Below are 72,089 nucleotides of genomic sequence, written 5' to 3'. Positions count from 1 at the left end.
AGGAGGTGGTGTTGGAGGAGAACTGGTACTTCCTCTTCACCGTGACGGGGATGTTACAACTCTCCAGGTACCTGCGGCACATAAAAAATGGATTTTAAATCAAGAGAACGCACATGTCACCACGTCACACGCGTGATGTTTAAACCCCCCGTCTTCCAAGAAACACAAACAGGTCTTACCTGATGACGCTGTCGAGGCAGCTGATCTGCTGGTAGGAGCACGAGGCCTGGTCCTTGCAGGTGATGTCATCCGCGACGGCTGCGGTACCGTCTCTGACTTGCAGAGGCGGCGCAGAGTCCTTCAGACGCACCGTTGGACTCCTCTGAGCTGCTGCAGAGAGAGAGATGAGAAAATGTCAGACACACAGAGCTGGACACATTTATCAAAGGGGTTTATGATCTGAACCGTGATTCAGGTTAGTTTGCAGTGTGAAAGCAATTTTTTATAAGATACAGGTACTTGAGACGGCATTAAACGATATAAGAAGAAAAAAGAGGCGGACAAGAAGCAAAAATGAGCCATGGTGCCACACGGAGGAACGAAATATTAAATTGTAGCTTTCAAGATTTAGCTTTTCGTCTTTGCCTCCCCATTATAATGTTTGAACGACGTGGAAGTGAACTAGAAGTGATTATTATTTGACAGGTGTGTGGCTACAGAGTGTGGTGATGTTAAAATTGAACTCACCGTCAGTGGACTTCTTCAGCTCCGGTCTGGGGGGCAGCAGCGAGGGCAACTGCAGGGAGACCTGGGAGTCCTGGCTCTTCTGCATGTGGACGCCCTTGCAAATCTCCTGGAATGTCCTGAGCGGCTTGGCCTTGTCTGGCTCCTCCGCGGCGGTGACCATCATGTTCCCGTTGCTCTCGCTGGATGAGCCGACGCTTACGGGTTGCTCATGGGAGCCGTTGCTGCCGTGGCTACCGTAACCGCTGGAGCCCATGTTGTGGATCGGCTGCAGAGAGAAAAGATCGTTACAGAAAAATGACGGACGCTTTAATCAAAATGCCTGTTCGTGTGTTTACGAGCAGGTATACGTACTTGGAGCAGCAGCCTGTGGATCTGTTCACTGATTTCCTGGATGTCTGAGTCCATGATCTTCCCTCCGTGGAAAGCCGGTACTGCAAAAACGTCTTCGTTCACAGGACCCCTAAAAGAAAAAAACACCACTGTCATCCAGCATGTTCAAACTGAAATATATTCCAACGCTGACATAAATAACCTGCAACTGCAACATCATGTCGGTCATACTCACATGCGGACTTTGTGCCTGCCAATGACGAAGGAGACCTTGCGGCTCCAGGGGTTGACGAAGCTGGACCAGCTGGTGTCTATGGTGACGTACTCGCCGTTCCGTGCACAGAAGCGGATCGAGGAGTGGTCGAACGGCTGACCGGCGTACTGCAGAACTGTTCGAGAAAAACGTGTGAGAGTCAGAGCAACGTATAATCTACATGGCTGAAAAAAACAACCTCTCAGCACCGACTCCATTGAGCGAATGAAAGTGGTTCTTACTCTTGCGATGCAAGGCCAGCATTAAAGGTCGGTCACTTGGGTGCAGCTTGAGGAGCAGAGGGGTCCCTATCAGGTCCTGAGGGAGGTAACCCAACAGAGGAACAGCCCTGATGGAGAAATGGCAACAATTACTTTTTATTTTTAAAAACCAGACACGAAACAAGAGAAAAGGCACGGTTGTCCAAGAGAGCTCGTGTGAAAAAAGCAGCAGGACAATCTCCTGCTGCGTTCTTCACACGTGGACAGTTACATGTTCATGACTGAAAAACAGATTATGAGCGAAGGCGAGCTCTGCCAACTCACCTCTCGTCCACATCCTGGAACACACAGTTTGGTGTGTGCGTGGTGGTGAAGATGCGCTTGTCAGGGGGGATTCTGGGAGCTGTGAAGAGAGAACAAATACAAATTATTACTCATGTGAGAACATTTTTATTTGTCATGGACAAAAACTAGAAATGTGTGAGGGTTTAAGTGTGTGTGTTTGTTTGGCCACGGGACTCACCTTCGTATCCGGAGTGAACCCGTTCAGCCAGCAGGAGGCAGCAGAACTGTTCCTCAGCCAGCTCAGCGTCCTGGACTTTCATGAGGTAAGGAGTCATACGGAAAGGATAGTACTGGAGGTCCCCTTCACGCTCCTTCCCACCACTAAAACACACACACATAAATCCCAGTGTTATAATACTTCTGTTTTTAATGGTACTTTAAGAATAAGTAATAATCAAAATTTGGCCAAAGCTGTACCAGTTCGCATAAATCACTTTGTTTAGATGAATATATCACATGAGGAACACCACTGTCTTTATCCAAATCATCTATCAAAACTTCCTTTTCTCAAAAAGCTTATACTTAATTGTTTATAACTATTACTCATATTTTCTTTTACCACTACTTTTATCCGTCAACAGTTTAAATGATGTTGCTTCTATATTATTTACTGTTTTTAGACTTTAAATTATATTTTTACACACATCGACTTATTTCTCTTTTTAAAAAAAACAACTGAAGTAATCGTTTCATTAAGGCAAATTAATTCCAGGTTTCATCTTATTTCATTTTCCATTCGTTCCTTCATGAAAATAGTAAATGATGAGGATGGATCTTTAGCTGTCAATAATTGATTTTGATGCCAAAATTAACAAGGCGAATTTCTTCTTCAAGCAACCCCATACACATTCAATCTGTGTCCAGGTAATAAGATTATTTAACAATAAATAGAATTACATTTTAAACGACCAACAAGTCTTTCATTTTAATTTGTAGTTGTAATACCCCGTTTGACCACTAGATGATCAGACAAGGTTCAAAAGCTTAAAGCTGCTGACTTCCTTCCTGCTCCTTCTCTCTCCTGCTCACCGACCCTGCGCTGACTCAGTGCTCGTTTGAACAGGAAACAATGGATCAGAGAAGCTGCTGTCACTGACCTGATGCGGCAGAAGAAGGACTTCTCCTGCATGCACTCCGTGGGAGACGACTCTGAGTAAGTGACAGGGGACAAAGGTGGGATGAGCACATCAGCGAATGACTGGATGACTGACTTCAAAATAACAACATCGTCCGTTAGTCATCGACACTCAACGCACTACAACAAAGTTTCGATTTGAAAAATACACCTGCTGTGTCATCACAAACAGCTGTAATTATCACTGACGTTTAAGTGAGACTGCGCTAAGTTGAAGGCCACTATGTGGGTCACTGTCAAATGTCTCTGTTTTAGCCCGTCCATACCACAATGCTCCACTGGAAGGGGCGAGCAGCTCTTCCAAACTAATCTGTTTTAGGCACTCGGAAGCTCTGGAGTATTGTGGACGGCGGGTGTAAACGTAGCAGCAGTGATGTGTTTTAAAACTAAAATGTAGTAATGTGGATGAAGCCTCAGAAGTAGGAATTATCTCAGAGCTTATGCAATGATTTTCATTTGATTTATGCAGGTGAATCAAATATCGCTTCAGCAAATATGTGGCAGATGTTTGAGTAGGCGTGCACCTAATAACGTGTGATTTGTCATGTCAATGAAATATGTGATAAGCGTGTATGTGCATGTTTTTATGCGAGGGGGAGGGGTGGGTGACAAGACGGAAATTAGCATCTGTGTATGTTTGGTAGGATCTACCGCCCACAACCATCATGTAAATTAGTCGTGAGAGCCGGTACCTGCTCCGGTGCACATGCTCCACGAGGGCAGCCGGTAGGGCGTGGTGAAGCTGTAGAACACGCTGACGTCCTTAGGAGTGAGAAACTCCACGAAATTGGCGTTGTTGAACACCTCCCGCTTGCAGTTCAAGATGGTCGCAGCCTGGTCCGAGATGTAAACGATCTTTCCCGTGATGAGCGAGACGGCTACGGCAAATATATCCTAAAAGGTACAGAGACAAGTTAAAAAATTTAAAAATCTGGTTAGTTATATACATATATAAGATTTATGCTTGACACCTCCTTCTTTCCACTGTTTTTTTGTGACGTTACTCGTCGTTGCTGCTTCGACTCAAGGGGGAGGTCACAGAGGGACTTACTGTGTTTTTCAGGGTGTACTCAGACGTGATGCGGTTGATTTCCTCGAGGGTGTAGGACGACACATCGAACCCCGGAGGCTGACTGTCATTAACCATCAGCATCTGGTAGTATTCCTCATTGGCTGCACCAAAAAGGACCAATGCGAACGTTAATTCACGCGGCTCGTGGTGAGAGGAAGAACGTGCAATTTTTAAATCAGATCATGCTACTTATTATAGCTTTTCGTGAAAAGAACATAATTCAGAGTTTATGCCCCGGATTGGTCAAAATTCAACATAATGTTTATTTATATCAAGGAAAAGATATTAATAATTTATTTGCCAAATGCAACAATCAACGACACCGTGATTATGTGATTAAATGCTTTAAAAAAAAAGAAAAGGCGCCTCTTACCTTTCACCTGTTTGACACATCGCAGCGCATACTTGAGCGTGTTGATGGTGCTGGACTTGCCCTTGCTCCTTTTCTCCGACGGCAGGTGCGTCTTCAGCTCCTTGAGGGTCTTGAACAGCTCCTTCTGAGTCTTCGCTTTGGCCGACTGCTCGCTGCTGCAGGGCGTGAATGAGACACATACACGCGTGTCAATGACATGGTCTCCTCAGCGCCGAGAGAGCATAGCAGAGCAGGAGGGGGGAAGCTACCCGAGTGTAAGGGGAGTGAAGGGGGCATGAAAGGGGAGTGATATGGCACTGGAACACAAACCTGCAGCCGCTCGTCGACGGGTTGTCCTGCTCCGAGCTCACCAGACTGAAGGCGTTGGAGCTGCTCGGGGGCGACGGGCTGTGCGAGTTTGAGCTGGAACCATTAACAACATGTTGTGTAATTAAAGGAGACGCAGAGAAAGAGAACACAGGGGTGCAGAGTCCCAAAACAACAGGTCAGACCAAAAATATGAATTGAGTCAAGGACGCATGCGCAGAAACTCATTAACAAGCCATGATCTGTGTTCTGTGTATGAATATGTTTATACAAATATGGAAAAGAAATAACATGGAGCAAACAGGTGGGTCAAATAAGTTAAATACAGTCCCCTTAAATTCACATGTTAAAGACATTACTCTCCAAGATGGTTTCTGTCATTTTAGGAAGCGTTTAGGTTTCTGATTAGTTTGGTTTTAATTAGTTATTTGATGTTAAAAAACAGGGAGAAACGTCGTTATTGACAGCTGAGACGACTGGCGTTTCATTTAAACGGGTGGAAGTGGAGACACCGGCCGTCCATCTTTATTTATCGTCTATGGAAAAATAAATAAACATATGACCCATGTTTTTCATGCCGGGTCACAGTTAGTCATCGCTATTGGCAGCGCATTCAGAACCTTGTTCTGCTGCGCCTTTTGTACAAAAATGTAACCGACAAAAGAGGCTAATGAGGAACTGTAGAAATGTAGAAACCACAACAGCCGTGATTGGTCAACTTGGGCTGCTGATGTCATGAGATTGTAGCTCGTTGTGACATCAAACAAGGTCAGAGAAGCTTTTTGTGCAGAGTTTAGGTAATCTCCTCGTTTTTCAGTCACACTTTGATCCTGTCAAACGTTGTTTGATACTCTCCATTACAAAGAGAATGATGTAGACACATATTACTAATATCTGAACTTCACTTTCTACAAGATGTGCCCTCACCTCTTGGTGCTCCCCAGAGACTCCATAAGAGCCGAATCCTTGCCGTTGCCACTCGAGCTGCCGACAGATTCGTTGCCGTGGGACTCGTTGCCGTGCGACTCATTCCCGTGGGACTCTGTCCCGCTGCCGCTTGAACCGCTGCCGCCCATCTCCATGTCTTCGTGCAAGGCCGAGCGCTGCCGCTTCCGGTCGTCGTGCGGCGAGGTCGGGCGCTCGTGACTGCTTTCGCTCCCCTCGGAGGCCAGGCCCAACTCTGGCTCCAGTTCGACCCCATCCGGCCCGCCACAACCCTCGCTGTAACCGCTGGCCATGTGGCGAAGTTGGCTAATGGCGCCGCAGGGTGAGCCCTCCCTTTCCTCCGCGTTCAAGTCGACCCTTCCCCGGTTCCGCTCAGGACCGTCCAGGGTTGAGTACAGATAGTGATTGGGATCGCTGTCCTCAGACATGAGACGAGCCAAAGGGGGGAAAAAATGAATGCCGCTTATGTTACCTTGCACAAGGCAACGCCATGAAGAGCATGGCACTGGGACGTAAATGGAGTTGATGCAGTCTGAAGGAGGAAAAATAAAACACAAACAGGGGGAAATTACTCAGACAAACCTTTTATGATACAGTTCACTTCAGTAGATTAAGAAGTTTAGAAACATGGTCCCAAAAATAGATGCAATCGAAAGGGATTAGAAGAAATCACACACACTGTTCTGATCAACACTGTGCAGCCTTGGATCTGAGCGTTTTTAAAAGTCAATCATGAAGAGAAGAGCACAGCAGCAAAGATAAAGAAACCGTGCTGTTGAACACACACACACACACACACACACACACACACACACACACACACACACACACACACACACACACACACACACACACACACACACACACACACACTCAAACACACACACACAATCAAACACACAGCTGCCATCCATCCTTCAAAAGGTCCGCACAGAGAAAAAGGCAGCCATTTGCCCTTTCTGGTTGGATTAAAGCCCCAGACCAGTGTGATCCAGTTCAAGAGCTTTTTTCCCAACTCAATTTATAAAACAGTAGGAGGAGAGAAGACCTCAGACATTTACCTTTACTTTTTACACTGGTTAACTTTTAAACATCTACCAATGCTGTAAATTCAAGTTGAATTTCACAGGTTATATCTATTCTATAAAAGGAAACCAGTAAAAAATAACAAAGCCACTTTGTAGACCCACAATACTTCAGACCCTTTTTGAGTTTCCCCAGTTTATTACAACCGGACAAACCGACGGGGAAGAAGTGATTTCCGTGTATGTAGGTGCAGCGTATTATATTACATGCAACAGTTTTATAACATTACTGTGATAAAATAAATACAATAAAAGAAGTTCTATGACACCTGTTCACTGTGTCTATCCACGATCAGGTTGCGGCTATTTATATAAGCGTTCAGCGACGTGTCTGTTCTACTCTCTTTACATAAGAGACTTTACACAATGCTTCCGAATGTTGTGCGTGTTTTAAAAGGAAACACGAAAAATGCTAGCAGACTTTCCATCCGACCACTCATCCACTGAGCCACCTGCGGTAATGACCCACTATAAAGAGTTTAAAGGGGCCAGTAGCCGAGCTCCGACAGACGACTTTCTATTGGCTGCTGCGGAGTGACCATTCAGGAGAGAGCACGGGGTGACGGCAGCTTAGAAATATGTCAGCCAACCAGGGGGACTTGTCCTTGACAGCAGGTAATAATAATGACTTCATCACTTGTTATTCAATTCAGCAAAGAGAAAACAGGTCACGCTCTGCAGGAATATTGGAAGTAAATGGCAAAGCACATGTCACACGGAAACGGTGATCGGTGTATGCAGCAGGGGGATAAAGCCTTTGACCAGCCAACAAAAAAGGTTTCAAAATATTCAAAAACAAGGTTAACACAGTGGAACTGTTGTAAGACGCAGGAATATATCAAGGTCTGCAGCACGGGGAGGTTTGTCTACGTGTTGGCATATTTTTTTGTGGAAAATATGTGCAATAAAAGAAAAAACTTTTGCAAGCAGACACAATGTCGAAGATCCATTAAATCCACGGTCAGCACCAGCTCAACCACACCTGATGCTTTCAACACATATATGAATCTTTTTTTCAACTCTTAACAGAACAAGTGATATTAAAGCACGAGTTTACCAGAGAGCCTTTCGCTCTACGAACACTACATGACAGAGCAGCAAGTCGTTTTCATGTGTTTCACAGCTTATTCAAATCCAAATTTCAGGAAACAAAAGTCTCTGGGTAATGTGCACCGCCGCTACCATGTAACTCTCGAAGCGGAGCGGAAGAGTGACATAATGTAAAAGAGCTCCTCAACACACTAGCACAGATCTCAGGCATTATACAAGTCACATGGATGTGCAGCACAAAAGCAGTGGCAGCAGCCCTGTTTCATTAAACCACATGCCTGGTGAATTCTTTACAATGAAGTGTCATGGGCACATAGGAAGGTATGGGGTTGTTGGGTTTTTGCTGCTGGGGAGAAATAATGTATTCACATCTGTCAAACACAGGGCGGCAAAACATCAGTCCAATGTCATAGGAAGATGTTATTATTATTAAGAAGGATGCAAAAAGGGGGGTAGTACAAATACTGGGTATGATTTGAATTAAATAATGTCTACACCAGTATTTTGATGACAGTGACACACAATGTGCAGTGATTTATATCGCCATAGCTGCAATGACAATGAACAACATGGTAATTGATGTGTATTTATTCAGTCATATGGAGGCCACATGAGAGTATTCGCCATAATCTGGGTGATCAACATCAGCTTAGGGTGGTCACCTTACACACCCTCTATATTCAAATCATATTGATATAATATACAATATAGATTGATGTGATTAATGTATCGACCTCAAAATCCACAGTAGCAGTGTGTTTGTCAGAAGGGAAGTTTCTTTCTTCCCTGGCTGGAAAAATATAAAATAAACCTGATTCTTTTTTTTTTTTTTTTACATTAAAACACATCAAGTCAGTGACATTTCAGAGAAATCGACTTAATATGGTTAAATGAAACGTTTTTGTTAATGGGAACAAACATCCCCCATCTCGATCTCAGTGACCTGCTATCCTAAATACACACACACACACACACACGCACACACACACACGTTGACCTGCAATCCGCCGCACGGTACACTGACACAGTTATGTAAAAGTGGCACTATCGTTGGAAACGCGCGGAAGAAAACCGCCGCTGCATTGCGGCGAAGCAGCCACGACACACGGGACAACATCTCCATTCCGCTACGAGCCGCAGAAAAAAGCGAAAAGCGACATTATTTGAGTAAAATAGTAAAAGAAAGAAAAGAAAGTAGAGCAAGCTCCTGCGCATGCGCACTTCGGGTTTAGTTATGCAACGTTGTTTCTTTTATTCACATTCGCTTATTCGTTCTTCGTTAAAACAAAATGGACACTAACCTTGGCCGACGCAGTAAAAGTCCCTCTCCGGTTGTCGGAGTTGAAGGTGAAGCGGAGCAGCGGGTGAAACGAGTTTAGGACGTCCGGTATTCCTCAACGGTAGACGGGGTGGGAGTGGGTTGACACAGTGGCCGGTGGGATCCTCCCCGGCTTCCGTTCCTCCTCCGGCTCCGCCCCCACTTGGCGAATCGGTGCGCCCGGGCACGCGACCTCATTTCAGACTCCTCCCCCGGCCCTCGCGCATTGGCGGGAACCCACGGGTTTCCATGGCGAACGTGACGGAAACGGAGCAGTTGCGAGCTCATTGGTCCAGCGGCCCGTCCGTCGCTTTATATAAACAAGGCTCCGGATGCACGTGGAACACCATGTTACGAGTCCACAACAACGTTTCCAGTGACGAAATTACATAAATGCAAAATTGTGGGGGGCAACCAGGAAACCATCAACCACCACGTAACAATTAGACACAATGTGTTACATTGCAATAATGCATGTTAAAAAAACATAAATAAATAAAAAACGCATTTATACGTAAAGTGTTTCACTCAACGCCAGTTATTATTTCATATATATCAGCCAAGTTACACTGGACAACGTTTAAAAACACGATTTGTTTTTTACGGGACCGTTGTTTTTTGTTCCAAATTTGCCAGCTTGACATCTGTAATCGAGACCCATATAATAATAATAATAATAATAATAATAATAATAATAATAATAATAATGCATTTTATTTCCAGAGCACTTTTCATTGCTAAAAGCATGAAGGAAGTAGCATGGTATAGTTGTTGCCCCCCCCCCCCCCCAAAAAAAAAAACCCCAATTGGATTTAATTATTTAGGTTTTATCACCTTTTCCCTTGTGTTCTCATATGATATGATATAATGCTGTTAAAATAAATTAAAATTAGATTTCTGTTATTCATATCATGAACAATGTGTGCAGTTATCTCTGACTCCATAGCTATTGGATCCAGATCTGACAACACTATTATATTTTTATTTTTACCACCTTTGCTGCTGTTAAGATTTATATCACCATTAAATCGACATACTTATCAACGGTGCTTAAATACAATGGTTATACAACTGGTCTTTCCTTTTTTTCTTTCCATCTCCCCCCAACCTGTAAGCAGACACTTGAGCAGTGTCAAACACACCCCCACAACCGAGGCATCAATGGGAAGCCCAGTAGTATGTCCTCCTCGACACAGGAAGGCAGAACATGAATATGTTGCATAAATGCTATTTGACTGAGAGGCCTCAGACTCGTGTCCTCGGCGGAGGACATGGAACGGACAACTGGGCCTCAGGAGGGATGCTGCCATTTGGTCTCCAGGGAGAAGAGCAAATGAATGAACATTTTATTTGGAGGACATTAAATCCTTCATGAAGGTTCACTGTAACCAATCGTGCGATCACATGCCATGGAGTGATCAGACACACGCAAGGCTTGTATTCGCTCCCCCTCTCCTGCTTGCTTCATCAGGTGTAACATGTGGGGATGATGAGGGCTGGCGCATCCTCGTCTCGTCTGCAGACCTGAAACAAAAATTTGTTCAGCAGCACATTGTGATGAATGGGACTCGTCACAGTTCATCATGGAGGGTGTTATTTTTCCCTGTTTTTCAATTTGGCTGTTGCACCTTTTCCATCGCCGGGGACAGATACGGGGAGGCGGCCATTCTCCTCTGTGTTGTGGTCACACGATGGGCGACGCAGTTCCTTTGTGCCCTAAATCGAGCCGTCATGTTTCCGCGAGAAAAACTGTGTCCCGGTGGCCAAGAGGTCAACGGGGTGGAAGCGAGGCCTGTAAGCGACCAATATAAGCGTGGATGGTGTCGTTTATCTATCACCGTTACACCGTGCATAAAGACAAGTGCAAGACAAGGGTGGGAAAAAAAAGAGCGATGGAAGTGAGTTTGACGGAGTTGCTGCCTTAGCTCTTCAGGCAGTTCCAAAGCTGAGGAGCCTGGACAACAAAGGCCTCTAATGACTAGTTGAGATTTTGGAACCACGTCGGGTTCAACTCCTGTCGGCCAAGAGGAGGATTCGGAGGCTGCAGTGAGCACAGACTCATCACAACTTCACCACCCAAGACCGGAAATTGTCTTGGAAATTGTCATCTTGTGGAAGCAAAGCGAAAAAGAACTGAGGCTGTTCTGAGGGCCAGCATTAGTATGGCGTTCCTATTAAAGTGCTCACTCCATGTGGTGATTTTCTTTGATTCCAGCTGCTTTTTTTCCTTTTGAGGGTTCATTTCCGCCGTTTACACCTTCCATCAGGGATATCTGCCACTGTGTCTGTGCTCCATATTAACAACCCTTCAACCAGGTTACTGTTATGTAACTGCAACAAACAACACACACGCGCACACCGCGGGTGAGTCATACTGAGCAATGATTGTGTCTTCAAGTAGTACAGAATCAATAAATGATGATCGCTGAAGACTTCGTTTGCCTTCCCCACAGAGAGAAGATAGAAATAAAACACTTTTCCTGAGTCACACAAACAGCAATAATAAAAAATAAATTACCTTCAGATGATTCACTCACACACACACACACACAAACTATTCACAGTGAGCGATGATTGTTTGTTTCAATAATGAGACGAGAAACACACTGTGCATAGATGAGGAGAAGTGACCTTGTCCCACATATTTTAAGGCAGTACATGTCGCAGTAGGAAAAGAAAAGGTGTAAACGATAAAATGAACAATGGCTTGAATCCATTTAGTTTTGCAGCTTCAGTCTTGAAGTTTTATAATTATGAACGCTGGCTCAGTGTCAAAATAGTTGAGTCAAAGATAATGTTGCCAGTCACATTTGCTATTGCCATGAGTGAAAATGATCCTATGCCACATAATTACATCAAATGTCAAGCAAAAGTATACATTTACTCTACTTCAGTATTTCCATTTCATGCCATTTAATATTTCTACTCCAATCCATTTTTCAAAGAGAAATATAATTTTTACTGCACAGATATCAATATTGACCAACTACAACAATTAAATGCTACTTACAGATAAATGCACAAGTAATATTGATCAAGGTTTATGATATTGAATACTAGGAGACTCATTATGGGGCCAATGCTCTGAACATTTTGTTTACAATACTTACGTACTTTTAAGTTGAGTAACATTTTCAATGCTTATTTTTGGTCAAGTTGTTTGGGGTTTTGGGAGTGAAGTTATTAAAGTTATTAAAGAGACAGGAGCTATAACCAAGCGTTTCAGACAGAGGAGCAGCAGGAATGTGAGTCTGAAGAAACTGATGTTTATTGAACATCAGAGCATGTAAACCTTCTCAAGTAATAACCCAAATTAAAATCATGAACGACGACTCACAGTGAAAAACTATATTTCATGCTCTTGCTGAAGTCTTGCACGATCAAATGAAGTGTTTGTAGAAATGTTCCCTCCAGGAACTGAGCAACCGACGCAACCTGAGACTGTGACATGAAATAACTGATTACACCGACATCAAATGTGACCTCACTGTTACCGTCCTCAAATTACACATTTATTCTCCAGTCTAAGCTTTGATATTGTTACAAGAGGAACATATGAACCGGTACAACTTACCTCCATTTGCCAATGAAACTACTTTCTTCTCTTTTTCTTAGTCATGTGCACAAAACTGGTATAAAAAAAAAAACAGGTCTGAATATATTTCTGCTCAGGAAACAATTAATATTCATCACAGCGCTTGAATCAGAGAGAGAATCTGTGGTCGTCACACAACCCACATCTCCTGTAATAAAGAGAGCACAGGTAGAACAGCAGCCAAGTGGAAAATAACTTTAATAAAACTCCTATGAAAACAAAATACAGCAAAAAAAAGAAAAGAAAAAAAAAAAGCCTATACATTTGACAATATCCAGTGTCTGAGACATTTGAAGGCGAGCGGTTCGAAACAGTCGGCTGCATCGCACGTACACCGACCGACGAAACCAGTACAGGCTTCAGCCTGTGCTCAAGGTTTAATATAATAACATATGGTTCATATACTCGGATATTGCACAAAAAAAAGAAGAAAATAAATCAAACACCGTACGAGGAAACAGGGAAGTAGCTTTGCATTGCAGTGTATTGTCCCTACTGAGAAACCCCCGCCACACACAGGCCCCAGACCCCCGCCCAAACACCTGCTCGTATAAAAACGAATACTTAAAAAAAAAAAAAAAAGAGCGGCACGTTTGCACATTCAATTCAGAAGCAGATCATTAAAAAAACCACAAGTTTAAACACATACAAACGCTAAAACATTTTGGTCCTAACGTGTTAAAAGCATCAGTTATTTCTCAGGGCGTTTACTCGTCTTGGTTTGGGGGCGGGCGCTTTAAAAGGCTGGACACGCTCTTGTGGGGGAAGTGATAACTCGCAGGTGATCACGCCGTTGTCCAATATTGCTCTGATGTGAATACATTTGAAAGAGACAAATTTCGGATTTAAGGAATCTAACGATACAATTTGAAATAAAGGTCTTTCTAAAAAAACAAAGACATTCCAGTGTTGAATGATCCACGTGAACTGAGATTCAGACAGTGGATCAAAAGGCTCAAGGCGTCTTTTCTTCTGCTTCTCTCTAATCAATCTTTTTTTTAATTTTTAATTTTATTTCCCTCACACAAGCGTTTCTTTTTTGTGGGCTTGTGAAGAAGTCTGGCACGTAGACGTCTCGGGATAAATTCTTAAATTGGCAAACAGAAACAATAAAAAAATACAATCTTCTCGCAGTCTGGAGGCACATTTCGAGGCGGCGAGACCGTTAAGATGCACTTCCTGCGGGCGTTGTGCACATCGGTTTAAGACAAGGGGTTTGTTTTTTGTCTTTTGTCTTCCGCCCCTTTCCAACACACCCATCTGTTATCTCCACTGTACTTAAAACAGTCCGGGGGCGGCAGGCGTGGTCACACCATGTCACCATGCAAGAAGAGATTCCAGAGTCCGTGTGAAAGAAAATCCCACCACTCTCCGAGATATGATTTTTTTGTCGTCGCTCCGCTCTGTAGGGGACACGTTCGTCTTTAGTGTGGGCAGAGTGGGTGCTTCAGTTCCCTTCCTTTGGCCGCGCACTCCATCGGCTGTTGTGCCTGTGCAAAATGTGCCGTCAATTTGGATTTCTTTTCTTTTCCGGAGGCACCGAACCAGAGTGATGCAAGGTGAAGGAGGGGTGCAGTAAGTAAAGGTGCAGGGTATCTGACCAGTCCCTTGAGAGTAGCGTTACTCCGTATGTACAGTGTGGTGAATCTGCTCATGTTTGGGATATTCTGCTAGATTCCCTTCTTTAAATATATGTGGCCCCTGTCTCCATGGTCACATTTCCTCTGCCTCCCTCCACACTCACACACTCTTTGTCACCGTGTCCCTTCTTGGCCCCTGAACCCCCGTCACCCTCTCAGGGGGGGTAGTACTGTGGCTGCTCTAGGACCGGTTGTCTTTGGCCACATTGTGAGCCATCCAGTTGACTTTGGTTGTCCAGCTCTCCCTCAGGGCCTCGTCGAACTTCTGGCGAAACTGCTTGAGCGCCTCTTCGTCCGTTTTACCCAGAGCCAGCGAATCCTGTGGAGGGAGGGACGGAAGAAGAGAGAGGGTGTGGGCGGTGGGGGTGTTGGTCACGAGAACAAGAGGGAGGGGAGGTAAAGAGGAAGTTGATGAAACTGGCACAGAATGTGTTAAAGAGCAGCTAACTGTCAAAAAAATAATAACTTACTCAAAAATATGGATGGATTTACTTTTGCTGTGTCCACATTCGAAAGCAAACTCAAAATGTTCTTATTTTCTCAGGCATTTGTTTAATTACAGTGTGTGTGTGTGTATGGTTTCAACAAGAATTCAGAATTTCAACCTCAGAACATGACAGAGCATCAACTTTTTTTGTCACTGCTTCGTGATGCGCAAAGCCGAAAATGGTGGAGTTACATAAATAACTTTTGATATAGTGAAAATGCACAAGGTTTGATTGGTTAGAAAAACATTGTGACATATTTATGTTGGTGAAGAATTGTCTGGAAAAAAATGGATGGTTGTGTTTGCTGGTTTTTGTTAACAGGAAGTAAACTGCTGTTATGGCCATGGAGTTAGCATCACTGTGGGCCACAACTTGAACCCTTTCTTTTGTGTTTGCTTATATTATGGAAGATAAAAAACAGGCTGAATTAGCTATCTTTTTTTTTTTTGTAGTGTACCCACGGATGTGTCTGGCCCACAATCACTGGATTACATTAAAAATTAAGAGAATGTAAAAACACGATGATGATGATGATGATGATGATGATGAAGATGAGTTAAAGGACACAACTTATTGTCTAAGCTTGTCTTTCGCAGGATGACTGAAAAAGTTTTTTTCTTCTTTTTTTATCTTTTCTTTGTGAGTTTGTGTGTGTGTGTGTGATACCTTTAGGTACTGGATGTCTTTGACCGAGGTGAGCTCAGGCAGTCCAGCAGTCAACATGAGGGCAAACAGAGTGATGAAGAGGTTCCCGTTCTTCCTCAGGATTAGATAGGCCTCCTCACAGTACTGACGGAAACTACAACACACGCACACGCACACACACACACACACACACACTATTGGTTATTTTTTACGTTTACAACAGTGTAGAACAGCAGGAGTAAAAACCTAATGAATTAGAGCTGTACATTCACATTTTCTCTCAGCATTTGATTTTGTGTCAAAGGTGATTTGTATGACGAGATGAGTTAGGTGATTAGTTTTTTTTTGGATTGAATTCTTACAATTTTGTATTAAAACATTAACTTTATCGACACACTCGATGTGTTCAAAGGCCTGGCAGGTTAAACGATCTATTCAGAGGGAATTATAACAGAGGAAAATCATTAAGAGGTTTAATCGGGATCCTTTTTCCTTCAGATCCTCTAGGATATTTGAATATATTGTTTGACATCTCCCTACGCTTTTATTTGCGTGACACTGCTGATGTTGTTTCACTTTAAATGATGAAACAACCGAAATTCCACATTTTAAATACAACGCAGCTATTTTTTTTTTCCTTCTCAGTGAAACATGGGAAGATGTTCATCAGTGCCTGAGCTTCCACTGACACATGCTGGTGTAAAATGGTACTACACCTTCAGACTACCACAAGTTGTGGTGTGTTTACACTTTTACTAGTTTGAGCTAAATTTTACCTTTTTTTTAAATGACATGAATAAAATGTGGGTTTCCAAAAATAGAACATGCACTTTTCTCTGTGTCTGAATAACAGAAAAGCATTTAAGTTTGCAAATTTTCTCTTTTCTTAACCTCATTAAAAAGCGAGAGAAACACAAAAAATAATAAAAAGGAGAAAATAAGACGCATAATGCTGCAGCAAACTCCGAGCTCCACGTGAGCTATATTTTTAGTATATCATGGGGTAAAGTGTTCTCAGCAGCGCAAATAAACTGAATCGGCCTCATTGATTTGAATGGAGTGGATAGAATATTAGGAACAGCTGTTAACATGCAAAGCAGTTCAACAGCCTCACCACATTCAACTTTTTAAAATGTTCATAAGGTTGAATCGACACATCTTTAACACACTGAACATCGAAACCTTCCTGAAGGTGGGATTCGCTGCGGAACAGACCTGCCAAACTTCTCTGTGTATCCCGTCTTGCCCTGCTGTATGACGTGGATGAAGTCGTGTGTGAGGATGAACGGCACGCGCTCCCTCTTGATGCCAAACTTGGACTTGAAGTTGCCCAGGATGTGGCCAAAGTCTATGTGGAAGAGCTGAGAGACAAGAGAGGGTTCGTCAGTGAGCAACGTGGAACTGGGGAAAAACCCATGGAGTCATCATTATCATCATCATTTACACAGTAAACCAGTCGGACCTGTCCAGTGCTGCGGACCATGATGTTGTCACTGTGGCGGTCTCCGATGCCCAGGACGTAGGTGGCTACACAGTAGCCTGCACATGACAGAGTGAACTCCTCGATGGCCCGTTCAAGAGCATCGCTGTCAATACACAACACACACACACACACACACACACACGTCAGATGTTTTTCACTGAATTACAGTTCCTGAGACGCTCTTTAGTCGCCGTCTTACCCAGTATTTCTCTCCTTCAGCCAGTTGAGCAACGCGTCCTTGTTGAAGGCCGCGGCCGCGGCCACGTTGCTGCTGGTCAGCTGGATGTTGGCGATCGTGTCCGCCGAGGAAACGACCTCGATCAGCCCGGACCGGTCGCCCGTCGCTAGGCAACCATACGGCACGATTCTGCGTGTGCGCAGGAAGAGAAGCGAAGACCTTAGAGATACCAGTTGGAACGAGAGTCCGACCGATAGGGAATTTCGGGGGCCGATACTGATACAGATATAAGGTTAAAAAAAACAACTCCTGTACCGATATGACAAAGATTAATGATTCCTATGTTGTCGTTATCAAACTCTTTTGTCAAACAAATGTAATTGAGGCTTCCTATTTCACAGTTTAATCTTTAATACCTTTGATAAACAACTATAAATAAAAATAAAGAGCAAATGCGCAATTAATAATTAATAAGAACATAACTTGTGCATTAATGTTTAAAATAAAAAAAACATAAATGCACATAATTCCTGCATTGTTTATTTAGTGAAATAAAAGTTGTCATATTGACAAAGATAAACGCAGATACCGATATCAGTTCGAACATTGCAAACAAAAACAGATTCACAAAGAAGACCTCAGCATTTCTTCAGGCTCCTTTTCACACTCAATTATTAACACAATATCTATTACCTAAATTTTTGAGAAAAAAAAGGTAAACATGCTTTTCTTTCTACTGTCAGTAACGCAAATTAAATCACAAATTTATTAGAGATACAATTTTGTTTACACTTGAAACACTACATGTTCGTAACGTGGTAAAGGTCTAATGAAGTGATGACAGATAACTGAATTTTACGAAATGAAATGATTCCCCAAAACACGGATATAAAAGCGACAATGTGATTTGTGTAATTTGACCACACAGTGTAAATGCAGCTTTGTGTGTTCATGTGTTGCTGCAGATCCTGACACAGTGTTATGTATCTATGAGATCAAGAAATTCGGCTGTGGTTTATTTGAAGAACATATGGCAACGGCGTGATGATCTGCTTTTCTCCCTTTAACCGATTTGTTTTTTCACCGTCTCCACAGATGGCAGCAGTCGCTCAGTTGGTAGGTTGCAGAATTACGTGACCTGGATAAACTTTCCTCAAAATTATTTCAAAGGCAAACTCAATTTCTAGATTTCATCCGCCGTTTGACTGAGGCTTAATGGAGACCAAATGCTTCCTTGGCTTGATGTGGTGTGATGACGGCGGCGAGTTCAAATAAAACGACTACAGACGGCCGACGAGTTCAGATACACAAGTGTAGAGTACTTCAGTGAGAAATCCTCGAACAACCACGCGTCCACCACACACCGTGGTGATTGTGTTACGTCGTCCCCACCTTTAATCTCAGTGTCCCCTCTCACTGTGTTCAAACTCTGAACCCGTGTCCCTGTAACCTGAAACACCGTCCTCCAGCTCAACTGTCAAAACAGACCCTCGACGGCTAGGCTCCAGATGTGCCGGTGTGCGACCGAGGGAGAGAGAAGTGTTCGCAACGTCCGACAGTGTGTGGGTTTGATTAGGATGTAATGAAGATATTGTGTGTGTGTGTGTGTGTAGGGTGTAAAAGGGTTGAAGGTCAAACTTGCATGGGGTGACTTAGTGTCTCCCCCTCCTCTGCGGCCGCCCACAGGAGCTTCCCCTTCCCCACAGAGAGCAGGAACAAACAGCTCGACAAGAGTCTGTGCAGTAAACACACAGATGCACAAAAAAAAGAACCCCTACCTGAGGTCCAGATTCGCCTCCTTCCACAGCAGATCCATCAACCTCAAAATCTGCAGCGTCAACATGTCTTGTCTCAGGTCTACGGAGTGAGGAGGAAAATACATACAATCAATCAATCAAACTTCATTATATTCTCTTCAAACAAATCAAATACAATTCAAAGTAGCTTACGGGAGATTGTCAAAACATAGGGAGTTAAAAATGATTGACAGATTCTGATTTAGCGACTATTTCCCCGAAACAATCAATAAGTGAAAAGACAACAGTAAAAGAAGAGCAGTTAAGATAATAAAAGATAAATGAAAATAAAAAATAAGCAATTAAAAATTAAAACTAAGAAGTACGACACAAAATTTGTTATACTAAGATATAGTTTATGTATCTTACACAAAGATGTACTATACCAACTGCTACTAATAGTTAAAGTTAATTAAATATAGTAAAATGACTAATAGAAGTAAAATATAAATAAAACAAAATTGACATTTTTGATTTACAATCATATAAATACATATAAATAATAAAACTATAAAATTACAAAATCATGACCCTGCAATACACCTTACCCTCCTCCTCCCCCACCCTCTCTTCTTGTTCATATCCTCCTGTTCCCCCCCGTCCACCCTCTGCTTCCCCCCTCTCCGTTACCCGTCTCTCCCCCCGCCCTCCATCCCCCCTCTCAGTTCCCCCATACCGTCTCCGTTCTTGAAGATGATGCCCAGGGTGTCTCCCCCCAACAACTTGTTGTTGTAAACAATCCAGAGCGGCTTCATCTTCGAGTCCATGTACCGACACCGCTCCACACTGATGGAAGAATTAGAGACCGACAGGGAATGAGAGTTATCTGACACTCAGGCCCGTTCATAGATTCTTCATCCCCTGTCACGTGAACATGAGGCGACATTCACACTGCCACGTTTTCATTTTAAAAACGGCGTTTTAAAATAAAGAAAATAATATCCGTCCGTACTGCATCATGTAACCATTCACGTACACTGGGGTCTTGTGCGTGCCGGTGTAAACAAGAGGCAGACCCTCTACTCTGCAGTTAGTGGCTTAGTTACAAAAAAAAGTATAACTAATAAACAAGGAGCAGCAATGGTGAAAGGTAAGAGCAGGTTTTTCCTCTTCCCGGACTGATGACGAGGTGGAACTGTTACAAACGGTAAGTGTTAGCAACCTTTTGTATTCACAGCTGGTCAAGTCGTGAGTTTTTGCTCAGCCATACTACAAACTTGAAAGGGGATGAGCAGCGTTTCCAAACGTCTGTTTCAGCAGCTCGAAAACAAAAAGTGTGGACATGCAGCAGTGTTGTAAAATTAAAACGTGGATGTAGCCCTGGTCACATCTTACTTGATGCCCGACAGCAGCACACTGGGGTTCAGAGGGGAGTGCAGGTCCGACAGAGTCTCAGAGTAGCCGCTCTGCCTCAGACAAGTCATCATGGCCTCCTTGGTCAACATGGCGTCCTTCGTCTTACTGCGAGCGTTTTTGGTGGGTCCCAGCTTTATTAGCTCATTGACCGACTTAAGTTTGCTCAGGGCTTCCACCTGGTGGGGTCAAAAGGATGCATCAAGTTAGTGTCTTGTCCCAGTTGGATTTCTGCAATGACCTCTACACAGATGTTACCCAGGGTTTCCCCACCGCGTCGCCTTCCCATGGTGCTAAAATGCTGCCGCTGGGGTCACGATTCTGGTCTCGCTGCATCGGCTTCCTGTTTGTTTATTCGTGACTTTTAAACCATTACACAGCCAAGCTGCTTCGCATATAAAGGATTTACTAACTCCCTATGAGCCTGGACGCAATTTTAGATCAGCTGATGGTGGTCTACTGGTCGATCCCAGAGCCCGATTGGCAACTAAAGGGCGATTGTGTTTTTTGCGGTGCGGGCCCCCAAACTCTGGAAGGTCTAAACAGCTAAGATTAGACATGATGCATCTTTTGATGCTTTTAAATCTCTTCTTAGTAAAACGAATTCTTATATAAAAAAACTTTTCATTTCTGTGTGAATATTAATTTATGTTATTTTTATTTAATTTGACTGTTGTTTTTTCCTTCTTTTTTAAGAAAAGTGTTTTACAAATTAAGCTTCTTCCTCTTGTTATTATTATCATCAATAATGTTGGAACAATATTTCACTATTTGAATGACTCATCCCCCCGTTTCTGCCAACCTAGGGGAGTTCACTCTCCCTTAAAAAATGGCAGATGTCAGCATTGCAATCCCAACCCGACGTGCTCGCTTTTCAAAACAGGAAGTGGCCAGATAAATGACTGCTCTGACAAGGAAGCAGCAGGAAGCGTCCAGAGGAGCGACTGTCAAAAGCAAAGGTTAGAGGGCAGCAGGGGGTGGAGACGCTGGTGTCCCTGCGACAGGCTAAAAATACCATAAATCCAGCCCTGCCAGGGATAACAATAGACCAGAGCTATTCTGACCGCACAATAAGAACTAAACATTTAGTGAAATTGTAGGAATTGGGGAATAGGACACAATCTCAAGAGGCAACAATGAAAAAGAAACAAACTTTGAGATCCTGTGTGATGGTGAGAAAAGTGTGAGGTGTACCTGCTTCTTTAGAACCTCAATATGAGGGATGCTGCCTCTGCAGTAGGCTTCCAGGATGAGGGCAAACTGCACTGACACTGCCGGCATGTGGATCTCCGACCTGTGGAGGGCAGCAGAGAGCAGCCGTGCTCAGAAATTAAAACCTTTCAAGACTCTCGAACCTGCTGCAGTTCATGACCTCCCGGTTGGGTCTTTTACTTTCTTTCTTCTCTAATGTGCAAACACTGCGGACACATACAGACAGTGCACATGTACACACCGCAGGTGCCAGAAGAGGAAGTGTCCTATCTTGCGGTTCCCCTGCGCACGCTCCAGCAGGAAGTGGGTGAGGGCACAGTCATAGTACGGCTCATAACGCAACACCTGCACCAACTGTAGCAGGTACTGCGACAGCTCCTCGTCACTGGAGGGGAGAGAGAGAGAGAACGGGAGAGAGGGCAGGGTCAGAGAGGGGAGCTGGGCTGCTTTCTAGTTTTAGCTCTTTTTTTCTTTTACAGATAAACAATCATTAGATTTTTAAATGATTATGTAAGTCATAGTTATCCCCTGACGTGGTCTGTGTGAGATCCTGTGCCCCTACGTTAACGTTTGAGGGTTTGGGGATTGTGCTCCATGGCAGCTTTACGTGACATTGTGGGCATACAATTTTCCAGATTTTAGCCTCTCTGTTTGCTCTCAAGCTTTAAGATATTGTTTGGTATGCAAACATATTGCTGTCATTTAATATGTGTAGGAATTTTTATCAAAATGATTGCCCAGAGGCTTTTGTTATTTGCCTTAAACGGAGATCACCTCCAAAGATATTCACGGTCTGGTCCTTTTCATCACATCACACACACAACGCAAGACGCCACCGGTTACTTACACTCCTCAACAAAGACATAACACTTTCAACTTACAGTAATTCACACATATGGTCATTTGCGATTTTATAAAACAGCAACAACAGAAATGCAGAAAGGAGCTCTGGATTTAGGTGGATGATAAAAATGCTGTTGCTTGAATATGAGAAGAAAAAAGACTATTAAATATATAATACAATAATATATGTTTACCTCATATCTCGCAGACAGCGCACAGCATATTCTCTGACATACTGGTCGGGGTAGTTGAAGTCCAGAAGCTCCAGAGCGTCTCTGGGACTCAGTTTGGGCCACATCTGAAGGAGTGCCTGCAGCTGAGAAGCACATTTGACTGTTTTAAAAACGTTTATTTTTAAGGCTGATAATGAAAAAAATTGATGGTGGTAGATTTCTGTCAATTTAAAAAATAAACGTTTAAATGCAATAAAAATGTTCAGTCCTAAAAGATGGAGGCAACATCATCATGTTAAAACAGAAGAAAATTACATCATCGTTTCATCGATATAGATTTAGCAAAAAGTGTCGCCGCAAAGATCACAAAATATTTTTTGGTTGGATCTGAAACTGGACTATAGTGGGATGACATTACATGGAACTTAATGTACAGATCATAAGGGGACATTATACATGTAAAAAAAAAAGGAGATATCTATTAGTTGGACTAATAAAATAACAAATATGAACTTTTTTGACTAGAATCGATTGGATGTAAAGCAAACACTTATCATACAATCATTTATCCATTCACAGTCATTTTTGACTTGATGGACTTCACATCTAAAGTACCAAGACGTGAAATAAATGTTATTTTTTTTAGCTTGAAACTAAATCAGATACTATAAAACTTGGTGTCACGTAAACAGGGGACTCGCCGGCTAACCTGGGCCATGTCCTCGTGTTTGCTCCACTTGACGGAGAGTAGCAGCTTGGGCAGCGACTGAGGGAAATTCACTAGGCAGTCCCAGCGTAGTGTCCAGATCAAGTCCTTCTCGTTCTCGCACAGCTGGGAGAGCGGGTCACGCTCCATGATCTCCTTCAGCTCGATGTGGAACTTCTTACCGCCGCGGCCCTGAGAGAGAGACGGGAGCGAGGAGCGGTTGGTGGGGTGGTTGGTTGGGTTGAGGAGGAGGAGGATGCGATGATGTGGAGGAGAGGCGAGGTTTAAAGGAGGGAAGAGGAAAATAAATTGGATGAGGAATCAGTAGGTGAAAAGGAAATGAGGATGATGAGGGTGAGTAGCAGCAGTGACTGAAAGAAACCACAAGATGGCAGGAGAGAATCACACTAGCCAGTGATACTACACACTCATTGACCTACAGGACTGATTCTGAGTTGACTCACATTAAAACATGTTGAAAGTCGTTTCATCAAAAGGGAACATGTTTTGTTACAAGGGAATACATTTAGTGGAGCTGGGGTTTTTTTTTACATACAGTAAAAAAAAGACTTGTAGTCAGTGTTTCACACATACACCTCATGTTAAAGGGCTGCGTTCAGACCTGCCCTCGACATAACAGGATTATGTAATGGGCTGCAACACACCCAGGAGTTTTTTTTTTAGTCGAGGGGCTGTGAGACAGGAAAACACACAAGTAATCTGATTAGAGTCTCTACTTGTGATTGGGTTTGGAATATTTTTTTAAAGGTTACACCCTGCCAAAAAATCAAAACAATGGGTTTCTCAAGAAACTAGCAGTGTGTGTCTGTATGAGAGGTTACACATTCAGTGTGTGTCTGTTCAGAGTGTGTGTGTAGAGAGGAGAAATGATGGAGTAGGCTTTTCTGTTGCGTCCGGGGACGCTCACGTAATTATCCCCGTCCGTACGTCTACTCACCGCGGGAAAACAGTCGCTCGCTCCGGCAATCTCTGCAGCTTTTTCCAATATCTGAGAAAACAAAAAGCAAAAAAACAACAACAATGAGTGAACAGACTGATATGACACTGATAGCATTACGGGAGCTGAGCATGTCCTGATCCTCTCACGGTAACAGCCACCACTTTATCATAATCACTGGGCGCCATTATGAACAGCACTAAGCCAGCGTGATGGCAAATTCAACTGCAGGTAAGTCTTTAAAAAAAAAAGAAGGAAAAAAGCCACAAAGGTTTCATCCAATCATTTAAGGTCAGAATGGTACAAACACGCAGAAGAACTTTGCTCACGCGTATTAAATAATCAAGCTTATGTGGGATGTCCAAACACGGATAAAATATAGGCCGCTTTCAGACATAAACTCAAATATCAAAAAAAATATCCAGACATTTTCCGTCAAACGCAGAAGGAGACTGTCGGAGTCAAAACAGCCTGTATAGTCACATGCTCTCACTGACATTTTCCAGTAATTTTACTCGGGGGCTGGCAGGAAACGTTCCCCCGGAAAATGTCCAGAGCAACACTTGAGAACATTTGACATTTACAGCCCTTCCGGGAAATGTTCAGGTAATGTCCGGACTTCGTTTCGAGCAGCTAATGAGCACGAGCTCGACAGAGCTCAGCGACTGACCTTGTCGAAGGGAGGGAAGATGACGGGGTGCGACGAGTACTCTGGGAAGTGGATGTACAGCGCGGTGGCGTTCTCCGTGTATGGGTTGGTCTGAATGGTTCCTATGGGGTTCAGCATCTCTTCAAGTTCATCTGGAGGAACACACACAGATACACACTTGGTTGTGTCAATCACAGGAGGAACTCATTTCAAGTTTATTATATTTGTGGAGATAAAAAGATATAAAGTGTGTGTACGTGTGTGTGTGTCTACCAGGAAAGGAAGACCAGCAGTGCAGGTTGATATCTCCGGTCTTCAGTTGGCCTTTGTAGTCAAACACCATTGTGTTGACCCAAGCTATGGGGTAGTGCTGGATCCCAGGGAGAGAGAAAAATAGTGATATTCATTATTAATCAATGATCCTGTGAAGATGTTGTATGTAAGTGTATATGAGTGTGTTTTTTAGCAGTCAGTGTGCAAGCCCGGTTCTCACCACTTTCCCCGCTTTGCGGATGGTCTGGTACTTGTTTATGTGCGTGTTTTTGGTCGACTTCTGCTTCTTGACCTTGTCCATGATGGCGTAGATGGCGAAGCAGAGGCGGGTCATGCGCGGCAGGTCAGAGACGGGGATGTCAAACTCCAGCGTGCTCTCCTTCCACGTGTGGTCCGAACGCCCGCTGCTCTCGCTGCTCACCGCCGTCTTGCACAGGACCTCTGTGCCGTGGAACAGCCCCGCTCTCACCTGGACCTGGGCGAGCAAGAGGGGTTAGTGTGTGTGTGTGTGTGTGTTTGTGTGTGTGTGGAAGGACAGCAAAGGTGTAGCATCATTTAATAAAAGAAAAAAAAAAATCTTGCATTAAATATGATATTAATTTACAAGCTGGCCTGGTTCAGCTATTTCGGACAGAACCTTCACCTTTAATACCTTCACCAGGGAGGTTCTGTTTATGTTTCTGTGTTTGAGTTTTTTGTCAGCAGGATTACGCAAAAACTCCTGAACAGATTACCACGTAACTTGGTGGCAGGATGGGACATGAGTCAAGAAAGAACCCAAGAAAATGTTGGTACAGTTCCAGACAAAGGGGCAGATCCTGGCAAGATTTAACTGTTTTTTTTCATTTTCACCAATTTTCCAGGGAAAAATCATTGGATCTTGATAAAAAAAGAAAAGAATGTAATGAGCTCTATTGAGGTCATGTTTTCGCTGCTGTCCGTTTGTTTGTTGGTTGGTTTGTTTTTGTCAGCAGGAAACCGAAACAGATTTCCACAAAACAAAGCAACAAGAAAGAATCCATAAATCTTTGGAGTGGATACGGACAAAGGGGCGGATACCAGGATTTTTTTTCCCACCCCCACTTTCTTCCACATTCACCAATTTCAGAGGGTGTAATTCATGGATCTCAATGGAAACATTCAGGCATATTAAGGGGACTGATATCTAATGAGTTTGTGCGATTTGTTGCGGCTTGATCGAATTTAAGGGGACCGTTGGGCCTTGGTGGAGGTTTGTGCTCTACTTAGTGACATTCAAGTTGATAAATATGTTTCGGTACCAGAATTAAAAAAACAAATCTTTCATAACATCTTTCCACTCCCCGACTGAGTGACAACATCGGTGTGTTACTACTCTGAGGGGTGAAACTCCGGTGGGTTTTGTGCGGTGACACATTAAGAGGAAACGATAAATGAGTCTTTCATGGACGTGGACGTGAGCGGGAGTTTACCTTGGCAGTCTCCTCTGCGTTCACCTTGCTGGCATTCACCAGGACGATCTTGAATGGGCTCGACATGTCCCACACACACGTCTGTACTTGCTGCGGAAAAGAAAGGTAGAGGAGGAGAGACTTGCAGTGAGTGAGTGAGCAGTAACAGAATAATGTAGTGTAAGAAACATGCAGTTTCTTCACACCCAACAGTTCCCTTCTCTCTCTCTCTCTCTCACACACACACACACACACACACACACACACACACACACACACACACACACACACACACACACACACACACACACACACACACACACACACACACACACACACACACACACACACACACACACACACACACACACACACACACACACACACACACACACACACACACACACACAATGTGGGAGGTCAGGAAGGTCATTCTGATGTCAAGCCAAGTGGATTCGCGAGGCTCAGCAGTCGGCAGGACAAACAGCATCACATGGCACCTACAGAATATGAACATGACTAACTAGCACACTTCCTGCAGTGTGTTAATTCTCTCTTTGTTGGTGGACGTGTGTGTGTGTGAGTGCGTGTGTGTGAAATGTTTTGCCTCATGTCCTGATACGAGACTATATTCGTGCCTCGTCTGCTACAGTAGGCAGAAAGAGGAGCTTTCAATGTGCTGCATCATCACAAAAACCTCTGTTCCCGTCTCCTTCGACCAACTATCGGCAGAGAATCCAGTAACAAGTCTCTTTCCTGGATATTTCTTCCTTACCATCACAGGCAACCGCACTCCTGCGGTAAGCTTCTTTCTGTCTGACCAGAAATCTTGTTTCTCTCTTCTTCCTCCACTGGGAAGGTTTATTTACATAACATAGTTACAAGTGCTCCACTGAAATGAGGAAACACAGCAGGTACGATAAGGATTCTTCAAAATGGCGTAATAGTAAGAAGATATCAGAGCTTCTTTACAATTTAAAAGAAGGAACCGCACGTGTCGTCCTCGCTCTCCTCGTGTTATTTATAAAAAGGAGCCGAAAACAACAGATCTTCTTTCATCTCGGCGTCCAAACACAAATCTGGGAACAAAACCAACAAGAGGATCTCGGACACAGGGCAGTAAAAATGTTCTAATCACTTCCATGATCAATAGCCGCTACAATGATGCCATAATTGGTGAAACATGATCTTGTTTCTTAATCACGGCAAACATCCTGATGATTTGATTTCCAGCGAGCAGTAAACACGACAGATAGTCACCAGAAGAAAAAAAAAAGAAAAAAAGAGCAGGGTGTCACACTCGTCTGGTCAGGAGGAGACGAAGGCATGAAAAGCGGTTTCTTGGTGTGACGTGGATGGATGAGGTTTTCGTCTCGTTGAAAACAAGACGGCGAGAAGGGTTGGAGAAATTAATCAATTAGTCAATAAAAAAAGAAAATTAACTGCCAACAACTGGCACTGAGTTTACAGTATGTTGGGTTTGATTTAAAAGAACAAAAACTGCTTGGCCACGATATGAGTCAGTCACAGACTCAAATCAATCTATATTGATCAGCATTTATGTTTTGGTATCTATGTTATGTTTGCTGATATTTTACAGGATAAACAATGCAGAAAAGATGTGCATTTATGTATATGTCTATCTATCTATCTGTGTGTTTACTTTTATGGTTAAACTGTAATATATCAAGCCTCAGTTACATTTCTTTGTCATAACGTTTTGATAACAACATCTTGACAACGTCTGTTTTTATACTCCGCAATATCGGTATCCGTCTCCATATTGTCCATCCATATTGGTCAGGCTCAACTAACGGGTTCAGCATATAGTCTCTCTCGCTCTCTACACTATGACTTAAATAAAAGAAAAAACACAGAAAAATCATCTTAAAAAAGGACTAAAACTTATTAAAGAATCTGAAACAGTGAGTAATTTGTTCCGAAAATGTTGTTCCGACAAATCCTGATACATTAATGGCACATATATGGCAAAAAAATAGAAAAAGATTAATTAAGAAAAATTTTCATCAGATTAAACATTAATGAAAATAATCATTAGTCTCTGCTCGAACTCACCGTCTGGACATATTCATCCAGGGCATCATGGGGTAGTTAGGTGTTTTTCTGCACTGTAGTACTGTACTGTAATGGACTCTACTGCATTTGTAATATTATTCCACATCATTTGGGCGTTTTCATCTCTGCTTGTCCTTTTACAGAAACCCTAAATTTATAATAAATTGTGATACACAGTGATTGTGACACTTATGTAGTCATCAAAAAATTCTGTGGAAGTGAGGGGAAATTTGAGGCTGTTTTCGGAGTAAACTAAACAGAAATGTTTAATCATCAGCTGGGAACCGTAAAAACAAAGTTATTAGATATTGTTTTTTCGGTTATGATTCATGTGATGGCTCACAACTGTAATATTTACTGACTGTCCAAACCACACATTACCGCGGTGTCAACAGTCACTATGGCATCAGGCAATTAAAAGCCCCGGGAGACGAAGACGCTGACAAAGGCCAATTAAATCCAACCTGACATTTAAAATGTGGACGCACGTAACGAGGAGCAATGTCATCGCGCACCTGGCAGCAGCAGCAGCAGCAGCAGCGGCAGCGGCAGCGGCGGCGGAGGAGGAGGAGATAGCGATGTTTTCTGACAACCTGACGAATGTTGTCAGTGCAGCGCCGCACTGAGAACACCTCACCTCATAAATGACAGGCGGCAGCTGCACGAGTACGTGTTTGCTCGGTGAACATCCGCACCTGCCTCGTCCAGGGCAGGTGCATCAGACTGAAGCTTTTACTGTCTCCATGAAACACGAACAGTGCTCCGTAAACACCGGCAGATATTAAAATGACTGTTGTCTAGAGTTCATCAAGACCTAAACCTTTTTAATCTAGCTTTTAATTGAGTCTTACATCTCTTTATCTTGTCCTTGTATTTATATTTCAGCCTTTTTACAGTTTTTCATATTATATATTTATAAAGGCTTAATTTTATTTATTTGTTCTACTTACTCTCCTTATTAACCCTAATGGAACTTTTCTGTGAATTTTGTTATTTTATCCTCTTATTTGTATATATAGATATGAATATATGTAAATATTCATATTTATGTATACATTTATATATTTATTTATTTTTATTATTCTCACTTTTAGTCTATCTCTTAATGTCTAGTGTTTTCCTCATGGCAAAAAGGCGAGACAGCGTTTTCCTGCGAATGTTTTGGGGTTAGGGTTAGCTTTGTTTTCGTTTTTTTTTTAACTTTTATGCCTCGCATCGTATGTTTGATCATGGGTAAATGTTTCTGTGTGTGTGTGTGTGTCGTTGCCTATTGTTTGTGGCACTTTTTTCAGTATGAAAAGTGCTATATCCCATGATACAACAACTCGGTCACGTCACAAGTCAGTTGACCTGCACGTTTGACCTGAAAACAACAACATTCGTGATGCTGGACTGACCGTAGGAACCCTTCTCTTCGGAGGTAGTGGTAAAGGTGGGTTGGAGGACTTGCGGCTGACCACAGCTCCGATGGTAGAGAGTTCCTTGTCGAACAGGGCTTTGACGGTGCTGTTGTGGACCAGGGTGAGGTGGGGAGACTCCTTGGCCTGCACGCACGTGCGGATATACTGCAAACAAGACAGGATTGGACAGGAATGCTTTTTAGCTATAGGTGCATCTTTGAAACAAAACATGTTGGATTCAAATCAGGAGTCTGAAACGCGAGGAACAAACATCCACGGTATTGTTGTATTAGAAATAAAATAATAGCTTTCATGAAGAATCAGCTGAAGGAACCTTTAGGAGAGAGAACCTCCGCTGAGGAGATCATGCGATTGGCGCGGTTTGTTTGTTTGTGAGCAGGATTACTAAAAATGTTATTTAAGATGGGTGTAACATTACAATTTGGGAGGGATCCAGATCTGGATAAAGGAAGTTTTTTGGTTTCTCCAGCATTGTGAGGGGGATTGCTCAGACTTGGGGGACTTCAGTGCTCTCCGAGGGGTCTTGTTTGTCTGTCAACAGGATAACGCAAAAAGATGGATTTCCACAACAATTTCAAAGAAACTGAAGAGTAACGAATGCACTATACTGGCCATGACACAAGACACAAAGGAGAGAAGTGTATTGGTGAAGCAAACAGTGAGGAAAAGGGATAAAAACACACATTATGAAATACACGACTCTGCTGCCTTATCATTCTTTCTCTTGCCCTTTCCATTACGTCAACACAGGACTGACACTGACAACTAGCCGCATGACTAAACACTAAATATACATATATATATATATATATATATATATATATATATATACACATCTATATATATACATCTATATATATATATATACACACATCTATATATATACATCTCTCTCTCTCTCTCTCTATATATATATATATATATATATATACACACACACACACATCTATATATATACATCTATATCTATATATATATATATATACATATATATAGACACTGGTCTAACTGTGTAGCAGCCGCTGACCTTGTACTGAATCAGTGGGTGGTTTCCACAGAGGAACTCCAGACACTGGCTGAGCCTCAGTACGTATTGGCTCCTCCACGCCTCCTCCTCGGGGCCGTGGGTGGTGAGCCACTTCCTCACGGCCAGCTCCATCAGCTCCGTGGTGGTGCAGGACGACGGCACCTTCAGACTGGCCGAGTCCTGCGAGACGAGAAGGAAGACAGACAGAGAGAGAGAGAGAAAGAGATCAAGTCAGGAGGACGAGACTGTGACCTTTTTAAAATAACACCAAACATGAGTGTATGTCAAAAAAAAAAAAGCAGGAGGGGAGAAATATCAGAATGTACAGACTCTTGACCAGCTGGAGGCCTTGAGGCTGGATCATATGAGGCAGTGAAGAGGAATGTTAAGACAGTCATGAGGTAGTGGTGCTCGCCACCACCTCTTTCTGACAGACACACATAACTGTTTACAACACAGACGTCTGTACAAGATTTATGGAGAAACGCTGATCACACCTCATGCACCCCCCGAAAACCTTTGCCTGACGAGACACGTGTACAAGCGATACACACAGGCACGCACACACACGCGCACACACACTCACACATCACTTGGACACGGGTATGTTCATGGCTGAGCGAAGTGTACTCAATGTGTGAAAGTGTCCTCCACGCATTGCCACAGCCTGGCTGATATATGCTCCGAGTGCCGGCGCCGAGGCAAAACTGCTTCAGATCCTATTTATAGCGCGGCGCTGACCAGATACCTGGGATTGAATTTTAATTTCCTGGAGGTGTAATAAAAATGTCACCCATTAATAATTAACATCAGAGAAAGGCCACGGCTACATTAAGGCGGAACTACAAAACCAATAAAACTGCGCCGCCTTCAAAGTGCTCCAGCCTTTTTACAGCATTTCTCCGAAGTGTGTGCGTCCACGCGCGCTTCCGTGTGTGGAGGGGGAGGGGGGTATTTTTAAGGTTGAGGTTAGATGAGATTCGGATTCTAATGCAGTGAGGGAACAAGAGCAAAGGATCGGGATAAACCGCCGATGACATCACTGAGAGGAGCGTTCACACCGAACCTCGGCCATATTCACTCTGCAACAATAAACCACAGCGGCACACTTCCTGTCTGTAATGAGGCTTATTGTGTCTGACCTCCCAAATAAGACTTCCTGCCAACGTACACCTGAGCGCAGTGACACAGATGGCCCTTGTGTGTGTGTGTGTGCGCATCAAAGATGACCATCTGTTTTATGATTAAATAATATTATTTCTAAAACAGACGCAAAGACGCAAATGGAAGGAGACTGAGAGTCCAGAGGAGGAAACGTTCCGTTTAATTAGTATTTCGGTCCCTTGAGCTGCCATGCCAGTGTGTGTGTGTGTGTGTGTGTGTGTGTGTGTGTGTGTGTGTTGCTCTGGCATAATTTCACTGATGGTTTTGACCCACTTCGTCGGGCACATGATGAGCAGTTTGGCCTCAGTCATGTGACTTGCTTGGAGCTGCCAACTGTGAGCAGCGGGATTTGGCGGAGCTGTTGAGCTACGGCTCTGGTGGAGTCACCTGGGCACTTCTTTATGCTCCAGTGACGCAGTAGGTCACACTGACAGTCGGAGCTCACTGTGTGTGTGTAAAGATGTCGTACAGGCACCATGTTAATGTCAAGGTGTGTATCGATAGAATAATCAATTACATCTAACATACGTTTTCAGAGAGAAACTGACAACTGCGACAAGTCTGGATTGAGCCAAAATTGTTATATTATTACTGTTTTACGATGCAAGACATTTGTGCAGCCACGAGTGTCGACTTCCTTTGATTCCAGCCAAGGACAAATTATTGATTAAAGTAAAAAAAAGGGCCTTTTAATCAAATATAAAGGGCTTTGTATTTGAATAGTTTATATTGGTAATGAAAGTAATTTAACTTTGACCTCTGTTGTCAAGTGGTGAACGCTCCATTATTTATGACCCCAAAATCGAATAATACGGCTGCGAATACACAACACACTGGTCTGTTACATTGATGACTATGTTGGAGGTTGAGTATTTTAAAGGGGATAAAACGCTCACTCGACTGCCGTTGTCAGCACTTGCAGACTCTCACCTGAGACTGATCGAAGTGGATGATGACTTTCAGGTCGGCCGACCAGTCGGCGGCTCCGTCGGCCACATCAGGCTCCAGCTGCGGGGAGAAGCAGGACTGCAGCCACTCGGTGCACGTCATCATCTGGACTCCCTGCATCCTCTCCTCGCTGATGCGAAACGTCTTGCTGCGAAAATCCTTCACCTCCTGGTCGTTCATGGCATCGAGTTCGTGGAGGCCTAGTGGAGGTTGGGGAAAAAGGGGCACCGCCACATAATCACTATAACATCACCACAATGTCTTACACCTTAGGAAACAATTAATTTGTCATTTTTATTTGTCAAATCAGCATGACACTTGTGAAAATAGTTGACAGTGAGCAGTGAATATGTTATTGCAGTGTGTCATTGGATTGAGGCAGAGCTTCCTAATATTGACACTAGTGCCAAATGCCACAGGTACCAACCGCAGGTCATAGTTCGTCTCTCCGCCCCGTCGAGCCTTTTGTCTCTGCATTTTTATTTTTATGAAAACAACGTGTTGACATTTAGAGCCTTTACATTTATATGACCCTCAGCATTTAAAGTCGAACGAGCCAGTTTGTGTAAATGTGTTTTTTTTGGAGCAAAGGGAAAAAAAACAAAGACATAATTGGCCTTGTGATGTGTATTAGTTTGTCACGGTGTGGGACAATCCAGAAGTAGCCGGTGGGGGGTTCTGTTTGAAACACCACTCAACTCTGACAAAAGCTTTTTCAAAAGATCGTGACAGACAACAGCGGAGCCAGGAGGAGGGGAGCATATCAATATCGTCTGAGTCTCCTTCAATTAAACTCAGAGACCCCTCTCTCTGTCCCCCTTTCTTTCTCTAAAGACGTCTGCTGTGAACAAAGCACAACCAGAATTCTGCACGTGTGTCAGAAGAGGGTTGAACCAACGTCCAGAGTGGTTTTGTTTTGGGTGCTTTAAACGAACCCGAACACCTCCTGTGTAGGGCTGCAACTAACCATTATGTTCATTATCAATTAATCTGTTAACTCCGACATGGAGATAGTGAGCAAGAGGAAATAGTTCTTTACATGTGAGTTTTTTTGCATTTGTAGATCCACACATTTAGTGGTCATGCATAAAACCATACAAAACCATTAATTTAATTACTGATAACTTTGCAGATTATTTTGCTGATCAACCAGTAGAAAGTATCGAAATCAATAAATTATTCGCACTGCCATTTCTTCTCATTTGTGAAGCTGGAACTGTTCAACAGATGACTAAAACCACTCATCAATTATAGTAGTTATAATAGTCAATCTATCAGACGACTAAACGATTAATCAACTTGTTGTTTTCAACGATTTTGCAGCGATTTCCTCCGCTCTTCGAAAATCTTCACCAGAGAAAACACAAAGTGACAAGTGACTGAAGACGTGTCAGAAACATGTTCGCTCGATCCTCCACGCTTCTCGGAGCCGCTGATGGAAAACCAGGTGCTGACGGGGCCGCGGGGCTGACAGCTGGGCTGACTGTGCTGGTCGGGAGAGCTACTTAGCGTCCCGCTGGAGGATTGTGTTGCGTGCAGGGTGGAGTTGAGTGCCTTTATGAAATCAGTCGGGGAGGGAGTTATGTGTGCGAGTGCTTGCATGATAATCTGCAATGATGGGAAAAGTTTGGACAAGCGCCGCCGCCTCACCCTTGCCAATGAGCACGCCGATCTTGGAGTCCAGCAGACGCTCTGCTCGGCCGCAGTTGCGCATCACCAGCTTCATCACCGGCAGGAAGGGGCGGACGTCGCACAGCCGGCGGGTCTCGTCCTCCAGCTCTTCGTGCACGGCCGCCTGGTTGACGCACTCGAACATGTGGCTCTCCATGTCGCCCAGGGCGGCGAAGAACGGCAGCGTCTGAGCCTGCTTCCATAAGAGCTGCAAGGCAGAAGGAGAACTTAAGTGCTTCAAGCACTACAGAACCTCAGGTCTCCATTAGACCAAATCAAATAAATCATACTTGAATATGATATGTAACGGCCAGAAGAACAACAGTTGCGTTTTTTCTTGGGCTTGATGGACATATGCATGTGTTTGATAAAAAAAGGCTTACAGCATCCTCTTAACCGGTATTCCCTCAGGGCATTTGTGTACTTTTTACAAATATCTTAAATAATGCCTTAAAAAAAACAAGAAAAACATGTTACATTGTGTGATATATTGACAGAAGTGTATGTTTCAAGGTCACAAACAAACGAGACTAACGATATGTCCAACCAGCCGACGCTGGCATGATCACGATGACGTGTCATGATCACAGGGTTTGGTGTCAGATCGTATTGTTGTGTGTGTGTGTGTGTGTGTGTGTGTGTGTGTGTGTGTGTCTGAGGTTATGGAGCTACGATGTAGGGAACAGGGAAGAGCAGGACGCATTTGCCCTCACAACGGACACCTTCTTCTGCAGGGGCACTCGTGATTTTCGTGTCACGTTGATAGCATCTCTCCACAAACCACGCGCATAAATGCATAGAAGATTTAATCATTTGATTGTGCAATTTTCTCAGAAATGAACCGCTCCCCGGCACATGGGCATAGCGCACATGTGCGTGTGTTCATGTGTGTGTGTGTACAAAATAACCCAACAATGCATGGACGGATTTTCACCAAAGTTGGTGGGAATATTACCAGAGCCCGACCGATATGGATCTTTGGGGCCGATGCCGATATCGATATTAGGGACTACATGATTCCTGATACATCGGAATCATGTACTCCCTAATGTGCATGTCTCTCAAAGTGAAATCTGTCCGTGCCCTGGTCACATTACAGGGCCAAAGAAGCCAGCAGGGATTTTGATTAAAATGTCAGACAAGCCCTTACACCGTCTACCAGACGTACTCAGAACAACCTCCCGGGGCTTTACTGAACAGCCACAGAGTTGATATAAAGGACATGATTTCTAAATAGAACATTCACCGAAAGAGTCAAACAAATCATTGCCCTGCTGGGGATCGTATTCGCCATTCCGATGCAAAAATAGTGACTGAATAATATTACCTGATCAAGAAGCCTTGAGGCTGTTCGTTACATCATACTGCATTGCATTACTGTATATTGTCGGTTGGTTTTCGATATTTGTGAATATCACCAACAGCTTTCATTGCAGTCGCAGTCTAAAGAACGCAATGTCATTATCGAAGGGTTATTGGATTTAGTCTCCTTGCATCACACAGGTGTTTCCATTTTCTGGTAACTCCGTGGTTGAACTTCTATTACCCTCGGCACACGTCACCCGGTGAGAATGATCCTTTCAAACACCTTTCAGACCAACACACACTTTGTGAACAAAGCAAGTCTTTCTCTTCATAAACCCCTTTTCACATTATTGACTGCAGTCATGCGTGATGTCATGAGCTATTTGCACGCCGAGGACAATCGCTCCTCACTCACCAACAAAAAAAACACGCGACCAGCCGCAAGAGTCACCTCCGTCAAAACAGCCATTAGATGACGTCTGTGTGATGAAGTGCTGTGTGACTGTGTGTGTACTGTATGTGTGTGTGTGTGTGTGTGTGTGTGTGTGTAGGCTACAGACTGTTTTTACCTCCAACAAGGAACTTATGTTCTCACCAGTGTGTTTGTTTGTTTGCCAGAAGGGTTACGCCAAAACGACTCAACAGATTTCCATGAAACTTGGAGAATGATGGGCCAAGAAAGAACCAATTACTTTTTGGCCAGGATCCAGACAAAGGGGAGGATCTAGGATTTTCCCACCCTCCACATAATAAGGGGACTGATATCTATGAGTTTGTGGAGTTTGGTGCAGCTTGATTGGATTTAAGGACTGTTGGGCCTTGTCCATACTGGGACGATAGACTGAGAGGCACGCAAGGACAATGATGGAATTTCAGACAGCGAGCAAAATTAATTCTTTTAATCTGTTGTGTAGTAACAACACAGCTGAAATGATCTCATTTGGCGCGCTATTCTCAGCTGCAACATATCACAGGAACACATGGAAATCCTCCTGTAGCCACTCACCAGTTTGATGTGCTGAATGGTGGCCTCACGAGGAACATCCATCTGGATGTAGATACCGGTGGGCAGCAGAAAGTCCACAGGGATCTGGTCGGGAGCGTGTCCGGCCAGGGGCGAGTGGGCCGCCCATATGTCCAGGAGGTCTGTCATGGCAGGAGGCATGGCAAGGGGCACCGCACACCACCTCAACCATAGGGACCTGGACGGAGAGAGGATGCAACACTTTATTCTCCATTTATTCTGATCTGTTCTCAACAGGTCATCGTGTTAATTTGAGGGTTTAGCTGTGGGACAAATCTGCCTTTAAAAACATAATTACAACGGTAAGTGACAGCAGAGGTTAGAGAGCTGGCAAGTCAACAACTATAAACATGACAGAAAGCAAATTACATTATGAGTCGTACATGTTTCTTGACATTCAAAAGACTCGTGTGAACATGTTACATTTCCCATGTTGACAATACTTTCCTGGAAACCTTGCAACTCGGGGTGGTATTCCAGAAAAGCCCATTAATAAGGATAATTTGAAACAATGTTTTTTTTGAACAATGAAAAGAACAACGATAAAGACGCGTCAAACACAAAAACACCAGATAAATTCACAGCGGACAAGAAGCTTGAAGAAAGTAGTTTTAAAGCGGCAGATATTTTACAAGGCTTTTCCAAGAATTAAAGACAAGTAAAACTCACATATCACACTTACAAACACATAAACACATAATTCCAGCATTTCTATTAAAAAGTAGAAAATATATTAATTATTTTTTAATACTTTGAGTATCTTTTTTTATTTATTCCAATCCATCTTAAAATTTTCATATTGAAGTCTGGTTTACTTAATCAAAGTTACTAAAATGTTGATTAAACAGAAAAAGCAGCTTTAGACTAGTAAATATCACACCTTGTTTTTTTATGAGCTTCTTCATCCATATACTGAAGGTTGTGGTTAAAATACTTTAGACTCTGTAAGTTTGATTTATTGTTGTGACATGAATTCATGTTCATTTTGGAGAACGCCATCTCCGACTGTGACGCGATGTCTCACTCTGTTGGATTTGTTGGAGCAGCAGAAACAATCGTGGTGGTTGTACAGATGTGGCGGTTCTTCTCCCACAAACTATCTTTGACAAGTGCTGACGGCGGCGCGCACAAACACACACACACACACACACACACACACACACCGACAGCGGACAAGTTTAATGTAGGCCTGTTAATCGAGTTAATTAGTTACAGCTTACATGACGAGCTCACATTGTGATTCTAACCAGAAACGGCGACGCCCTGCACCACGGACAAATGAGAAGCTGCGGGTGAATGTTTTCTATAATGCGTTGTAGAGCTGCAACAGTTAATGGAAAAATCGATTAACAGACCGCAAAATCAATAGCCAACTATTTTGATAATCAATAAATCAGTTCAAGTAGTTTTAGATTAAATTATCTGATTTCAGCTTCTTAAAAGTGAATATTTTCTCTTTTTGTGTTTGTTGCTCCTCTTTGACAGTAAACTAAATAACTTTGGTGTGTGGACAAAACAAAACGTCATTTGGGGGTTTTTGGAAACACAATCTGCATTTTTCATCGTTTTATGACATTTTATGGACCAGACAACTAATCGATCATTTGAGAGAAAAATCAACAGATGAATCGATAATTGTTAACGATTGTTGGTGCTTAGTAAACCTGTACAAGCCCCACCCCGATATCATCGTCTGTTGGGATGTGACACTGTACATAAAAAGTCATATGCAAAATCAGCAGAAATCCCGGACAGGCTATATTAAATCGTTTTCCTAAGAACAAGCTGACAGCCAGGCACAGATGATTCAGCACCACCGAGCCCCTGGGGGGGGAAGCACTGTGCCGAGGTCCAGCGGCAGGCCGCTGGCTTTGACTTGGCCGAGGGCCAGTGCTCAGAAGAATGCCCACTAAGCAAACAGAACAAAAGGTCAGCCTGCCGTCCCGTCATCTGACAACCTGCTCCTCCCTGGCACAGAACACACACTGGGGGAAAAAAAAGGGTCACGCTAGAGACGAATGAATAAGGCACGCAGTCTCTGAACACACACCAAGAGCACTGCCGGGTTCATTTATGAAGAAAGGCAGGTGAAGTTAGCCGCCTGCCTTCCCTGACATTTCCTCTGTGTGTTTCAAGACACAGAGGAAACTTCTGCCGGCCGATGAAAAACGCTAAAATCATGCACAAAATTCAGACAGTTGTAGGTATCAAGCAGACGAAAAAGCAAACGCTGCCTGTTGACTGCAGGGAATTCCAAGGAGCTGCAGTAAGTGGCTTCCCAGCTGTTGGTGTAAAACCGCCCACAGCCTGGTTTCCATTAGGACTCAAGTCTTCGCCTGGACCACAGATGCACCGTCACACCACTTCCACCTGCCTCTCTGTCTCATTACCTTGTCCTCATGTGGACTGGAACATCGACTCTCCCACTACAGGCCGAGTGTCCATCTCCATTTCGTCCCGATCCGCCCATTAAAACATGACGGGTGCCTGATTGCCTCTAATGGTCTTTCCCCCTTTCGAGTTAAGTGCTCGATGCTGCCAGCGGATGAGCCGCGTGCCCGAGGAAGGTGCACGTCTGCTGTGCATTTGGAGCCACATCCTCGGCCACTTAACATTATCGGCGATGCACATGGGAAAACAATGCCGATGTGTTGTTCAAACTGGAGACGGCTGCGCTAACATCTCTTGAGAGGGACTTGTATATGATACTCGACAGGATTATAACAATAGAAGGACCCCATCCAACACGTCAGTCAAGCTCTCATAAAGAAAAAAGGGAGCAATCTGCACCTGCAACTGAACAAACTCATACATATCAAAACCATAAATGTTTCCCTGCGGATGAAACCTTTGGCCATTGCCACATTTATAAAGCAAAATGGCCGACACTGTCGGTCATGCTAACTGACTGCTAGCTGCAATGCAGCCCGCAGGTCCGAAATGGACATGGGGCTTCTATACACAGTGCTTTTTCTATCTCAAATCTTTCATACACACACAGCCGTGGTGTTGGTTTGTGGACAAAACAAAACATCACCTTGGAGTTTGGGAAACAGTAGACATTTTCTTACCATTTTATGGACCAAACAACTAATTGATTAATCGCGAAAATAATCACAATCAAATTAAATTAATCATTATTTGCCAGCCCTACTAAAAACAAACAAATGGACAGAGGTGAAAACATAACCTTCTTGGCAGAGACAACAATGCTTACATACAGGACAATGTTCCACACGCGCACACGCACACACACACACACACACACACGTCCAGGCGGCGACAACAACAGAACACACACGACATTCAAAGCAACAGTTCAAAGTGCAGACAATGTCGAGTCTCTGACATCACAAAGGTGCACGGTTACACACATGAAAGGTAACGCGACACCCGGGATGTCTGTGTGACGCAGCGATGACACCGGGCGCTCAGCGACGGATGACGAGTACACGTGCACTCAGGTGTACGCACATAAACACTCCCCATAATTATAGGCTTTGTGGAGGGCTTTTTTTTTTTTACACTGGACAGCTTGGAAAGTGACATCACCCTGCTGCCACACACACACACACACACACACACACACACACACACACACACACACACACACACACACACACACACACACACACACACACACACACACACACACACACACACACACACACACACACACACACACACACACACACACTGTACGCAGGTGAGCAGGGTTATTGAGGATGTGGTGGCAGACAGCCAGGGGTCCGCTGTGAGGTCGGGTTTCAGCGGCAGGATCAGAGCAGAACAAGTGGGTTTGTGAGAGATCGGGGAGAAAGTAGAGAGTTTCATGTGACAACAAACAAGAGGAGCCTGCGGGGAGACGGTGTGAAACTATGTCGCCTCCGTCCCACAGCTCCACGAGCAGGCTTTGATGACCGGCTGTGTTTGACGGTGCAGAGACATGATCCGACGTACATGTGCGAGGCCTGTTTTCTTTTTCTGTGCAAAACGAGGCAGATTTGAGAATAATCCGAGATTTTCCGATACAATTTTTCTCTTCCTGATACAGTTTCCGGTATCTGGACTCAACAGCAATTTCAAAACTAAATAAATCAAGGAGTAAACGACAATGCCTTTAAAAAACTGTTAATGTGCAGCAACAGCTTAGAAAAATAAAAGAAGTCTCATCTGTATCCTTCACAATAAAGATTTGGTTCACGTCATCGTTTTACTTCTTTCCAGCCTGAAATATTTGCCGAAATTGCTGACATTCTCTCGTGCTCTGGCTAAAGCTAAAGAGTCTAAAAATCACTGAAGAACCACAGAAGAAGTGATTTCTGGGAAAAGACGAATTGCATTATTATCTGGGTGAAACAACTTTAAAGATGTGGTATCGGATCATAGATTCTCGTACGTGCATTGATCCCGTTGTGGGAAGAATAAAGGAATATTTTACGCCCGATCCGACATTTCTCTACGGTATCTGAGGCATTTGCAATGCTGGAATTTTTTGTTTTCTTCATGCAGGAGATTCAGCACCGTCTGAAATGTGTCCTTGCTTGTTTTCTTTTACAAATTCAAATAAAGCTGCCCTTGATGAAACGGGAAGGACCACTGTGTTTGCATCTTTTCATCAAATACGTGCAAATGCACTGGAAAGAGGTTGTGTGTCTGTTCACTGAAAGGGGAGCTGAAAAAAACAGGGAAGCACGACTCAGAGACAAACCGAGGCGGATTTATGAAAATGCATAAAACGAGTGAAACCTCTGACGTGCAGTCTGCAATAAATCCTAGCTCAGATAAGACGGCATGAAGCAAATAGCTGCGTGCAGTTCCTCCACAGCCAATGACAGTGACATGTTGTGAGGGTTTTCATCTCCAGATGCATCGATGGTTATTTAAACACTGGTGTTACTCAGCACTCTCTTTCTAAAGCTCTCTCAGTCCGACAGTAAGAGGCCTGTGAGGCTCCCCACAATGGAGTGTGTGTCCACGTGTCTGTGTGTGACTGACTGAAAAAGAACAGTCAACATAAATGGTGTGTGTGTGTGCGCGCGTGTATATATATATACAAGATGCCATGTCTGGTGATTAAGAGTCCTGTGACACATTTTTTCCCCTGCCGCATGTGCTAAAAATAAAGTTGACAAAGAGGATCTGAGACCTCTTCACCTCTCCACTACAGCCACTGTCCTCCTGTAAATGAGTACGGAGACACACACACAGTTAATTCTTCAATCTGCCTGAGTCAGCGTTTCCACCGGCAGAGTTAGTGAATGATTGTGTGTGTGTGTGTGTGTGTGTGTGTGTGGGCGTAGGTGTGTGTGTGTGTGTGTGTGTGGGCGTAGGTGGGATGGTGGATAAGCAAAATTCAAAAAAACAAAACAACAGAATTTAGCTCATGGCTGCATCAAGCACATCTTTCTGACTAAAAACATTTTTACTCCCAGAACCAAACTTTTGGAAGTGTCTACACTCATCAGTGCTGACTGTGTCGATTAACTGATAAGTTGATGAATAGAAGACAGAGGCTTTTCAACAAGCAGGAAAACTAACAGATTCTCTGGAGATTTGCAAATCTTCCTTTTCAAATCATTGCAAATTTAACATCTTTGTTTTCGACTGTTGAATGGAACAAAAAAGCTATTCAAGAAAGTTACGTTGGACTCTTTTTGTAAATTTCATAACTAGTGCCTCTCAGTAGAGGGCGTATACCTCAGATAAAACTGGTCCCAACATATGACTGTTTAAAAAAAGATTCAGGCATTATTCCTTGGGAAATTGGTGAAAGGTTAAAAAAAAACACAAAAAAAAACATTGAAATCTCACAACGTTTAAGAAAGTGGTGAAAAAAAATATCCCGGCTCCGCCCCTTTGTCCGGATGTGATCCGAATCCCTCAAAATGTCATGTGTAATCTCTCTTGGCTCCTCCTTCCAGCAAGTTTCGTGGTAATCCGTTCAGCAGCATTTGCACAATCCTGCTGACAAACAAACGATCGCAGAGGTATAATAACATTACCTCCCTAATAAACTATACTTTAATCATTACACAATGCTAAAAATTCACGATCAATCCACCTACTTTGGCAACGACGGTGCCACCGCCAAATAACTTGTTTCACTTTCAGTCACTAACCACAAAGGCTCAGCGCTTACGGAGACATAATACAACTAAGCTCAGCGCTGCACACAGTAAAACCTTTTCAATGAGAGGGAGGCACGGACACACGCACTGAAAATCAGACATGGAATGATGTTTCTGATAATAAAACTATCACTACAGAACAGGAGGTACCGGGCTTGTTACTTATTGCACTTACTGTGTTAAAAAAACCTCTGAATATTCTCCTGTAGAGTGAACAGAAAAAGCTGTCGAGCCCTATACAGTAAGTGTTTGTCTGGCTGGGGTGTGGAAAACAGTTGGCTGAGTCACCGTTCACCGGCAGCGAGAGCACTCGCTGTGTTTACGTGGTGGATGTAGACGGTTGTTGCACTTCTCAAGAGTTACAGTCATTTAAACACTGGCACGACGTGGCTGGGTCAGTCCCCAGACATGTTTGTGTTTGTGCAAAGTTGACTACAGGGTCCCCGAAGTACACAAAGCAAGTCGACAAATGTTGTCATCATCTGGATTCCCTGGACCAAACATCGGATTATTTTGACTCCGGTTCTGATGTTCGATTATAAAGTTCCTAACGAGATACGATGAGAAACGTTGACACCTGCCAGGTAAATTTGGTTATAGCGAAGCGACAGACAAAAGTGACATTGATGATCAAATAACTAGAATGGAAGAGGAGAAGTCAGCCTGAGGATATAGAGGGATTTCATGAAGTTTAAATATTCAGTGAGTGTTTTTGTCTTTTTTTCTGATGATGAACCACCTGTTATGAACGGAAGCTGAGGTGAAGTCGGACTGAAGCCGAGGAGAAGAGAAGTCGTCCGTTCATTCATAATCATTGGATATATTGGGTGTTCATCAGAAGGTTTAGTTTTGATTCCTCCTCGTGTTATTCCGAGCTTGTTTCATCTGAGGTTTACGAATCGAATCATCATCTTTTGTGCCGTTTTCCTTCGGAAAACAGAGAAGCATCATTCTTGGAAATAAATGAGGAGGAAGTGGCCTTGAAACCATATCCCCTGGAAAACATTCTCACAGCCACTGAAGAAGAAATTATCTCCACACACACTGTATCTGAGAGGAAATGTGAATGATGCCAATGAGTTGGAGCTTGTGTGTGTGTGTGTGTGTGTGTGCATTGTGGGTGTGAACCAACCACATCCGTAGCAAAGCTAACAGTGCTACATCACCCTAACCACCTCTAGTGACACACTGCCAAACGCCCACTCCTCCCACAGGAAGCAATGACAGCGGCCGGGAAGTGAGGGAAGTCTCGACCAGTCATTCATAAAAATAATAAAAAACAGCTGATCAACGTTGAATCAGAGGCTCAGCTGCTATTTAGTCTTTCATTCTTGAAGAGTTTCGCTGGTGTTTACTAAGCTCTTGTCAAACAGAATCTTATCAGCAGGAGCAGAGGAAGATAAAATGTCTTTCTATGTACAATGTGGTTTCTGCACGTCATAGACAGTAAGAATCCATGACAAACTCATTACATAAAAAAACATAATTTGTACATTACAGGTCTAATGCCTTTAGTCATAAAAATAAGCTGAATGTTGAAATAAGTAAATATTTAATCTAGTAACACAAGGTGAAAAATTGCGGCATGTGAATGAGTGTGCAAGAAGCTCGCTCCACCTGTCAATCTACAGTCGTAACTACCTTTCCTTTTCTTGACTGGACTCAAGCTGCCGCTGCGGCACATCTCTCTATAGCATGTCAGTAATCTTCAGTCCCAGCAGAGGGATGATTCAATCCACCAGCCTTCCCAAACAATCTGTACTCATATTAGGTAGATGACAGCAGAGGTAAGTTCCCACAGCGTCACAGTGATCTTCTGTCGGCCTTTGTCACAGCAGACATTTTGACTCGTCACAGTAGGAAAGGTCCCGTAATGGATTCTGACATTACGGTGTTTTACGCTGAGGCAAGTTTTGTGCTGAGCGGGTATAACCTTCCGACTGCATTACGTTGAGCGAAGGCTATAATTCACCTGCAATCACAGCGACATGTCACATAGCTTATAAATCAACCGTGACACTGATCATATCCAACCCATTGCCTGCAGTTACATCATGAGTGAGAAAATAAAACGCGCACCTCCGAGGCCCAACAGTGGCCTTAAATACAATCAAGCCTTTTAGCCAAGTCAACAAAATGATGCCGATCATGAAATCATAATCTCCATTTTAGCATGATTATTGGTTGATAAAAACAGACAAACCAAGGGTAAAATTTTGATAATTATTGTGTATGTAAACTACACACAATAATGAGAAACAAAAACTACTGTCGTATGGGGGGGGGGTTTGCGTTACACACCAAATTTCACACTACAGTTTATTTAATTTTTTCAATAAAGATGCAGAAATCGGTGACTATGTCCTATTTCACAATTTTAGAGAAAGTGATTTTAAAAAATCCTGGATTTGACCATTTGTCTCCACCAAGTTTCGCGGAAAACCGTTCGGCAGTTTTGCGTAAACAAACCTACCAACTAATAATAATAAAAGTGACATCACAAGGCCTAAATAGCCTTGTCTGAAAATCTCATGTGACAACTGTGCACTGACACACTGAAGTATGTCCAGCCGTGGCATTGCGATGAGTCACTCTGCCAGATCGATTGTGACTGTGCAAGTTTGAATGACGTTAGGGGGTCGAATGTGTGCGCGCTCATCGCCTTCTACTTACGCAGGAGTGGAGGATGGACCACACACCACCCGTTCTTCCTTGCGTAGTGTCTTCAAACTGACAAGTACCTCGATTGTGTACCGACTGCAAAGCCCTCAACCTCAACGGTAGCAGAATGGGAGGGACCACCAAACCTATTTTCAAACAAAACTCGCAGTGGAGGTCATCTGCAACGATGGTGGTGTAATTTCCAACAATTACAAATTACTTAACGCTAAACTGATCTCTCTAATGTGATGGATGGAACTGCTTCTCTTTGGTGGGGCATCTGATGTCAGAGGTCATGATGCCAGTGGCGGCTGGTCTTCCAGGTCTGGATCAGTCGGTCATGAGTGAACAGAGTCTTCATAAGAGACAGTTAAAAAAAAAAAAAATTGATTCCAAACTCCAGTCCAAGTCTCGAAAGAATGGGAAAGTCCTGAGGTGGTAGTTTATAGAACTAGAGCAAAGGGAGGTTGTTGTTCTAAGCTCTGAGCCGATTGTTTCTTTGTAGCTCCAAGGTATTTGGTTGTTGATCATCAAGAACATCAGCTGGCTCCACATTTAACGGCTTTAACAAATACGGTCTGTTCTTTTTTTGTTTACTTTTCATTTCCTCAAACCCTCTCGCCGAATGCCTGACGCAGTTAAACATATTCAGATCACAGACCACAGCGGGCCTTTGTTCTTACAGCGTAGGGACATGAGGGGACATGAGGAGTTTGCAACACGGCTCCTTCAATGAGGTTTCAGCGTCTGAGCTTCCGAAGAAACTCGCCGGTGTAACGACGTTGTCTCCGTCAGAGAGCAGTCTTGTGAAAAGCTGCTTGTTGGGCACAAACTCTGCCAATGAGCCTTAACCTCATTCAATATCCAGTTGAGCTGCATGATTAAAGCTGCGATGACAATCAAGATCTACCTTTTGTCGTCACTAGAACCGCTGTGCACCCCCGGGGCAGCAAACCGTGTGGCTTCTTATTTCAACAAAATAACACAAGAAATGTTTGTCCATTTTTCCTGGAAAGCGTAACATGTTCAACCTCTTTTCCCAGCAGTCTCTGTGATGTTTATCAGCGACGACACCTAAACAACTACGCTCGTGTTTCATCCGCCCTGATCGAAACCTCACTGGCGTACGGCCGGAAGGGATCAACCCTGAAGGTCATGTTAGCCGAATATTTGTGTCATGTTTTTTTTCTTTTATCACAGAAAAATAGAATTGCTTTCATGAGCATCGTTTTGCATTTTTGAGTAGCTTTTCTGTATTCATTAATTGTCTCACAGACCATGAATGGACATCGAGAAGCTGGTATAAGCTTAGTGGGTCACACCGCTGACCTTGGTTCCAGGTCATCCCAGTGTGGGCCCTTAATACTACCTGCCTCGATGATTCTAAGTCGCTTTGGACAAAAGCGTCAGCAATATTAATGTAATGGAGGGATCTCAATGCGAATTCGCTTTCACAACATTGTGTCAAGCGAATATTTAGGACGAGCGAGTGAAGCATACGGTCCAGTCTTTGCGTCCACTTGCATTGGTTTTGTACGTGAACTCATTGAAAATTTGCCTTTTTATTGCACATTACTGTATCATATACTTTTTTCAATAGTATTTGCTTTAGTAACTTTCCTATATGTATTTGTCCTACTACCTAGAGCTACTCTCAATTAGAGACAGACCAATATGGATTTTTTGGGGGCCGATATCAATATTAGAGAGTACGAGATTCCCTATACCGATACATTGGCCGATATATATGTGTGTATATATTTGTGTATAAATATATATTTTTCTTCTTCTTTCCTGTCAATGATTCCTAAAATGTCGTTATCAAACCTTTATGACAAATGTTATTAGGCTTGATATTTTTGTTTAACCATGAACTTTATCATAAATAACCATAAATTGAAAAAACAATTACAAAAACAAACAAATAAGTAGAACTTGAATTAAGAAAATTAACATTTATTTTACGTAAAATGTAAAGATAAATGCACAATTAAAGGCTCATATCTGTTGGCCGAAATAACATAGGTCGGGCTCTAAACATATCGGCCGATATTGATATGTCTGTGAAAGGCTAATATCGGACCCATGTCCGGTTATGTCACAGTTGTGCCTCTAACAAAATACCTGCAGTGGCGTCACATAACAAGCTTTAAAACCTCTTTTCAGAAAGCCCATTGATTTGCAGAGAACACTTGTCATTCAATCAACACTTTTTCAAAGACGACGAGGCAACATCCTTTTTAAATCAGTTCCCTTTCAACCGTCTTGCCACACACACACACGCACACGCACACACACACACACACACACACACACACACACACACACACACACGCACACACACACACACTACTTACTCAACTTCCCATGTCGAAAAACATGATCTCACAAGTTCCACTTACAGGGCGGTAATCAGTTTGAACCTGCCCAGAACACACTGTCCACCACTGAACCGGGTCACACATGAGCACACGAGGGCACGGGGCGAGTGTGTGTAGTAATAACAGCAGAGTGGTGTCACAGTCCTTTCCGCCAGGGGCGGGTCATGTGGTGCAAATCTGCTGTCATGGTATATATACACACAGCTGCTAGTGAATCAGGTACAAAGAACTAAAGTAAGGGCATTCAAGACAATTCACTAGAGCTGCAACAGTTTATACCATTTCTAAATGAATCGGCAACTATTTTGACAATCGATTAATCGGTTCATTTAGTTTTTATGAAAAGAAAAGTCATAATTCTCTGATTTCAGCTTCTTAAATGTAAATATTTTTCTGGTTTCTTTGCTCCTCTACGACAAGAAACTAAATATGATACGATAAAATAAATAAATACGATATGATGTGTTTACTAATTGTTATGCAGACAAAAAAAAGGATTATGATTTCATCTTATTAGCTTTCATCTCGGTCTGTGTATGTGAGGAGGAGGATGAACAAGTGGAGGTGGTGGTGGTGCTTTTGGTGGGTGGGGGCAATTTCAGATGTGCGAGTGTGATTTTTCCACAGAGCCTGATTCACGACAGACACACAAGACGAGTCAGCAGCAGCACACAGGCCGCACACTGCGACAAACACAAGCAAGCACCGATGTGGATTTCTCCACCCATGACTCGACTCTCAGTCTTCTCACACCTCCCTCAGAGATGAGAGGGGAAACGGTGGATGTGTCGTGGCGGAGAGAGGGAGGGGAGCCATTCAACATGACAGGAGAAGGAATCTGTAGCGAAAGAAGGGGTGGAGGACAAATGGAAAGAGGGCTAAAAATAGAACGGGGAGGGGGGGGGCAAATGTGACATTGATGAGGTAAAACTACAGGTGGAGTATGAATGTGAAGTCACATCAGAAGAAATGGGAGGGGGGGGGAGAAATATGAGTAATGTGTGGTAGACGATGAAAGAGAACGAGATAAGAGAAGGAAGAAAGAGATGGAGCAGCAGAGTGTGATACAATGTGTGACTGTAGTGGGAGGGACCAACTGGGCTGCGTGTCCACAATAAGCCTCTGTGTTTGGCCGCTGAGTGTATGCTTGTATGTGTGTGTGCCAGCGAGGACAGTCCCGTGCCCTGCACAAACACTGCCCTTGTGTTGCCCTTGCCCCCATCAACCCCGACAACCCCCCCCCCCCTTCTGCCTCAAAACATTTCTCTCTCTCTCTCTCTCTCTCTCTCTCTCTCTCTCTCTCTCTCTCTCACAGACACACACAAAACCCTATCAGCTTGGCCTCACACACACACGAGCTCCAGTAAAAACTCTGGAGAGGGGCAACGGGGTCACAGGACCCTCTGGTCAGAGACGTTCATATTTTTGTTTCATACTGTTACCGCAAAAGATACAGACTAAGGTATTTTTCCAAATTCTAGTTTAAAAGTTGCTGTCGCTCTGTTTTATACTGTTACTGTGCTGTTTAAAACTTTAAAGATCTTTTATTTTCATAAGCTGTGGCTGCACTTTAACGGTAATTGTTGTCTATTCCTAGATTGATTTATTCGTCATCTTTTTCAGTTATGACTGTCAAACTAGATAAAAACAGAAGCTCTGTGACATTCATTCTCCGAATGTATCTGTTTTGCAAAGGGTTTAACCCGAGCCAGCCCAAACAACACTTCACACAGGGGGAGTAGCCAACAGCTCTTATTGTATCGGTACTCCGTATTGGCTGATACATAAAGGTATTGGAATTTGTTAACGGGAAAGGGAAAACCACCTCCACAAAGAACAACTACACTCACATGTTTAACTGTATTCTGCCGTGTGGGATCTGTAGCCCGAGGCGGCTGACTCACCTGCAACATCAACCAACACATGTAGGTCAAAACGGTGAGAAACTAAGAACAATGTAAACATGCTGCTTTTGTCTTTTTTTTCTCCATCAGAGCACATCTGATTTTAAATCCATACTACGCCAAATGTAACAGCGTCTATTCTGACGGACGCGCGTGGAGAGAGACATCTTCGAACGGACCTGGACGTGGCTGATAGTTTACCGTGCCTTTACTGAAAAGCCAAAGGCCATATGCAAACTCCCACCACAACCACACAGCGCTATTCAAAGCGAGGTCCAATACACCCACAACACAGAAACGAGCCTACACATGTCCTAAGCTTGCCTTGCCAATCTGATTGTGTGAAACAGGAAATTAAGAAATCTAATGCAGGCATATCCAACCACAGACTACTGTCGTCTCCTTCTTCTTCTTCTTCGTCTAGTTTCCTCTTGGCAATGAATCAAACAAAGCTAAGGCGACTTTCAAATACACAAGATATGAATCTACTTTGAATATCACATTAAGGGCTGCTCCTGATCTCCTCCCTCCTTTGCCTATATGCATCCAGTGACAGCAGATGATTCCCAGGCTGAGTGCAAGTGTGGCCGGTTTAGTTCTTCCTGTTTTGATGTTGATGGAGAACTAACAGCTGGACTATTGGGGTGACATAAGGATTAGTCTTTGTTCCATTAGACAAAGGTTCCTTTTTTCTTTTCTTTCTTTTTTTTGGGGGGGGGGGGGGGGGGGGGGGGGCGGGACTCACCTCGGAAACTCTGACAAAGAGGAAACAATAAAAAAGCCATCACTAGACAGTCAACGTGTTGGAGAGAATTTTTACATCTACTTCTAACTTTAACTGTGTTCGTCATGTTACCATTTCAATCCCATCATATCCATCAATGTCTGAGCATGTTCTCATACTGTATTGTCGTTGTCATTTTAGCTTTAAGTAGGCGAGGGGCCGTGCCCACAATTTTAACTCTCGGATCAGGACAAGTCTCTATTCCAACAAATGAGTGATTAATAAAAGATAGAAGGACTTAAAATGGAAGTCGCCCAAACAACAACGCAAGCAATTATCCCTACTCAAGCCCTCGACCAATAACAAGAGGGTTAGGGTTACACAGAAATTACCCGTGCGTTTGTAATGACACCATTAAAAGTATGCCAAATTAGCAATTAGCTGATCATTTTTGCAAGATACACAAGGGTGTGCAGACACCAATCAATGGACTTTCCTTTGATACTGAAGAAAACTTAAAAATATCATACATCAACATAATACACAAAGCCATTATTCCCTAAGCAGATTTATATGTGTTTATTTGATGCACATCATGATCCTCGGAAAGTGAAAGTCACACCAAATCTGAAAATATTTGTAACACGCCTTGGCGATATGACTCAAAGAAGGAGAATCATTTTAGTTAGCTAACTGGAGTCATTAGACATTTAGTACCTGGAAAATAATCAATCAGGCCCAACGAAAGGTGTCTGTCAAAGATAAAGCTGCTGCAACTGCCGAGTCGGATGATCAATGGGCCAAATCAATAGGCAGAACGACAATTACTAACTTCCTGGATTTTTATAACACTGACACAGGCCTGTCTCTTCAATCTCATATCTCTCCATCGCACACCACCTGTAATTTACGCCTCGCTGTTTGATTATCCCCTGTTTTTGACATCATTTTAACCACAGTGTCTATTTTTTTAATAATCCTACATAAAAAATTAAAACGTATTTGACCAGGAACAACGGAGCTCATTTGGAAGGACGTTTCAGGTCAAAGCTCTGTACAAGTAGATTTAGACGTAAATCCCAGGCTGTTCGCACCCAGTCACACAGCTCCCCACCGGAGCGCAGCCGCTGATCATATTGCAAAAGAGCAGGAACAAAAATGGAAATAAAAGGGACAGAAATAACACAGAGCTGTCGTGAATGTAGCGGGGACGGCTCCCACACACTCTGCCGATTTTTCAGCGTTCGCCTCCAAGCAACTCGCCACACACCGCCATTTATCTCCCCCTCAAAAACAAAGGGGCCACACATTGGCACTGAATGACACGCTCGCGCACACTCGCACGGACACCCACGCACAAGCCTGGAAATTTGTTATTTTTCTTTGCTCCGGCTATAATCTCGCTATAGGAGGTGACTGGGTTGCTTGGAGCAATTAGCCGCGGTAAATGACATGCTAATGTCCCCCCCTCGCTCATTCTGTGTCCACCCTACACACACCGCCCTGCCACAACATCCCTTCCTGTTTAACTGCAGCGCACACACTCGCCAATGTTGTCAAGCGCAAGAATCAAAACCACACACACAGACAGACTTGACTAACACATCTGTTGTTTCTGCAGACAGGAAACATAAACTTGCCTTTCTTTACCCTCCGTCTATAATTAGATAGCTTTAACAGCGCATGTGCCATTGTCCAACTGAAAACCGAGCCCAGGTCCAATTATACACGACCTCTGTGGTCCCCTGGGTCAGTGCCCTGCGGATAATGCCACCCAAACACACTCCTGAGAATGCAACCCTGGGCAGGGCTTCCTAGGATTGTCTGAGTGAAAGGGTTTCACGCTGCTCACTTGTTAATAGTGAGAGTAAGACTGCATATTGGCTGATTTGCGTGAGGAAATCATGCAAATGAAGCTCGAGGGAAGTTTACACGATATAAGATAATCCATGGACTCTCCAAAGAGACTCCACAGGACGTAGGATAATTAGTTCTACACTTTGTATGGGAATGTGTACTATGGTGACACCATTTTGGGTTAAAGTTGCGGAGGTCTCTCGGCTCAGCAATCCCTTGTTACTCCTGCTTCATGTCTGCCAGCGGACAAATATCAATCACCAAACATTTCAAAGCGTAAATGTTCCGTTCGTTGCGGAAGATTACGTGAGTGAGTGGCGACGACACAGTAGTGTCGGTGGGAAAAAAACATCTTAGAGAGAGACGAGTCATTTTTCCACGTTCGAGTAGGAGAGGAGTGGGGGAGGGGGTGCGCAGGTGGGAGGCATCTGAACTGATTATCATGGTTATTGGCCACTGGCACTGATTGATGACAGGAAGTGTGGTTATTATGTTGTGTGAGGGGGAGGAGGAGGAGGCGGAAGGAAGTTAGGACGGTGTTTACGACAGTGGCACACATGCCATCATGGAGAAGAAGTGCCAAAGTAGAGCCGGATGTCTTTACATCATCTGCCGACCTGCTCCTCTTCCTGAGCCACAGTCCCATATATTACATATCGTTCAAAGTTTGAGCAAGCTTGTTAATAATTTTGGAAATATTACACACATTACACCCATTTGTCTTAAAAAAGGCGTGTGCGTCACGTGGCTATTTAGGTCCAAATCACCATCAAGTGATCACCCCCGGCAATAAAAAAATTGGGTCCGTTTAATTAGCTCAATGTGTATAATAACCCTGAGATTGCAGACCCCAGTGGGAACATGCGATTCAGCAGTGTGGGAGAATTTTGATTATTCCCAACCCTCGCAAACATGTAAAAAATAAAATAAAGTAAGGTATGACAGTGGCTCAGAAATCACAGCCTAAATTGTGGATTTGTAGAATCATTGCATCCCCCTTTTTTCCCACTATTCATTAATCAGTTAGTTATTTTCTTCATAACAAGTTTCATAAGCCAAAGTTGACAGATTGAAAAAGCTTTTTGTCCAAAACACAGACAGTCAAAGCCCAATGGTATTCAGTTTACAAAAAAGACCAACAACAACAATGAACTGTCGGAGTTGTTTCAAATTAATACGAGAACACAAAACAAAAAGGAACTAGCTGTTCTACACTAAATAAGCAATGGACTCATTCACCACACTTTGAAAAATTGGGTCAGTAGTACTGAGAGCGCCACAGTTCAGTACTTCGGTTATCTGTTCTAAAAAAAGGGTTTGCCGATCAGCAACTACTTACCACAGCGAGGGGAAAAAAGCATCTCAGTGGCCACGAGCTTTGTAAAGACAGAACGTTGTGCTATTGGATAATAGCAGATTGCATACTCCCATGGATAAATACATGTACTGTACTTCCCAATATTTCCTGTTGCATAAAAAGTCCAAAGACGGGTCAAACTTTACAATGTTGACTTTGGCTAAGAGAGCTGCAGGGTAAAAAAAAAGGACAAATGAGCAGCGTGATGCTGTGTGCTGTGATGGAGTAACAACGTTCTGTGACGTGAAAAGCGAAGCATGTTGGCCGACTTCCACGCATTCCCCGCCTGTCAGGACGAGGCCTACTCTCCCAGATTCCAGCCAAGTCACTGCTCCATTCCTCCTCTCCCACGTTCACCGAGGCATCATGATAGGTAAAGTAGGTCAAGACAATTATGAAGATAATTAGACGAAGCGTGCTCACAGAGAGAAAGGAGGCGTGGGGGGATTTTACCTGCGCTTTCCTGAATTCTCTTATTCCCTGTGCCGCTGCTCCTCGCTGGGGGCGTCTGCACAGCTTCTGGGACACTGCATCTGGCGGGCAAAAGGACAGAACAAACTGTTAGCCGAGGGAAGGGGGGAAACCACAAAATGCGGGAGATGTCTTGGAGCTGTTTGCTTAAGAGACGGCAAATGCAAAAATGTGAGGAGAATGATTTATTGATTTAAGAGACGAGATTTGCTCAGAAAGTGAGTGTTGTCAAGTAACCTCCCACCCCGTCATTCCAGATAAGAAAACCGAAAGCACAGAGCACTTCAAGTGACCGCGCTGACCCCCTCCTCACCTTCCCTACTCCGTTGCTTCTCCTTTTTACTACGACATCTAATCACTTCCCTTTCGCTCAAGGTCACGGTGGAGAGACGATGCTGGAAATCACTGAGGAGGCTTATTTGCCTGAACAAGTATATCCATCTTTTTCTTACACATAGAAAACACTGAATCAATTCACTCTGTAGTTTCAAACTGCGTCGCTCCAATACCTCCGCTCGTTGTCCAGCGGAGGTATTGGAGCGACGCAGTTTGAAACTACAGAGTGAATTGATTCAGTGTGTGATTCATCCTTTCCATTTTTCTGCGATGATAAAACATCTGATGCAGTTCCACACTATGTGAGTGGAACTGCAAATGTATATCTGTGGTGTTTGTCATTGTTAGCATCATCGTGCAAACAGATTCTGGCACATTCGCTGAAGCCTTAAGAGAAAAAAGTAAGGAAAAGTTTTTCCAGAGGAAGCCAAAGGGGGAAAAAAACAACAAATATGAATCAAAAGACAGGTTAAAGTCTGAATCACACCTACAAGGTGTTGAATCCTGTAGTTCTTCTAAATATTACACACTGTATAGCTTTAGTTGGCTGAGAAAAAGTCAGGCGTTCACTTACAGTCAATGAAAACCACTTTAGCTGTCGCTGTCAACGACAGTATCTGTACACCAAAAGGAGCAGGAACTCGGTGTGCGAGCATGAAACATCAAGATTAAAACAGGAAGCAAAAGGCATCTGCATGTGCGGACAAAAGGAGCCCGAGGCCTCTCCGCCACGACCATGTGCCCAAAGTTCAAAGAGCTGCAACTATGGAAACAGACACGACAACTGTTCACTGTATACTGTCAGCAGAAAAAAAAAAGGAGACGCCATGATGACAGGCACTCTGATCGAGGCCATGTAAACTTCCTGTTATTCCCCAGCAGTTAAGATTCTCTATCTTGTTTACCAGGGTGTGACACAGAGAGAGAGAGAGAAAAAAACTGTGGTGAGTCGATTTTGAGGCAGAGACGGTTTTATGTACAGAGACGACGGCGGTGTCAAGGACACGGTCACGGGGGAGCAGGTGAGATTCAGGGGTTTCCACAAGAAAATGTGCTGTGAAAAATGATTTTGCGGTCGTCTCAAAAAACACCAGTTCCAGGGGGCGTGTTATGAACACTATGATAAAAATCACAGGCCAGAGACAGTCGACGTTTAAACTTCGCCCGACTGAATTCAGCTCAAAACATCACATGATCCACACCAGTGCGAGTATGTGTGTGTGTGTGTGTGTGTGTGTGTGTGTGTGTGTGTGTGTGTGTGTGTGTGTGTGTGTGTTACAGGGAGTTTAGGAGAAACGGAGAGGAAGAAGGACAGAGGGTTCAGTATGGACTGGTTTAGTGATGACGTTTTTGCTCGAGGGGCCGACCCCAAAATTAGCTTAGCCTCAGTTCTGTGGGGAGAGAAAAAGAAAAGAAACTCCACTGTAAACGTCAACGGCTTTCTGAGTTTGTTTTTGGGCTGGTGGCGAAAATAATCAGTTTAATCACAGATCGTAAAAAACATGGCCACAACGTCAGTGACATGGCACAGATCTCCGAAATGATTTTGAAGCCTGAAAAATGAAGCTCTATTGCTCACCATCATTTCTGTGCCTTTCAAGAATGGTTGCAATTAGCATTTCACAGAATTCTGCTCTTTCCAGACCAAATCCAATTTAGCTATTAATATTTTGTTTCTAAAATTCCGGGAAAGAACACATAGCCTGAGAGATTTGATGCAGCAAAAACCCTCTGAAGTTGGTGTGGCCACTGCGGACTTCGATATTTTTGCGGACTTCGATGTTTTCTGGTTGGTTTGTTTGTTCGTTTTTTTAGGATTACGCAAAAAATTACAAAACAGATTTCCAAGAAACTTGATGGAAGGATGATTCATGGCCCAGGGTGCAATTCAGGAATGTTTTTTTTACTGTCTTTTTCCTTTGAAATATTAGATGGATCTTGATGAAAAAGACTAATTGAATTCAAGGATTGTCGGGCCTTGGCGAATGTACAGTATGCGCTTTGTGCCACTCTACTTTGTTTGTTTGTTTGCAAAAACTACTAAACGGATTTCCACGAAACCTGGTGGAAGGGTGGAACATGGACCAAGAAAGAACCCACCCAAATTTGGTGCGGATCTGTCCAAAGGGGAAGATCCAGGAATGTGTTTAGCACTTTCTTTAAAGCTACAGTGTGTAATATTTAGAAGAACTTATTCACAGAAATTGAATATGTTGTCCATAACTATGTGTTCATATATGTATAATCACCTGCAACAAAGAACCTATGTTATCTTCAACTTTGAATGAGTTAAATATAGTGACATGAGGTGGACCTGACCTCCGTGTAAGTCGCCGTGTTTGCTACGTCGTGTTGAACACGGTTGTTGCACAAAACAGTCCAGAATACGTCGCATTCACGTTGAATTTTCATCGCCGCCGGAAACCGGAAACGGAATTAGCGGTGCGCCACCATAAAGTGTCCCCCGTCGGTTGCTCAGTTGGGTTTGCAACTTTCCCCTGCATATTTCCCAGGGAATCATTCATGGATCTTGGTGAAAAACAATATACAGGGGACTGATAATATACAAGCTTGCACTCTACTGAATGCCATTCTAGATTGTTATTTGACATTATCTTGACACCTAACGACTGTGATATATTTGTGCCTCTTTCCTGAGCAAGCAACTTGAGAAAAGGATCACAGGAAAATACATTTTCCAAGCACAACATTTGTTTGGAGGATTTTTGAGTGTGTGCAAATGATTGATTGAATTTGATGGGACCGTTGGGCCTTGGCGGAGGTACGAGCTCCACTGAGTGACATTATATTTGTTCAAGCAACTCTGGCCACTCACTAAGCTGAAGTTAATTCTGAGGGAAAATAACACTGAAAACAGTTTCCAGCACAATGCACACAGTAGTGGTTAATGACGTTCGCTTTTTACGTGTATCTATTGTTCTTAAACAAAAGGGATTAGATGACTGCACATACACTCTCCTCTGTTCTGAAGGACTAACCACACAAACAAAAAGAAAACTAGAATTACTGCCTGGCAGTTGTACGCCTCCACCAACAGACTGCTACCGTGTCTGTGCAGACTAAAATAATATATGCAAGGAGGACTTTGAAGGAGTTTTTGAAGGTAATAAGTATATTCTATCATACTCTGCAAATTAATTCTTAAAATGCGTTTACCAAGGACACATTGACCTTGACCTTCAACGACCAAATTCAAAAATCAGTTCATCCTTGAGCCTGAGTGAACATTTTTATCAAATTTGAAGATATTCCCTCAAAAGTCTCCTGAGATATTGTGTTCCAAGAGAAAAGGACAAACCATAGACTGTAAATAAAGATGGACGACATGACAGCTTTCAAAAGTGAAGCCAAATCATCTTGATCGCCCCCTGGTGGCTGGCTGTAGTACAGGTCATAAACCCCGACCGGACATGGACCAAACTAAAAAGTCATATGTCTAATATTTTTTTTCTCTTGCCAGCTCCTCACTAGTGAACAGTCTCCTGCTCAAAACTACGTCACCAGCCCAAGATGGCAGCATCCGTATCTGGAACATTTTGACTTCATTTTTGGAACGTGGAGACGCAACGTCCATCCTATTGGACAAACAGATGAATGGATGCATGTTCGTAATGTACAAGCGTAAAGCCCCTCGCCATGGCTGTCGTCAGCTCAGAGGCATACAAGCAAAAACATTTCTCATCTTCAGATCCTCCCCAAGTCTTATCATTGTATAGCTCAACTTTCATATCTATCTCTCCCTCTCTCCACACACACACACACACACACACACACACACACACACACACACACACACACACACACACACACACACACACACACACACACACACACACACACACACACACACACACACACACACACACACACACACACACACACACACACACACCCACACCCACACCCACACCCACACCCTTCCTCTCCTCCACCCATCCTCCGTTACAGGAATGAGAGGAATGCACAATCCTAATACCGTGGGCCTCATCAGCAGCCAAGTCTCTCACTCTCGCTCACCTTGGGACACACACAAACCCACACACACACACACACACACACTCACGCGCACGCACTCTTATTGCGTGGGTCATGTGGGTCAGTCACTGGTGGGAGGGGCATGCTTTCACAATCCCTTACTCTTCTAATAAATATCCTTAACTTCATTATGACCTTCCGACCATGAAGGGCAGTGAAAGTTGTTTTTATGAACAGGTGTTTGGGTTTTTTTCCAGGCCCTGAAGGGTTGCATAGTAAACCAAATCTCCTGGAAGGCACTCCCTGCCCTGCCACCATACCATTTCTCTTACCGTGCCTGGCGATGACTTAACCGTGACGTTAAGTCCCTAAAAAACACTTTCACTGTGACGGATTACATTCTCTTTGATTCTTAAAGCATACTGGCACAACTAGAAAAGAAAAGGCTGCCTGGAAACATAGGAAATCAACTTAAAACCTTATGTTATGCAGTGGGATTTCACCCCCCCCCCCCCTCCAGAAATCACATCCAGTAAAGGCGATTTAGTTAATGCCCTGAAACCATGCAGAAGGAATGTGGGAGGGAATGCACCAGTACGCACGTTTTCACGCACCAAGCCAAAACTGAGTGTGGTCTGAAGGGCCATTACATCTGACTGCTCGTCATCAGTGCCTCATTGTAAACAAAAGAGCGCTGTCCGTCCATTTCTAAAAAAACAATGGTCACCCACTCATTAGCACAGTATGATGTTTTATAACCCTCCATCACAGAGGAGCATGGGACACACACACACACACACACACACACACACACACACACACACACACAGCCTTACTGGCATTTAAATGTAAAATTTAAAGGTGGACGAATTTCAATCACTGATTGCGTTTGTGGTCTGTGTGTCCATGGCCTTTACCCCCTGTCCCCCTTTTCTTTACTTGTTTCTATCTCTATTTATAGCTGCTATTGTGAAGCTGCCCTTAGGTGGGAGGATGGAGTGAGTATGTGTGTGTGTGTTCTCCAAAGTTGCCATCAGACACTGTAAATCAGTTACCTTCCAGCTGTCTGACTGAGCAAAGGTCCATCTCAGACTGCGGTGTAGCACTGCTGATCACTCAGAAGACAAACACACAACAAAACACACACACACATGCAAAGCCCCGAGACAGAACTGCCACACTGTAATTACAACACAAAGAGACGCACAATGACGTATCCGGCTGAGATCAGTCATATGGCGTCTGCTTCAACAATGAAAGACATAAACCCGACCCACTCTCGTTGAAACTACAGGGCTAAGACACAACAAGGCCTAGTGTGTGTGTGTGTGTGTGTATGAAACAGTCAGGTGCATGTGTCATCAGCAGTCGCAGACAGGGACCTGAGCTTGGAGGAAGTGTTGCCATAGAGATGCGAGTTGCCTTCTCAGGTTACAGTTTGGAGGCTGGAGCCCCTGGGGTAGCAGGCATAAGCCAACACACTGTCTATCTATACATCTGAGGCTGCCGCTGTTACCACATCGCACAACTGTACCTGCGAGGAGACACGGCGTGACCACGGAAACCACAGCTGTCGCACCACACAGGCCTGGTTCTCTAGGCTGTTTTTTTTTTTATTACCCCCGCAAAGGAGGTTTTCATCCCTGAAAATATTTCTAAGAAAATTGGTGGAAGGATGAGACATGGGCCAAGAAAGTACCCATTCAATTTACACGTGGTTTTATGGTTTTGATTCGTCTTTTTAATCAACCATTCATTCTTCCGCAATGGAGATTAGATTTCCAGATCTGCAGAGTTCTGTTTGCTTCTCTATAAGGGTCGAGTGAATTTGAGGGGACTGTTGGGCCTCGGTGGAGGTACAGTATATGCACTCTACTGAGTTCCATTCTAGTTTGTTTGGTTGTTTGTAGGATTACACAGAAAACTACAGATCCTTGGTGGAAAGATAGGACACGAAAGAAGAAAGAATCCATAAATGTTGGGGTGCAGATCCGGACAAACGGGCCGATCTGTACAAATTATTTTATCATTTTTGTAAAACATTGCAATATAGGGCGTTTTCTTTTTTACAAATTGCCCAGGGAATAATTCATGGCCCTTGATGAAAAAAGAAAACACATTAAGGGGACCGGCATCCATGAGTGTGTGCGATTTGGTGCGGCTTGATTGATTTTAAGGAGACTGTTGGTCCTTGGTGGAGGTCTGCGCTCTACTGAGCGACATTCTAGTTGAAGACTTATCTCGGGTGTATCACACTGTGCCTCCTCTGGCATTTCTCTCTCTGTTCATTACATCTCCCTCTCTCTTCCCTCTCCCACTGTCTTCCCCGCATTCCTTGGCAGGTCCCGGCGTGCTGTGCAGCAAAGTGGAGAATTCCAAGAGACGCCGCTCTCATTTCACAGGCGGTGACATTTCTTGCTGTAGCAACTTCCATTCAAATCGATAGTTTTATAATAAGCAAGATTTTGGGGGCTTAGAAAAGACAAAAGTGATCATGCACGCTATAGCAAACACAATCCGGCTTGCGCGCACACACACCCACATCTCACACACACACAAAAATGAAAGACAAAGAAAAGAGCATTCACCGTCTCCCTGTCACAGTTACTCTTGAAGAGGACATTACACAAGTCCTTCACTATAATGAGGAATAGAGAGAGCGAGAGGAGGAAGATAATGGAGGTGGTGCGAATGAGAAGTGACAGTTGCAGCACACACACAGCAGGTGTTTCACATTTCGAACAGGTACAAAGACAATACCGATCTTTTCGACAAAAGAGGCCCTCTTGAAAAATATGTAAGTATTTTGTATGAATGTGTTGTTCCTGGAAATAGCTTGGAAAATCTGTTGCATCAGTTCCGTTGGTTCTCAGTGTTCAAACACAGCAGGAAATCAATGAGACAGCAAACATACACGTCTCCATAGTCTCCATAAATATTCATCTTCTCTCAATTGTTTTCCATCTTTTCTCTGCACTTGGATTTAAATAGAGCCCAACCAATACATCGGTTGGCCGATAATATCACAGACATCTCGGAACCTGTGTTCTTGTTTGCCGATATGAACCAGTATTTTTTTTTTAAAGTATCTCAGTGTTTTCGAATTTTTTATTTAGAGTATTTTTATGATAAAGTTTATGTTGAAACATACATGTTTGACATACATGCACATGGCAGTTTATGAAATATCAAGACAATTAACTTTCCCCACACTCTTCACCCAGCGATGGATGGAAACACCCTCAAAGGTTGAAACTAAGTCAGCATTATTTTCCCCCTTCATGGTCATTTGAAATCCAACATGGTGGAGTGAAGCCAAAACAATGAAAAAAGATCACTGCTCAAATACTTAACGACGGCGCTGGTATGTTTGGTTTGACCCTCCTGCAATCTGCCATTACACCTCCATGTTTTCATATGCTCTTCTACTCCAAGACTTGCGGAGTCATTGAGCGCGCCTTTAACGTCCTCCACCAATAACTCTTATTATTCTTCTGACAACCGACACCAAACACGCTGCTGGTTTGTAAAGTGGAGCTGGTTGCATTAGCCGCATGGCTCCTCGCTCTTATCACAACCTCAAGAGTTTCACCAGAGACAAACTTTCCTCCAGTTGACTACAAACTACAAACACATGAGGAAAATCAGCCCTCCGGAGAAACTGACGTCACGTAACATTATTGCTCGGCTTCTTTTTAAACCCCGTTACAGGACGAGGACGTCACCGAGAGGTTTCTCCCCCCTTTGTTTTAGGGGAACACTTCTTTGGAATCCTGCTTTCATTGGAGTCTCTCAGCAGAGCCCAGCTTTGGGACTAAATCTGGCTCAGAATAAATAGCTGTATTGTTGGCCGGTGCCTGCACAGTGACGTCAGTCAGCCTTATCAGTGTTCTCTAACTTTACCTCAGCGGAGGCCTGACAGCAGACCCCACCCAACACAGGGGCTTCCAGGACGAGTGCCTGAGAGAAACAACCTCATCGATTGCATCAATAGGGGGCAACAAAATTTCTCAAAGTGGGGAAAAAATTTCCCATGCAAAGCCAAAGTAGAAACAGATATTTGTTCAGTCTCGTGGTAAATTCTCATCCTGTTTCGCAACGTGAAGCGTGGCACTGAGATTCTCTGCAAAGAATCAAGTAATCATCGCCTGTGAGGGGGCAGCAGCGCTGTCACGGAGACGCTTTTGAATAACTGTATTAATGGCAACTCTCTCGAAATTAAGACAACTGAGCGGTGAAATCCTCCTTTAGAGAAAACAACCGTGAAAAGTCAGATTGAGTCTCACATGACAGAAAACACCCTGCAGCCATGTCTGTCACCACTCTGACCCTTCGGAGCACGGGGCCCCTCAGGTTAGGTATGAGGAGGGGGGCGATGGGACAACACCCACTGTAATGTTGCTGTTTATGTAATGTGATATCGTGATCACATTTTATAGAAATTAAACATGGGAATCTGTTTATAGTTAAATTACCAGATTGAATGTCTGCTTTCTGCACAATTATGTCCTTTCAATGAAATATAAATCCAATATTACCATAGAGCAGTTGATTTACAACTTTGCCGATGATGAGCTGAAGCAGCTGGATGTTAAACGGATGTGTGGCCTCTCAAAGGCGCATCACAGCGGGTTTGTGTGATTTCAAACTCATCTAGAAGACTTCTGTCTCTGTATTGAGGAAAGCCAAACTGTTTAAAAAACGATTATGATAGATAACTTTAAAAGTTTCACATCCTCTTTTAACTTCTGTGTCAAAGTTTTCTCAACGACAAAACAGACAAACTCGTCATCGGTGACACAGTTTAACAGTTGAGTAAATGTGTCCCAGTGTGGACCAAGTGTTTCCTGAAGTGGAACTGAAGGCTCACTGAAAATGATCCAAGAGGATCTCCAGCTCAATAAAGTCTGGAGCTGCAACAGTTAAGCGATTGGTCGTTTAGTAATCGACTGCTAAATGAATCGCCAACTATTTTGATAATCGATTAATCGGTTCAGGCAGTTTTTAATGAAAGAAAAGGTCAAAAATCTCTGATCTCAGCTTCTTAAATATGAATATTTTCTAGTTTCTCAGCTCCTCTGTGACAGTTAACTGAATGTCTTTTGTGTGTGGACAAAACACAAACATCATCTTGGGGGTTTGAGAAACACAATCATCACTTTTCACCATTTTATGGACCAAACAACCATTAATCGAGAAAATAATCAACAGATTGATCAATAATCAGCACTCATAATGTCATCCCACAAGATAGAAGCAGCCTGCCTAACTGTACGCCGGTGTCAAATAAAAACTTTTCACTGGGGCGAAAATTGATATGGATTTTGGGGAGACACTGATATTAAGCAGTAAATAAAATTCACGTAACGCTTTAGCAGACGATATATAAGATGTCGCTGTCAAATCCTAACGACAATTAAATGTAATTGTATATTCATAGAACTTCAATTCAGAAACAAGTCTTTTAATCTTGTCTGTATTGTTAAAAGAAAAGTTGTCATATTGGCAAACATGAACGCAGATATCGACCCGTCTGTGAGCGGCGCATATCGACCGATATTATCGGCCAAAATACGATATATCGGTCGGGCTGTATTTTTTTTTTATTTTTTTATTTTTTTACATAAAATGAAATCACGCCATCTTTACAGTTGTATAATAACAAAAAAAACCCACATAACAACACAGGCATGACTGTCGGAGTCACCTCGGCCGAGCTGTAATTCTCGCGGGGGAAGCGGCAGCAGAACAAAACCAACTCCCGTTCACAAAACTGCGAAGTTCGTTCACGTGTCGCTTCGCAAAGTCACCGACTCGACCAACAAAATACTGAATCTCTGACAAATTCCACGGGGTCTCCTCGTGTGTTCAGCTTGGATTTTATAAACAGCAACAACACTTCAGAGTCAAACATTACATCAAGATAATACCCCCCCCCCCCCCCCCCCCTACAAAAAAGATTTCGCTGTCGCCACCCACTTTAGTTCCTTAATGCCAGGTTCATTGTGTCCAAATAACGACTGAGGAACGTGTTTGCTAAGTTAAATTAAATGCGGATGTTGTGCGAACACCGACGTGTTGAAGATGTGCGTGCTCCGGGGAGGAGGCGAGAGAAGTTGAACGCGCAGCCGCGGCGACGCGACACTAAATTGGCCCATTTGTGAACGGAGTCTGGTGTGGCTCGACAGGTGAGAACCAGAAAAAAATCACTCACACGAGACGGACCAGTGCGCACTCACCGTTAGTTAGTCATTGTCCGCTTCGAGGTCGTCGACGAAGGAGAAGGAGCCGGGCGGACGTGTGTACAGCTGGAAGTTACATGGGATGTGTTCCCCCACAGAGAAGAAGTTCCGCGATGAGAAATCATTTGAAAAAGAAGTGCGAGAGTGACAAGACGCAGCCGCGGCGGAGAGGAGAGGAGCGCTCTCTCTCTCTCTCTCTGTCTCTCTCTCTCTCTGTCTCTCTGTCTCTCTCTCTCTCTCTCTCTCTCTCCGGGCGGGACGAGAGTCTCACAGGTGAACCGGAGCGCGGTCCTGCTTCCTGTTTGCTTCAGAAGGTGAACCTCCTCCTCCTCCTCCTCCGCTGCTTCAGCCGCTGCTGGTCGTTTCCTCCGCCGGCCTGTCCCCCCTCGCCGCCACCATCAAGTCTGGCAGAGTGACTGAGAAACAGGACATCCGGGTTCAGTCTTCAAAATAAAAGCCCCTTGTTGCTCACCGGACGCAGCCTGTGTAGTCAGACAGACAGATAGACAGACAGACAGGCCGACAGGCAGGCAGGCAGACAGGCAGGCAGAAAGATAGAGAGAGAGATAGAGAGAAAGACAGACAGACAGACATGCAGGTAGATAGGTAGACAGATAGACAGACAGACAGACAGAAAGATAGATAGACAGATAGATAGATGAATAATGATTATGTTCAGTGTCACATAACAGCAGCAAATGTTTTAAACGCATTTCCCCATATGAACAAATCCATTATAATCTATAAGTTTTTTTTGCAGCAAAACACATGAATGAGGCTTTTATTGTGAAGGCCGCCTCTCCCTTCCTGTTGTGTTCTGCTTTATTCTGGAGCTGATTTGTTGAGAGCAACTTTCCTTCAATAATCACACTAAACCTGTGAGAAATGATTTACAAAATTAATATTTTCAATCTCCTCTTTGAAAAATTATATTATGTATTTTGACAATAATATACCACATTCAAATATCTCATACATTAATGAATATATGTCTCTTGAGCCATCATTAATCTGCTATCTAGTGTTTAACCACCAGGTTGATCTGTGAAACATTCTAACAAAGTGTGACAGAATTATTTTTTATCAAATGTCTTCTGTAAAAGTGACAGTGAATATTTGGCTTTGCTGCCCTCTAGTGGTAAGGCGTGTTACTACTTATTCATCATATGTGAAAGAATTAAAGCTGTTGGTCGACTACATCAGTCAAAAACTGTGGTTAAGTCAGTATCTCATATAATTATGTCCCCCTAGTTCAAGACGAGGAAATGTTTTTTCAAAAAATATATTTTATTTCTAAAATCATACACAGATTATCTTCCTCTCTTGAAATCAATATAAACTATTTACAGTGGCTCAGTTCTATCCACGTGTCACAGGAGGCCATGACAGTGACATAAGGCCCCGAAACAAAGGAGGTTAATAGAAATGAGTCATTGTTACTGTTATTAATTATGTCTGTGAAATGATTTAACACCTTCTATTTTCTCTGTATGGCAACAATTTACACATTCTGATTTTCCTGTATTTAATGTCAAAGGTTTATCCCTCATGTTTCCATGTTTCCTTACCTACATTGAAAAGTATTCCACTTCATTTTTGATATGATTGCTTAGTAAGATGTTACTGATCACACCAACAGAAATATGCAGTAATTCAGCTTGTCATGGAAATGCAGTTGTTTTGAAGTCACTCACTCACTCAGCCGGACACACAGGACACATGTGAGTTTTGCTCCTTCTAACCTTGATTTATTATTTATGTTTATTTATTCAAAAAGTCCAATGCACATTCATTAGTGCTTAAGCCCAACATGTGAATGTACCAGATTTAGCAATGTAGGCTATAGTTTTCACCGACAAGTTGATGTTAAAAACAAACGTTAGTTCAGGCAAGAACACATCAGCTGACTGAGAGGTCTCTACGTCAGCCCACATCAGCTGACCTGATCAGCTGATCATCTTCCACGCGTCCAATTGGCAAAGCGCACATTGCGCGCTCTATTTAAGCTGCGTTCACCTGCCTGCTCTTCTTGCTTCAACGTCACGCCACTGCTATCAAGTTACCCCACGAGAGAACAATCAAACCGCTGCTCGACCCCGTTCTCGATCAGGATCCTTAGGTGGATCGACTGCATTATGGATTATCAGAAGGAATCCATTAACGGACAGAGAGAGAGAGACGTTCAATCCACCAAACTTTTGAAGCCGCCGAGAGGGAATCGCAGCACCGGGCGCTGCTCCCGGTCCGACCGCTGCTCCCGGTCCGACCGCCAGCGCTGGAGGATCTCCGTCATGTGGCCTATAAACTTCCGTCCAGCATCCAGTCGCCGTCCTCCGACTCCGCTTCGAGCCTCGAGGAGCGACACCGGCGTGACCGGTCGATGACGTCATTCGCGCGGCCTCCTGCCACTGCGTCTCAGGCGCAGGTAAGTGATTTTCTTTCTCCCGCTGTTGGAGTCTCTCCAAAATGTGAGAAGCTGGCGCTGCTGTAGCTGGACTGAAGGCTCATCTTGGGATGGTGGTAGGGAGATGTGCTCTCCCTATCTCCGGCTTTCTACATATGCATGTGGAAGGGCAGGGAGGTCCCACCAGAACAGAGCTATATCCTCAAATGTAACTGATTGCGATTACTGAAATATAAATAACATATATAAAAAAAAACCCACAGAAGTACATGCACAGAAACTTTGCATAAAGTGTTAATAAATCAGTGACATAGACAATGGCACAGGGCAGGCGGAAGGCCCAACAGCAAAGATGATTAGTGAAAGATTATAGAGAATAAGGCACATAAAGGATGAAACTAAACACATGCACACAACAATTAGCCAATTTGCAAGAAATTATCCCAAGAACAATGGCATAGCCAAAACCCTTGTCTTTTGCTTCTATGTTTAGGGGGCATATATATATATATATATATGGATAGATATGCAGATAGATACTTAATAATTTCCAGCACAATTGCAATGATCTAAAGTGTTTAAAGAATTGTTTGGGGGGGTTGAGTCTAATAGGATGTAGACTGGAGGTTTGGCTCCAAACTGTTTCAGGGGAGGCTCAGTGAAATGAAACATTAGTTATAATAAAAGAAAAAGAGATCCAACATACTAGCCTTAATGTTTGCAATTTGAATTTAGAGATGGTTCAAATAGCAAATAGTTTTGGAGAGTTTCACTGTTTTTCCCACCTCAGGACGGACTTTTGTGTCTTTTAATGTCTGACTTTTTATGTCACCTTGTTGCGTGTCTATAGAATCAAATACCACAGTCGTGATCCCATCGGCAGGGGTGATGTGTTATCCAACATTTGTCTGAGGGGGAGGCCCCAGTATCTCTGGATGGAGTCTGTGTACTATATACTCCCACAGTTGGTGTCTTGGATTGGAAAGCTGCAATTTGTCCCTCTTTACAAAAATGATCGTTGTTGTCTGGCCACACGGGGGCGGCAGAGACCCACACACCAACATTTCCTCTGTCAGACTGAACCCATTTGTTGACTTGTGTATCAGAAACATGTTCCCAGTGAGTGTGACTGTTTTCAATGAAGGCTGCGAGTGATGGTATTCAGTGTCATTTGCTGCACTTTTTTCCAGGTGACACTGACGTGTGTGTGTGTGTGTGTGTGTGTGTGTGTGTGTGTGTGTGTGTGTGTGTGTGTGTGTGTGTGTGTGTGTGTGTGTGTGTGTGTGTGTGTGTGTGTGCCGGCGGCCTCGGGATGTTCTGCAGCGGGACATGAATCACACCACGATCACTATTAATTACAACAAGTTTTGTCAGCAAATAAGTGCTTAAATAATCTCCTCAGGCTACAAAAAGGAAGGGTGGTGCGTGCACCTCATCCGTTGTATAGAGGCTATTTAATGTGTCGTGTGCTTGACCTGCTGGTGGGCAGGGGTCAAAGGCCGCAGAGTTCCCCCCCTCTCCCCTCATAACGTTCTCATTGTCTGAAATTTGCCAAACACGAGCCCGGGCTCAAAGGGAGCAGCCTGAGCAGCGCGGTCCTCCCAGGTCCAGCATGCTTCCATTACTGCCGCTCTTATTCGATTAAATGTTCCCTATAACTGGGCCCAAACCCACACTGTGCATAATCTCATCACACATGATAAGCGTGTAATAAAAAGCACATTGGACTTGAAAGGGCACCTCATGCCAATGCGTATAATTGTGGCTATCAAAATATAATCATTTGCTTAATTGCGAGGGGGGCCTCGCCAAGAGGTATGCGATTACGAGGAAAAGGAATAGGGCTGAAACTGGAGGCCCAGTGTCTGAAATCGGACCGGCGCTCGGGTTTGGCTTGTACACAAAGAGGGCGGGGCGACGGTCAGGCCTGGGGCCAACTTCCTGTTTTGATGTGTATATTGTAGCCAATAGACGGAGACTTACACGTTTTCATTTAAAGGATTGAAATCGCCATTGTGACACACATTTGATCGATAAGAGCCTAATAATAATAATCGAACGATTGATTCATTAGTTGAGGGAGAATATAACGGGGCTGTTATGAAGTGTGAGGGCGTGCATGGTCGCAAAAATCAACGGGCATTTCGGAATAGTTATGCTTATGGAATAAGCTCGCGTGTTTGGCATTCACATCCGAACGGGGTTGTGTTTCCGTCACTGATGGTTGGCTGATGCGTGGTTGTGCAGTGATTATGTGTCGCACCCAGAGACACGTGATGTCCCGCCAGCAGTGTCCCGCCGCTGGTGACCCGGGCCGGACAGTATCAGGAGAACAGGTGCCCGGGCCCCTTCACGATCCCTGCGGGAGTTGGGTTTCATCTTTGATTAATCGGAATGTTAACAGGAGAAGAGTTTTCCCTAATAGCTTCTTGTTGCCAACCCTGCGGAAGTTTTTAAGGGGGGGGGGGCAAAGGAAAGAGGCGTGGGGGTGGGGTGGGTAGGGTTAAAAATAGACTCCCATCAGGGGCACGATGGGAAAAGAGCTGCCATTTAAATCCCGACAAAACAATTTGCAGCTCATATAATCAGGAGGCACGGAAGCGTTTTATGGCGTTTCCCTTTTTACCGTATGAGAGCCGGTCGGTCCCGCCACAGTCCACGGCGGACACTTCACGTCGGACACATTCTGGTAAATGTGGCCTTCTGTGTTTTTCTCCTCTGTTCGAACAGGAACATAAAGACACAACTGCTCTTAACAGATCGATCGGTAAACCTACAAATGAATCGAGTTTGTTCCACTTAAAGTTAACAAGCTGCGACGATCGATGAACTTCATTTGAACAAACTTAATTCATTGTGTGTGTTACCAGTTAAAGTATATATATAATTTTTTTTATAGATGGTAAGCTGTTTTCTTTTTTCAGTGCAGGTATTGCCGGGAAATGATAAGTAATAGGTAACTGTGCGTTTCTGGAAACCTTAGTTTTCCTTACATCCATATTTTCATGATGGAAAAGAAATGTCTGTCACGGTGTTTTATGAGGCCAAACTCCACGTGAAGGTCAGAGTCGTGAGCGACGGGCCGGTTAGTGATGCTGACATTCGAGTGGGCTGCAGGGTAACGAGGGGTCAGTGTGGCTGCGTGATGGGGTTGTTTTCTTCTTCTTCCCCTCTCTGTGAATAGATGACAGTCCATCTTTTTTTTTTCTTTCTTTCTTCTTCCTTGAATAGACGATGACACTCGTGTGTATTCATAGACCTGCGGTATTTGCAAACGCTCGACCCCCCCCCCCCCCCTATTTATAAACGGTGGCCGCCGCCGCGTACACCATCGCGCTCCATTGTCGTCATTTTTGGCTTATTAAGGAGTTATTGCATGGGATCTATTGTTTCGCGCGGGTTGTCATTAAGATAGGAATCAGCGGGCCTGCTGAAAACATCACGTAGATCACCGTGACACGATGCTTGCGTTGGAGATTCACCAGAGGGACGCGCTCAGGGAAAATAAACAGCCCAAGCCACAGAAATAACACACAGATACACGAATCCAACTCCTTCTGCTGCTCCAGTGAGAGAGAGAGAGAGAGAGAGAGAGAGAAACCCTCATGCTGATTTTTAAAACAATCGCCGGGTTTTCTGCGAATCAAATCGTTGCATATTTTCCTGTTTGGAGCAGATGTATACCAAACAGTGGTGACCCCCACTCTCCTTTGTCAGTGGGTTCGGGGGTGATGTGCGCCGCTTCTCGGTGGAAACTGTTTGCTCCTCGGAGTCTCAAACGTGCAGAGGGAATGCCAGCAATTCAATTGTGTGTGTGTGTGTGTGTGTGTGTGTGTGTGTGTGCGCAGGCGTATTTTTTTTGGGGGGGGGACCGGCTATAACTTGCTTGTGACTTGACCGGGGGTCGCATCGCCGGTGCCAGCAGGTACACACACTCTGTGCGCGCACGTGTAGAAGGACAGTGATGGGGTCAAATGCGTCGCTCCTACACACGGTGACTTGACCTCGTTCGACTTGCTGATCCTAATCTGTCATCTCTCTGAGCACAATCGCGGTCACATCAGCGGCGTGAAAGACCAAAAACCAAAAAATCGGCACATTGCGCATTGGCCCGTCGCGGTGATTACCGCATGGACTTATCGGACGATACATTGACCTCACTTAACAGCCATTGTGATTGTTGACACAAGAATGAATGTCTCGCTGCTTCAATCCTCCCATCTGTTCTCCTCGTATAATTAATCAATTACTGGTTTGGTTTGTAAAATGTCAGAAAATATGGATTTCTTAGTTTTTTTTTGTTTTTTTACCGAAGGCAACGTGTCTTCAAATTGCTTCTGTTGTCTGAGTCTAGACGCAAAAGTCTAAACTGTTGGACAACATTTCTCTCAGCAGCAACACAAGTCTTAGGACCAATATACTGCAAGTCTTAAAATTACGATAATAT

At 43.7% G+C, this 72,089-nt stretch overlaps 2 protein-coding genes across 3 annotated transcripts in view; both read right to left on the bottom strand.

Moving 5' to 3' along the window:
- LOC118299893 (period circadian protein homolog 2-like) overlaps window positions 1–9,349 on the bottom strand; it is a 15,112-nt gene extending 5,763 nt beyond the window's left edge. Inside the window, exons 1-15 of the mRNA XM_035623982.2 lie at window positions 9,104–9,349; window positions 5,650–6,199; window positions 4,726–4,818; window positions 4,417–4,571; window positions 4,023–4,144; window positions 3,664–3,865; window positions 2,934–2,985; window positions 2,015–2,157; window positions 1,816–1,894; window positions 1,513–1,619; window positions 1,253–1,406; window positions 1,039–1,147; window positions 688–952; window positions 180–330; window positions 1–71 (exon numbers count right to left, since the gene is read on the bottom strand). The exon at window positions 1–71 is cut by the window's left edge and continues 66 nt beyond it. Coding sequence (XP_035479875.2) covers window positions 1–71; window positions 180–330; window positions 688–952; window positions 1,039–1,147; window positions 1,253–1,406; window positions 1,513–1,619; window positions 1,816–1,894; window positions 2,015–2,157; window positions 2,934–2,985; window positions 3,664–3,865; window positions 4,023–4,144; window positions 4,417–4,571; window positions 4,726–4,818; window positions 5,650–6,095 — 2,149 coding nt within the window. The 5' untranslated portion in view covers window positions 6,096–6,199; window positions 9,104–9,349. The remainder of the gene's footprint in view (window positions 72–179; window positions 331–687; window positions 953–1,038; window positions 1,148–1,252; window positions 1,407–1,512; window positions 1,620–1,815; window positions 1,895–2,014; window positions 2,158–2,933; window positions 2,986–3,663; window positions 3,866–4,022; window positions 4,145–4,416; window positions 4,572–4,725; window positions 4,819–5,649; window positions 6,200–9,103) is intronic.
- A 3,546-nt stretch (window positions 9,350–12,895) lies between these two features.
- pik3cb (phosphatidylinositol-4,5-bisphosphate 3-kinase, catalytic subunit beta) lies at window positions 12,896–65,625 on the bottom strand. Of its 2 annotated transcripts, XM_035622628.2 has the most exons (24): window positions 65,236–65,625; window positions 54,647–54,726; window positions 37,161–37,356; window positions 34,829–35,057; window positions 33,161–33,378; window positions 31,067–31,246; window positions 30,016–30,183; window positions 26,564–26,653; window positions 25,333–25,587; window positions 25,113–25,209; window positions 24,861–24,991; window positions 24,191–24,241; window positions 23,236–23,424; window positions 22,548–22,669; window positions 21,752–21,895; window positions 21,493–21,592; window positions 20,281–20,477; window positions 19,622–19,731; window positions 18,928–19,006; window positions 17,171–17,338; window positions 16,951–17,074; window positions 16,704–16,849; window positions 15,510–15,642; window positions 12,896–14,674 (listed from the first exon to the last, which is right to left on the bottom strand). In XM_035622628.2, exons 3-24 carry the CDS (start codon window positions 37,317–37,319, stop codon window positions 14,537–14,539), a joined length of 3,228 nt encoding a protein of 1,075 aa, XP_035478521.1. In that variant the 5' UTR covers window positions 37,320–37,356; window positions 54,647–54,726; window positions 65,236–65,625; the 3' UTR covers window positions 12,896–14,536. The 2 variants fall into 2 exon arrangements, with proteins under 2 accessions (XP_035478521.1, XP_035478520.1); XM_035622627.2 differs by lacking the exons at window positions 54,647–54,726; window positions 65,236–65,625 and adding an exon at window positions 38,059–38,196.
- Window positions 65,626–72,089: the final 6,464 nt, after the last annotated feature.

This window comes from Scophthalmus maximus, chromosome 11 (genome assembly GCF_022379125.1).
Source record: "Scophthalmus maximus strain ysfricsl-2021 chromosome 11, ASM2237912v1, whole genome shotgun sequence".
NCBI lineage: Eukaryota > Metazoa > Chordata > Actinopteri > Pleuronectiformes > Scophthalmidae > Scophthalmus > Scophthalmus maximus.
This window is presented reverse-complemented; position numbering and strand designations above follow the sequence as displayed.

What these genes read in the sequence shown, in the direction of transcription:
- pik3cb (XM_035622627.2), bottom strand. Translation starts at nt 38,177, where the DNA reads ATGGCGTTCTCCAAAATGAACATGAATTCATGTCACAACAATAAATCA. An exon ending in TGGTCCGCAGCACTGGACAG is followed by an intron (nt 16,850 to 16,950) that starts GTCCGACTGGTT and finishes CTTGTCTCTCAG; the next exon opens with CTCTTCCACATAGACTTTGG. An exon ending in TACACAGAGAAGTTTGGCAG is followed by an intron (nt 15,643 to 16,703) that starts GTCTGTTCCGCA and finishes CGTGTGTTGTAG; the next exon opens with TTTCCGTCAGTACTGTGAGG.